The sequence below is a fragment of the Saimiri boliviensis genome, chromosome 11 (assembly GCF_048565385.1).
Source record: "Saimiri boliviensis isolate mSaiBol1 chromosome 11, mSaiBol1.pri, whole genome shotgun sequence".
NCBI classification, from domain to species: Eukaryota; Metazoa; Chordata; class Mammalia; order Primates; family Cebidae; genus Saimiri; species Saimiri boliviensis.
In genome coordinates, this window is record NC_133459.1 from 87,323,866 (window position 1) to 87,395,954 (window position 72,089).

A 72,089-nucleotide genomic window follows, 5' to 3' on the forward strand; every position below is an offset into this window, starting at 1 on the left:
CTGGCCTCCATAGCCACCTCCCTTGTGGGAAATGAGTTATCTAAAATTCACAGGGAGGCATGTTTGGCATGGGATATAGAAATGATCCTTTTTAATGTAGTGCTTTTGGTAGAAAGAATACCCACACTTGGGACAAGCATATTATACGCCATGAAAAACATACAACTTTGTGGTACATATAACCTCTGAGATGGAATTCAACATGTATTTTTGATTTTAACCTTCAGACTCAGTACACAAACCCTGTCCAACTCAGCTAGACTCCGTCATGCTGGGTGTTGGACTGAAATTGCCAATGAGCTTAGTAAAAACAAACCAAGCTAAAGCAGACAACCAAAACTCCTCTTGAAAACATTTTTTTTCAAGTTCTTAAAGGCATTTTATATGCACTATTTCTTATGCTCTGAATAAATTTATTTTATATAATCATTTAAGAGATTAAATAGTATAATGAATAGAAAATTACTTTTCAATTATTTGGTTACATTTCTGTACAAGGTCAAATATAATTCACAGGAAAACGGAATCTGTCCAAATAAACCAAAGAATGACACAAATAAAAACTGTCCGAGAATTCTGAATTATTTCTGAAGAAACTGTTATGCAATTGTGTCACTATAACCACTGTTAGCATGAGTGGTAGAGAACGTATTTCCAAGGCAGTTTTAGTGGCAAAATAAGATCTGAACACAATTGCCTTAAATAACTTAAAATAATCACAAATTCCATAATTAGGAATCTACTTATGGATCAAGGCAGACGAGAGGCAGGAGTAGGTGGCAGCTCCAGTCAGAGCAGCATGTGGAGGCTTCCACTGTGAATTTTAGCTCCAGATTGACTCCAAGAACAAACCAGCAATACTGAGATGACTGACAGACCCTCTGAAGGAAACAGACTCTTTCCTCAGGACCCCAGAGACACCCCGAATATGATGAGAGACCCAGCTGTAGAAGTGGAAAACGTCCCCAATGGAGAAGCTGAAGCTGAAAGAAGGAAACCCTCCGGCAAGTTTCCGAGCCCGATTGTCATTCACCTGGAAACAGACTCAGGGATGCTGCAGGGGGCATCGTGGGAGTGAGACTGGCCCTTCAGGTTTCCTGGGAACCGGGTGAGGCCTGTGATTGCCAGCTTTCCCCCACTTCCCTGACAACCTGCAAGACCCAGCAGAGGCAGCCATAATCCTAGGTACACAACGCCAGTGACCTGGGAGTCTCATCCCCACCCACCACAGCAACCACAGCAAGACCTGCCCAAGGAGAGTTGGAGCTCACACACATCTGGCCCTGCCCTACATGATGGTCCTTCCCTACCTACCCTGGTAGGGAAAGACAAAGGGCATATAATCTTGGGAGTTCTAAGGCCCCACCCACCAATGGTTTCTCTCCACACTACTGCAGCTGATGCTTTCTGGGATGTGCCACCTCCTGGCAGGAGGCCAATCAGCACAAACATAGACCTCTAAATCAACAAAGTTAAGAACCCTCATGGGTTCGCTGCACCCTACACCACCTCCTCAGGAACAGGCACTGGTATCCACAACTGAGAGATCCATAGATGGTTCACATCACAGGACTCTGTGCAAACAATCCCCAGTACCAGCCCAGAACCAGGTAGACTCACCGGGTGGCTGGATCCAGAAGAGACAACAATCATTGCAGTCAGCTCACAGGAAGCCACATCCACAGGAGAACGGGGAGAATACTACACCACGGGAACACCCCATGGGACAAAAAAATCAGAACAGCCTTCGCCCTAGACCTTGCCTCTAACACAGCCTAGCCCAATGAGAAAGAACCAGAAAACCAACCCTGGTAATATGGCAAAACAAGGCGTGTCAACACCCCACAAAAATCACACTAGTTCACCAGCAATGGATTCAACCCAAGAAGACATCCCTGATTCCCCTGAAAAAGAATTCAGGAGGTTAGTTAAGCTACTCAGGGAGGGTCCAGAGAAAGGCAAAGCCCTGTGGGGGTGGGGGAAAAAATCCACAAAATGATACTAGAAGTGAATGGAGAAATATTAAAGGAAACAGACAGCTTAAAGAAAAAAAAAATCCAAAATTCAGGAAACTTTGTTCATACTTTTAGAAATGTAAAATGCTCTGGAAAGTCTCAGCCATAGAATTGAACAAGTGGAAGAGAGAAATTCAGAGCTCAAAGATAAGGACTTTGAATTAACCCAACCCAAGAAAGACAAAGAAAAAAGAATAAGAAATTATGAACAAAGCCTCCACAAATTATGGGATTATGTTAAATGACTAAACCTAAGAATAATTGGTATTCCTGAGGAAGAAGAAAATTCTAAAAGTTTGGAAAACATATTTAGGGAAATAACTGAGGAAAACTTCCCTGGCCTAGATAGAGACCTAGGCATGCAAATACAAGAAGCATGAAGAAGACCTGGGAAATTCATCACAAAAAGGTCTTTGCCTAGGCATATTGCCATCAAATTATCCAAAGTTAAGAGGAAAGAAAGACTCTTAAGAGCTGTGAGACAGAAGCACCAGGTAACCTGTAAAACAAAACTCACCCGATTAAAAGCAGATTTACCTGCATAAACCCTACAAGCTAGAAGGGATTGGTGCCCTATCTTCAGCCTCCTCAAATAAAACAGTTAGCAGCCAAGAATTTTGCATCCAGTGAAACTAAGCATTATTTAAGAAGGAAAGATACAGTCATTTTCAGACAAACACAGACTGACAGAATTGACCATTACCAAACCACCACTACAAGAACCGCTATAAAAGGAGCTTTAAATCTTGAAACAAAATCCTGGAATCACATGCAAACAGAATCTCTTTAACGCATAAATCACACAAAACCAATAAAACAAAAATACAAGGTAAAAAGCAAAAACAAAACAACACAGACTATGCAGGCAACAAAGAGCATGATGACTGCAATGATACCTCACATTTCAATACTAACATCGAATGTAAATGGCTCAAATGCTCCACTTAAAAGATACGGAACTGCAAAATGGGTAAGAACTCAACAACCAACCAACCATCTGCTGCCTTCAGGAGTCTTGCCTAACACATAAGGACTCACAGAAACTTAAAGTAAAGGGCTGGAAAAAGGCATTTCATACAAAAGGACACCAAACTGAGCAGGGATAATTGTTCTTACATCAGACAAAACAAACTTTAAAGCAACAGCAGTTAAAACAGACAAAGAGAGATATTACATAATGGTAAAAGGCCTTGTCCAACAGGAAAATACCACGATCCTAAACATATATGCAGCTAACACTGGAGTTCCCAAATTTATAAAACAATTATGAACGGACCTAAGAAATGAGGTAGACAGCAACACCATAATAGTGGGGGACTTCAATACTCCACTGACAGCACTAGACAGGTCATCAAGACAGAAAGTCAAGAAAGATACAATGGATTTAAACTATACCTTGGAATAAATAGACTTAACAGATATATACAGAACGTTTCATCCAACAGCCACAGAATACACATTCTGTTCAACAATACATGGAACTTTCTCCAGTATAGACCATATGATAGGCCATAAAACGACCCTCAGGAAGTTTCAGACAACTGAAATTATATCAAGCACTCTATCATACCAACAGTGGAATAAAACTGGAAATAAACTCCAAAAGGAACCTTCAACACCACACAAATACATGGAAATTAAATAACCTGCTCCTGAAAGAGCACTGGGTCCAAAAGCAAATTGAGATAGAAATGTAAAAATTTGTCAAACTCAATGACATACACAACCTATCAAAACCTCTGAGCTACAACTAAGGAGGTGCTAAGAGAAAACTTCATAGCCCTTAACACCTACGTCAAAAATCTGAAAGAGCACAAACAGACAATCTAAGGTCGTGCCTCAAGGAATGAGAGGAAAAACATAAACCAAACCCAAACCCAGAAGAAAGGAAATAGCCAACACCAGACTAAATGTAATAGAAACAAACAAACAAAAATACAAAAGATAAATGAAACAAAAAGTTGGTTCTTTGAAAAGATAAATAAAGCTGGTAGACCATTAGCAGAATTACCCAAGAGAAGAGAGAAACATCCCAATAACCTCACTGAGAAGCACAACAGACGATATCATAACTCACACCACTGAAATACTAAAGATCACTCAAGGCTATTACGAACACCTTGACAGAAATAAATTAGAAAAGCTAGAAGAGATGGATGAATTCCTGGAAAAATACAGCCCACTTAGCTTCAATCAGAAAGAATTAGATGCCCCAAACAAACTAATAACAAGTAGCAAGACTGAAATGGTAATTTAAAAATTACCAACAATAAAAAGTTCAGAAGCAGATGGATTCACCACAGAATCCTACCAGATATTCAAAGAAGAATTGGCAGCAATCCTTTTGACACTATTCCACAAGACAGAAAAAGAAGGAACCCTCCTTAATCCATTCAATGAAGCCAGCATCACCCTATTACCAAAGCCAGGAAAGGACACAACTAAAAAGAAAACTACAGAGCAATGTCCTTGATAAAGATACATGCTAAAATTCTTAATAAAATACTTGCTAAGCAAATCAAACAACATATCAAACAGATAATCTACCATGATCAAGTGACTCATACCAGGGATGCAGGGATGGGGTAACATAAGCAAGTCAATAAATGTGCTGTACCACATTAACAGAATTAAAGACAAATATTACATGATCATCTCAATAGATGCAGAAAAAGCATTTAACAAAATCCAGCATCATTTTCTGATTAAAACCTTCAGCAAAATCGGGACATACCTTAATTTAATAAAGGCCATCTATGCCATACCCACAGCCAACATAATACTGAATGGGGAAAAGTTGAAAGCACTCCCCCTGAGAATGGAAACAAGACACGGATGGCCACTCTCACCATTCCTCTTCCACATAGTACTGGAAATCCTAGCCAGGGCAATCAGACAAGTGAAAGAAATAAAGGGCATCCAAACAGGTAAAGAGGAAGTCAAACTGTCTCTGTTTGCTAAAAATATGATCATCTACCTTGAAAACCCAAAGGACTCCTCTAGAAAGCTCATAGAACTGATAAAATAATTTAGCAAATTTCCCAATACGAGATTAATGTACACAAATCAGCTCTTCTATACACCAACAGTGACAAAATGGAGAACCAAATCAAGAACTCAAACCCTTTCACAATTGCCGCCAAAAAAAAAAAAAAAAAAAAAGACAGAAAAAAAAAAGAAAAAAAATACTTAGGAATATATCTAACAAAAGGGTGAACAGATCTCTAGTAGGAAAACTACATAACACTGATGAAAGAAAACATAGATGACACAAAGAAATGAAAACACATCACATGGCCCTGGATGGGTAGAATCAATATTGTAAAAATGAGCATACTGCAATGTACAAATACATGCAATGTACAAACACGATGCAATTCCCATCAAAATTTTACCATCATTCTTCACAGAGTTAGAAAAATAGTTCTAAGGCCGGGCGTGGTGGCTCATGCCTGTAATCCGAGCATTTTGGAGGCCAAGGTGGGTGGATCACCTGAGGTCAGGAGTTCAAGAAAAGCAGTTCTAAAATTCATATGGAAACAAACAAGAGCCAACATAGCCAAAGCACGACTAAGTAAAAGGAACAAATTTGGAGGCATCACACTTCCTGATTTCAGACTATAAGGCCATGGTCACCAAAACAGCATGGTACTGGTATAAAAACAGGCACATAGATCAATGGGAACAGAATAGAAAATCCAGAAATAAACTCAAATACTTACAAGCAACTGATCTTCAGTAAAGCAAGCAAAAACATCAAGTGGAGAAAGGACACCCTGTTCAACAAATGGTGCTGAGATAATTGGCCAGCCACATGTAGGAGAATAAAGCTGAATCCTCATCTCTCACCTTATACAAAAATCAACTCAGGACAGATTAAAGACTTAAACCTAAAACCTGAAACTATAAAAATTCCAGAAGATAACACTGGAAGAACCCTTTTAGGCATTGGCTTAGGCAAAGATTTTATGACTAAAAACCCAAAAGCAATTGCAATATAAACAAAGATAAATAGCTGAGAGATAACTAAAGAGCTTTTGCATGGCAAAAATAACAGTCAGCAGAATAAACAGTTAACTCACAGAGTGAGAGAAAATGTTCACAATATATACTTCTGACAAAGTACTCATATCCAGAATCTACAACAAACTCAAACAAATCAGTAAGAAAAAATCAATCAACCCCATCCAAAAGTGGGCTAAGACATGAATAGACAATTCTCCAAAGAAGACATACAAATGGCTAGCAAACAATTTAATAAATGCTCAACATCATTAATGATGTGGGAAATGTAAATCAAAACAACAATGCAATACCACCTTACTCCTGCAAGAATGGCCATAATCAAAGAATGTAAAAACAACAACAACAACAACAACAGTAGATGTTGGCATGGTTGTGGCAATTAGGGAACACTTCTACACTGCTAGAAAAAATATAAACTAGTACAGCCACTACGGAAAACAGGGTGGAGTTCCTTAAAGAACTAAAAGTAGAATTACCATTTGATCAAGCAATACCACTACTGGATATCTACTCAGAAAAAAAGTCATGATTTGAAAAAAGATACTTGCACATGCATGTTTATAGCAACACAATTCACAACTGCAAAATCATGGGACCAACCCAAATACCCATCAATAAATGAGTGGATAAAGAAACTGGCATACATATACATGATGGAATACTACTCAGCCAAAAAAGGAATAAATTAGCAGCATTTGCCATAACCTAGATGAGATTGGTGACTTATTCTAAGTGAAGCGACTCGAGAATGGAAAACCAAATATTGTATGTTCTCACTGATATGCGGGAACTAAGCTATAAGTACACAAAGGCTTAAGAATGACACAGCGGACTTCGATGACTTGGTGGAGGGGGGGAGGCACAAGGGACAAAAGCAACAAATACAATGCCGTGTATACTGCTCAGGCAATGGGTGCACTAGGATCTCACACATTACTAAAGAATTTACTCATGTAACCAAATACCACCTGCACCTCAATAACTTGTGGAAAATAAAATAAAATAACAAAGAATCTTTCTATGAAGTATTTGTTATGCACTAGGCATGGTTCTAAGAGGTTTACATATATTGATTTATTTAATATTCTCACCAACCACCCTCAGGGGACACTATTGTTAACCTCATTTTACAGATGAGGGAATGAGACGTAGAAAAGTTAAATTACTTACTCAATGTTACACATAATATGTGGCAAAGACAAGATTTAAAGTAATTAATAATGTGACTGTATTTTAGGGGAAAGCTCAATTGACTTGAGGAAATAAATGTGAAATGCATCAGCATTTTCTTTGTGTTTCAGCAGATAATGCATTGTGCCCCACTGCTACTGATGAACCATGTAGGAAGCTAGGTGAGACCAAAGCCGGGGTTAACCAGCAGTCTGCTGGTCAGGAGAAGGGTGAGAAGGTGCCAGTGGGGTCCTACCCATTCTCTATCAGCTTATCTAGTACTCTCCAATCTCTCTACTTTCTCATTCTGCCTAATACAAAATACAGTACAAAACCTGTCTTCCTGAGACTAAAATAATTCACCCATGCTTGGTGTCCAGGGCCCACGTTAATCATGTCTGAAACTTGGTTTAACAAATGCACAATGAATCATCATCGCTTTCATCTCTTTAAACTATGACGCAGTCATTAAAACATACCTAACTTGACTTCAAGATGCACAGGGTAGAGAATCAGAGGGTTGGATGGGCATGGGGAGCTGGGTGCAGGCTCAGTCTCATCTGGCCTTCACTTGCCTTCCTCTAAGCCAGATTGCCTGAGGGGAGGAGCAGTGTAACATCTGCTTCCAGCGATGAAAATCCACCCTACCAACAGAATGGCCATAAATTGAGAAGAGTGAAGTACTGAGTTCTGAAACTCAGTACTTCATGAGTGAAGACTCACCCCAAACTCCTTCGATGTAAGTTTACTATCTATCTGTGGATGTTATCAGACTACATAATCTTGTAAATTTATTTAGACCATCTTTCAGTTATTTTGAGTGAGTTATGCTTTTTCAATTAGTTGATGGCTGTTTTTTTAAAACTGGGAAGAAATGCAGATAACTGTTTTCTCACCATAAACTGAGCACATATGATGCTTCAAGCCATATAAATGTTTCATGGGTTTTGTGAACTGTACTGGTAGGAAGAGAATTCTGACATGTCACCTCATAATTCTTTGTGTAAAATCAACATGACAACAGCTTGAAATTGAAATCTAAGTTCAAACCTAATTAATAGTTTCATAAAATCTACAGCGGTAGTAAGTGATTGCAGGAAGGAAAAAATTATCTGGGTAGTTTTCAGCCATACTGATGTGTAATGAATCTAGGGGTGATTAAATGTTGAGCGCATAAACAAATGAGCTAATATGTAAGTGGAATGTTGATAAACTATTGATCGATGGTCTAAATAGTACATACAACTTAGTTATATCACTGACTATCTAGATGATTCTGCTTCCATGAATTGGTTTTTCTATCTCCATTCTTTCCAAATCATCAGGAATGCTTGATTTACTACCTGGCTAACCAGGAGCTCACTGGTATCTTCTCATCCTTGAGCCAAGGGCCTTCACTCATCACTGTTTCTTTCCTTGATTATTACTTGCAAGTGATAAATGTACTTGCTTTTCATCATCTCTTCTTCCAATACATGCCCCATGATGAGAAGGACTCAGCCTGGCTTGTTATTCCCATAAGGACAAAGGTCAACTAAAAATAAGAAGCTCAACTCTATGTAAAGGACTGAATTGTGCCCCACACTAAATGTGCATGTGGCAGTCCTACCCTCCAGTGTGACTTTATTGGAAGAGAGGGCCTTTAAAGAGTTAATTAAGGTTAGATGAGATGACAAGGATTGGACTTCAGTATGATAAGACTGGTGTTCTTCTAAGAGGAGAAAGAGACACAAGAGATCTCTCTCCCTGTGCATGGGGAAAAGGCCACATGGGAGGGAGTGAAAAGGTAACTGTCTCCAAGATAGGAAGAGCAGTCTCACCAAAAACCAACCCCACTGGCACCTTCATCTTGGACTTTCGGCCTCAAGAACAGTGAGGAAATAAATATCTGTTGTTTAACTTACCCAATCTGTAGTATTTTGTTAGGAAGTCTATAATTACTAACTGACTCATATATTCTCCATGTTAAAAATAAGAAAAGAAGCACCTTTTGCTTAGGGCATTTATTTTAGAAAGCTTGTACATCTTTGTCATTTTGAAATGTATGTAAATATTCTTAAAAGATAACTTAGTCTCATTAGTTTTAAGACCCAAGGATGCTGTTCTGAAAGCCTGGGAATCATCACTTTGAAAATTATCAAGGAAGATAACACCTCCATTTCTCAGGTTCAGTAGGAGACTGGGAGGGTAAGTTCAACAGGTATCTTACTCCAAGTTGCAAGACAACCGCCTTTTATAAAGACATAAGAAGTTTATTTTTTCTTTGGAAAAGCCAATTGTCTAACAGAGACAGTTACCCCAATTGCTAAGAAAATTTAAAATGAAAGGTGTGTGACAAATGGGACTGTAAAGTCCCCTTGAGGACAAGTTATTGCTTACCTTGAGAATTTGTATGTTAAAGGTTGTATCTGCTTTTTATATAAAAAGGTGAGGTTTTTCTTTTCTTTTTTTTTTTTTTTTCTGTCTTTGCAACTGCTGAGCTGATTTCCTGAGAAGTTCATCTCACTCTGGTTTCATGCTAAAAGAAATAAAGGTTATTCAATTAGAAAAAGAGGAAGTCAAATTGTCTCTATTTGCAGATGACATGACTGTATATTTAAAAGACCCCATTGTCTCAGCCCAAATCTCCTGAAGTTGATAAGCAACTTCGGCAAAGTCTCAGGATACAAAATCAATGTGCAAAAATTATGAGCATTCCTATACATCAGCAACAGACACACAGAGAGCCAAATCATGAGTGACCTCCCATTCACAGTTGCTACAAAGAGAATAAAATACCTAGAAATACAACTAACAAAACATGTGAAGGACCTCTTCAAAAAGAAGGACAAACCACTGCTTAAGAAAATAAGAGACGACAGAAACAGATATAAAAACATTTCATGCTCATGGTTAGGAGGAATCGATATTATGAAAATGGCCATACTGCCCAAAATAATTTACATATTCAATGCTATCCCCATAAGCTACCAATGACTTTCTTCACAGAATTGGAAAATAAACACCTTAAGCTTTATATGGAACCAAAAGAGAACCTACATAGCCAAGACAATCGTAAGCACACAATTATGGAGACATCATACTACCTGACTTCAAATTGTACTACAAGACCACAGTAATAAAAACACCGTGGTACTGGTACCAAAACAGATATGTAGACCAACGGGACAGAACAGAGGCCTTGAAAGTAACACCACACAGCTACAACTGTCTGATCTTTGACAAACCTGACAAAAACAAGCCATGGGGAAAGGATACCCTAGGTAACAAATGGTGTTGGAAAAACTGGCTAGCCATATGCAGAAAGCTGAAACTGGATCCCTTCCTTGCACCTTATATAAAAATCAACTCCGGATGGATTCAAGATTTAAACATAAGACCTAACACCATGAAAAACCTAGGCAGTACCATTCTGGACATAAGCATAGGCAAGGACTTCATGACTAAAACAGCAAAAGCAATGGCAACAGAAGCCAAAACAGACAAATGAGATCTAAACTTAAGAACTTCTGCACAGCAAAAGAAATTAGCATTAGAGTGAACTGGCAACCAAAAGAATGGGCAAAAAATTTTGGGACAGAGATGAAGAGACACTTTTCAAAAGAAGACATTCATGCAGCCAACAAACATGAAAAAAAAGCTCATCATCACTGATAACTAGAGAAATGCATATCAAAACCACTTTGAGGTACCATCTCATGCCAATTAGAATGGCAATCATTAAAAAATCTGGAGACAACAGATGCTGGAGACAATGTGGAGAAACAGGAATGCTTTTACACTGCTGTTGAGAGTGTAAATTGTTCAACCATTGTGGAAGACAGTGTGGTGATTCCTTCAGGATCTAGAAATAGAAATATTGTTGGACCCAGGAATCCCATTATTAGATATGTACCCAAAGGATTATAACACTTTCAATTATAAAGACACGTGTACACATGTTTATTGTGGCACTGTTTACAATAGCAAAGACTTCGAACTAACCCAAATGCCCATCATAGATAGACTGGACAAGGAAAATATGTCACATATACACCATGGAATACTGTGCAGCCATAAAAGATAACTTCATGTCCTTTACTGGAACATGGATGAAGCTGAAAACCATCATTCTCAGCAAACTGACACGAGAACAGAAAACCCAACATTGCATGTCCTCACTCATAAGTGGGTGTTGAATAATGAGAACACACAGACACAGGTGGGGGAACATCACACACTGGGGCCCAGGGGCTGAGGGGCTAGGGGAGGAATAGCAGCGGGTGGGCAAATTGGGGAGGGATAGCATTAGGAGAAATACCTAATGTAGATGACGGGGCAATGGATGAAGTAACAACTACCATGCCATGTGTATACCTATTGAACAAGCCTACATGATCTGCACATGTATTGCAGAACTTAAAACATAATATTTTTTTCTAAAATATAAGTGGATGGTGAACAATGAGACCACATGGACATAGGGAGGGGAACATCACACACTGGGGCTTGTGGGTGGTGTTGGAGGGGTGGGGAGGAACAGGCAGGGGTGGGGGGATGGGGAAGGGATAACACGAGAAATACCTAGTGTAGTTGATGGGAGGATCAGATGCAGCAAAGCACCAAGACATGTGGATACCTATGTAACAAACCTGCACGTTCTGCACATGTACCCCGAAAATTAAAGTGTAATAATAGTATTTCTTTCTCTTCTACCTTCGTGGAGAAGTTTTCTTGGTTGGGAGGAGATTTCGTTTTCAATTATGTATCTCTAACACCTCCCAGTCTCAGTGAGAATGTTAAACATATATACATATATTCATATATATGTATATGTATATGTATATATATATTTATATATATATGTATATATGTATGTAAACATCTTCTAAATTAATACTTTACCTCTTCATCTGTATTAGTCCAATTTGCATTGCTGTAATAAAAGGATGCCTGAGGCAGGGTAATTTATAGGGAAATGAGGGTGATTAGACTCATGGTTGTGCAGACTGTCCAAGAAGCATGGCACCAGCATCTGCTTCTTGTGAGACCTCAGGGAGCTTACAACCATGGCAGAAGGCAAAGGGGGGTGGCATGTAACATAGTGAGAGAGGAAGCAAGAGAGAGACGGTGACAGTATCATACTTTAACAAACAGATCTCAGTGAGTGAAGGGAGCAGGAATTCAGCCATTACCGTGAGGAGGGCACCAAGCCATTCATGAAGGATCTGCCCGATGAGCCAACACCTCCCTCCCAGCAGGCCCTACCTCCAACACTGGGGATCACATTTCAACATGAGATTTGAAGGGCCCAAACATTCAAACGATATCACCATCTCTGTTACTACTGTATCTACACAGATAATGAGGGGTTCTGTTAGACTTCATTACATCTTAATTCTGCTGCCCATATCAGATAAACAATGGTAGGCTGGTAATGAGGAATCAGAAGTAGAGGCCAAAAGTGGTTTTACTCAAATGACCATAGCATCATTTTAAATGTTTCAAAAAATTAGATTTCTTGGGTTAGTGCACTGATTAGTGGAAAATGCCCTGTGCTTGCAGTTGGAAGAATGTGGATCTGAACTCCGTTCCACCACTGACTCTCTATGTGAGTCTTACCAGTCTCCTAATTTCACCCTGAAGCCCAATCTCCTCATCTGAAAACGTCTCTTGTTTCTTATAGGGTCACTGAGAGACCAGATGAAATATTACAGGTGTGCTTTGTGTGATGAACACTTGTACCCTAGCGTTTTCTTAGTATTCACTAACCTTGCCATCTAAAGGGACTGTGACATTTACCAGCTAGTTTCCAAAGGGGCTTACTCCTAAAGGAAAGGAAAACTGATCTTTCCATTTCCAGTTCATCTGTCCATTCTTCTACTCCTTTAAACTTCTTCATAAAGACTTTCTTGCCTTTCAGCATTATATTCTATCTTTAATAACATAGGACATGGTGCTCAGAGTTTTGCACATTTAATTTGTTCTGCATTGGGGGTTATGGTTCCTAAGGGGGATGCCCTATCAAGTTACCCTGTCTTTTCAGCTAAAGAATTCAAGGTGTTTATAAACTGAGGAAATACAATGACTTCAAGTGGAAAATAAAATGAGGAATAACTGCATACTACAAGATAGCAGTGCAATTTAGAGCTAGAACAGGCCTAGTGTGTTCTAAATCTAGCATAAACACATTTTATGTTATAAATATGGGTTTTAAGTAAAAAACCAAGCTTTCTGTTGTGATTTATTTATTTAGGTTTCTCTCTAATTTGGTCTTGAGGTCTCTCTTTAAAGGAGGCCAGAAACCAGCCCATCTCCAGGAGAGCCCTGGCCAGGAGGAAAGGCAGGCTCCGGGGTGTCAGTCAGGTAAGGCACGAGGAGGAGGCAACACCAAAACACAGGAACAGAAGAAACCTCTAACTTACACATCCTGGAGAAGTTCGGGGATCGTCTGGGGCCCGAGGGGCAGTCTGAAGGCCGTGAGGAACCAGAGAGCAGAGGGAGGGCCTGAAGCTTTGTTCTTGGGCTTTCCCGTGAGGGTGTGGCTTTGCTGATTTAAGAGAACACGTGGAGCTGGGCTTATTTACAGGGCTCTGGTGTTGACCATTAGGTTTTATCATGATCAGCAGCTGTATGATGGGTGGGTTCTGACTCAGTGGGAATAAGAACAAATGGGCCACATCACAACCACTCAGGGAGGGGAAGGGTTACCCAGATCGGAGGGGATACAGTGAGACTGGGCTTCAGACAACTTAGGTCAGGTCTGAACATGGATGCTGAGGCAGCAACTATTAAACACATTTATGACAGCTTCCCCCAAAACCTGGCTTTTAAATCATTTATATTACACATGAACAAAAACTAAACTGAAAATATTTGGAAATAACCCCTTTGGTTTGCACTAATAAGCGGGAATCAAGTTTCTAGGTTGTCCTATTTTAAGTCAAATGACAATGTTAAGTTCTCCTATTCGTAGGTTCTCCTATTATAAGTAAAATGACAATGTCATTTCATCTTAGAGCTAAGATATGAAAATATAGAGGGAAATATGTAGCCCTTTACCTGAGGTGTCAAAGTGTTTCTGTTCATAAAGGCCGTTTTAAGTTTTAGTTTCAGATTTATCTTGTTATTTTAGTGCAGTCTAGGTGAAAATATTCTTTTGAGGCTGTAAGACACAGGTTCCCATTTGGAAAAAAGATATTTCATTGACCATATATGTTTCTATTATGATTGTCGAGTGTTTCTTTTATCTAGAGGTTTATATTGCTAAAGAAGTTGCCTATGGTTACAGTTTGCAGCCAACAAGTTACCCTGAATTAGCAAAGGTGGCTCTTGTTATAGGAATGCTGTGGTGTGAGGCTTAACCATAGTTCTCATATTGTGGTTCCCGAACCAGCAGCATCAGTTGTGTCTGAGAATTTATTATAAATGCAAATTCTCAGACCCCACCCAGACCTACTGAATAAGAAACTCTGAGTGGAAACCAGCAAGCTGTGTCCCAACAAACCCTACAGGTGATTCTGGACTGCACTAGAGAGCCATCAATTTAATGTTACAGAAACCCTTTAGGGTTTCTATAGCACATTGCTTCAGTAATATAAATGTTGACTTTATTTTACTTAATGGCATATGTGATATAAATGGTATATTAATGTCGTATAAATGACTGTAAATGGTAGCACATTACTTAAATAATATAAATGGTCAACATTTTAAAATTCTTTTAGCTGGTACTGAAAACCACTATCCTGTTTAACAAGGGTTCAGCCTAACAATAGTGGTGGTCATCAGAATTCAGTTTTGGCCAGTTGGTCCTGTTCATAGGCACAGTCAGTGATTCACCCAGAGGACTCACAATGAGTTGCAAACACATCCCTTCTGCAGAGCTCAGACTGAGATGCCTTTTGAGTTGCTAACTGGCAAAAAATTGTAAATGTCATTGCAATTTACCCTGCCCTCATCTTCACCCTCATTCTGGGTCTTTGCTTTCCTTGAAACAGTCGCTTTCTCTGTGACCTTATTTATCCTCTCTCACTGTGTGCCCTTCCTCAAACTTGCAGAGAATCCACAAGATTCAGTAATCACCTTCTGAAGGTAGTTTCAGAACTGACTGCTCTCTTAACTATATCTCTATCTTAGTAAACACAGTCACTTAGATGTCCTCCTGTTAACATCAGCACAAATAAATAAAACTGAATGTGTGCCTCACATCAGCTTCCTATCTGAGTGTCCACATTTTTGTCAGTGGGAGGTTGCACAGATCTACAAGTAACCGTGATTTCCCTTTCTCCTTTGCTGGCTTGACCCTAGAATGAGCTATAGATTTTCATACTATATATCATATTTATCCCTTTTCTCCATTCCTGCCATTACTGTATTTAGAATGTAAACACCTGAACTGGGAAACTGTTTTCCAAAAGGCCTTCTTCTGTCCCTTTCTCATTCCCTCCCTCTCTTTCTCCTTTCTTCCCTTTCTCTAAATTCCATCCTTTTTTTCCTTCTCTCCTTCTTTCTTTCCTCCCCTTCCTTCCACAAACAGATGGCAAAATAAATGATTTAGCTTCTCTCCTTCTAGGTGTCCCACTGACTAAGAGCAGCCTTTGCATTCTTGAGCCTCAAAGTTCTCCACGTTCTGCTGACAATCTACTTCTTTCATCTCCCCTCCATCCACTTCCTGTATTGACTCTTATTGGGTCTCAAACTCAGACACACCAAAAAGCCTGATTGAAAGAGATATTTGAGCCCAAATCCTAGGGTTTATGACACAGTAGTTTCATGGTAAATCCCAAGATTTAACATTTCTGAAAAGTTTTCATGTGCTACAGATAGAATGTTGGTATCTCCCACAAATTCATATGTCCAAGTCCTAACCCCACAGTGTGTCTGTATTTAGAGATGGGGTCTCTAAGGAAGTCAGTCAAGTTAAATGAAGCCATAGGGTTGGGCCCTGGCCTGATGAGATTAGTGTCCTTATAAAATAAGGTGTTCTTATAAAATAAAACACCAGAGAAAGGAAAGGAAAGGAAAGGAGAAAGGAAAGGAAAGGAAAGGAAAGAAGAAAGAAAATGAAAGGAAAGAAAAGGAAAGCAAAATCAGATGTGGGTGTAAGGCACACTAGCATGAGCAGTGGTGTGGTGGTGGTGGCGGATAAGGTAATCAGGGAAGCCTTCTCTGTGAATGTGATAGAAGTGAGGGATGAGCCCTGGGAACTAATTTGAAGTTTCTTCAAACGGTTGCAAGTAGATTTACCGTATGACTCAGTGATTCCATTCCTAGCTATATGCCCCAAAGACCTGAAAACAGGTGTTCAAACAAAAACTTGTATGCTCTTTAAATGTGTCAAGATCATAAATATGCAGGAAAGTCTTGGAAACAGTGTCAGGAAAACTGGATCAGAATGAAAAAACATATTATACTCCCAAGCGGGGCAAGAGGTAAAAGTTAAATGAGTTTGTGAACTGAATTATCATGTAGGAACCATGCTGATTTCTTGATCTAGGGGTTATGCGGTGGTAACCTAGGAGAGTTTCCACACTTTGGATAAAATATACCAGAGTATTTTGTGGGATATTGCAAATCTGGTACAGCAATAACTGGTGGGGACTCTAAGAAAAGAAACAGGTTATATTTTGCACTGCTACTGGAAGTTTCCTAGAAGTATGACATTATTAAAAAGTAAATTACTTTTTAAAACAACCATATCAATACTATGCCAGAAAAGCAGAGACATCACCAAAATCCACTAGAGAGGCTACTCTTCATCCAAAGCTGTGAACCCTTATAAAAGCCTCAATGTCAACCAACTCAACTTAGTAGATATTATTATACTTATTAGTATTAGAGGCTGCTGTGTGGACACATTAGTTTTACTGCACAGTGTGGATATTAATGTTAGGGCATGGTGTACATATTATATTGGTGTTGGCGAACAGTGCAGATATTACATTAACATCAGGGAACCATATGGATAGTATTACATTAGCATTAGAAGCAACAGTGTGGATATCAGATTAGCGTTAGAATATGGTGTGGATATTATATTGGTGTTAGGGTACGGTATGGATATCATAGTAATGTTAGGGCACGGTGTGATTGTTATATTAGAAGCCACTGTGAGAACATATCTTAGCAGCCACTGTGTCTGGATATTGACAATGATATCAGAATGTAGTCGTAATGATGGGATTTGGGGATTTCATTTTTCTAGATGAATTTCTTCCTTTGCTGAGTACTCTAAAGACTCTCTTCTCTGCACTCAGGGCCGTGGAAAGGAAGCTTTTTACTCACCAATGAACAAGACTTAGTTGACACCACCGTCGTGCTGCCCTGAGGAAGTCTTCGGGCACCTCAGAGGGAAGTTGGTCAGGGGTGGGTTCGCGCGCCCTCTGGTGGCGCCAGAGCTCAGCACAGATACTCTTGCTCAGTTTCTCAGCAGACGTGCACCCCCACCTGGCTGTCCTGAAATACCTATAAAATTCAATATTGAGTTTACTCAATGTAGTAATTTTAGTAATTCAAACCAAAATGAAGCCCACTGTAGCCATTCCTTCCCAAAGATGGTGATGGAAGACTTTGGAAGCCATGTAGAATAAAATGAATATATACACAAATTAAGAAAAACAAAAACCTACTCAAAATAGTCCAGAGACTATAATTTTAAATGCAAAACTATAAAAAATCTAAAATAAAATCTATATGACGTTGAGTTTGGTATTGACTTGTAACACAAAACATCAAATGCCAATTCATGAAAATATTGATAACAGACTTCATAAAACTAAGTATTCTACTGTGCAAAACTGTATTCAGAGAACAAAAAGAAAAGAGAGATGCGAGAAGATATTTACAAAATACATACGTGATTTTAAAACTGGGTAAATATCTGAACAGATACCTAACCAAAGCAAATATACTGATAGTAGGCTGGACATGGTGGCTCATGCCTGTCATCCCACAACTTTCGAAGGCTTAGCCGGGTAAATAATCTGAGGTCAGAGTTCCAGACCAGCCTGGCCAACATGGCGAAACCCATCTCTACTAAAAATACAAAAAATTAGCCACGCGTGCTGGTGGGCACCTTTAATCCCAGCTGCTTGGGAGGCTGAAGCAGGAGAATCGCTTAAACATGGGAGGTAGAGGGTGCAATGAGCCAGTATCGTGCCATTGCACTCCAACCTGGGTTACAGAGCAAGAAAGATTCCATCTCAAAAAAAAAAAAAAATGTTAATAACATATCTCATACATGTTGATATGTTAATACAAGGGGAAACTAGTTCTGGTCTACACAGGAAATCTGCATTTCCCTCCCAATTTCAGTGTGATTCTAAAACTAATTTAAAATAAAACCTTTATTTAAAAATTGTAATTTTTTAAAAATATCTCCTTATTTGTACTAATAATAAGTAGTAATTGACACTAACTACTCCTACTTTTCAAAACAAGGGCATTCATGATGCTGCAAAGTAATTTATGCAAACATATATAATTTCAATGAAATGCCTATTTTACAAGATTTATGTTAAAATAACACATCCATGTAAACATATTTATCATATCTTTTTTCTTGTGGTGTGGTTCACTCTCTAGGAAATCTGGTCACCTTAGAACCAAGGAAAGAATTCAGATTTTGGAGACTATTTCAATTTTATTATTCAAACAGCAGGACGTTTTCAGAAGTATAACTTTTTAAAAAAAAATTAAAATAGCAATTGATTGTGACTGAATCACTTATTATAATGAATGCTTGTCTTTGTTTTGTTTCCCAGCATTCCTTTTAGCTACAATACAACAAAAGCAAATATTTGCCACTGGAAAAAATATTCAAAGAAAGACTGTAAAGGGAATTTGTGACCACAATTATTCAGTGTTTGATGACGATGCTTTCTAATACTGAAAAGTTTAAAGGGATAGTCAAAGTTATTCTCCCAAAGATGCTTTGAAGAAATCGATGAAACTAGAGAAACAAAAGTGGCAGGACAATCAATGCAACTTTAGATGTCACTGTGTCTTGTGAGAAAAAGTAATTTACCTTTAGAGGATTGCTAAGAATTACTGGAAGCCCAGACTCTGGAATGCATCTAAATTTAGTTGTCAATTTCACTAGCAATGAATGTGATAAAAAGGGATCTGAGGGCCGGGCGCGGTGGCTCAAGCCTGTAATCCCAGCACTTTGGGAGGCCGAGGCGGGTGGATCACGAGGTCGAGAGATCGAGACCATCCCGGTCAACATGGTGAAACCCGTCTCTACTGAAAATACAAAAAATTAGCTGGGCATGGTGGCGCGAGCCTGTAATCCCAGCTACTCAGGAGGCGGAGGCAGGAGAATTGCCTGAACCCAGGAGGCGGAGGTTGCGGTGAGCCAAGATCGTGCCATTGCACTCCAGCCTGGGTAGCAAGAGTGAAACTGTCTCAAAAAAAAAAAAGGGGGGGATCTGTGTTTTATTTATGTAATACAATGCCAAGGCAGTATTTAACGCTCCAAGGAAAATAAGTTATACCTGAAATACAGTTGACAATATCAGAATCAAAATAAGCTTCCTGACCAGGCACGGTGGCTCATGCCTATAATCCCAACACTTTGAGGGGCCAAAGTAGGCGGATCACCTGAGGTCGGGAGTTCGAGATCCGCCTGACAAACACGGAGAAACCCCACCTCTACTAAAAATACAAAAATTACCCAGGCTTGGTGGTGCATGCCTGTAATCCCAGCTACTGGGGAGGATGCGGCAAGACAATCGCTTAAACCAGGGAGGAGGTGGGTGTGCTGGGCCAAGATCACACCATTCCTCTGCCCTACTGTATATGTAAAAATGCAAATTCATTGAACCAGAATAAATTGTATTCAGTGGAAAGCTGATCAATAAATTCAAAAGAATGCAACTTTTGTTTTATCTACTTCTGACCTAGAACCACCCCCAACCCCGCCTTCCTACCTCCAGTTATTCCACCTCACTGAACCAAATGATTTTACATCTTGCACATATTGATTGGTGTCTCATGTCTCTCTAAAACATATAAAAGCAAGCTCTACCCTGACCACCTTGGGCCCATGTTGTCAGGACCTCCTGAGGCTGTGTCATGGGTATGTCCATAACCTTGGCGAAATAAGCTTTCTACTTAACTGAGACCTGACTCAGATATTTAGGGATCACAATCCACAGTCACCATGGTGTGACATTTGACTACAGCATTCAGTACAGAGATGAGCTATACAGGTATGGTATGTAGCCTGAAAGCAAGAAGCTATAGCATATCACTTACACCATCCAGGTTTTATAAGGACACTCGATGGTGTTTGCACAAAGATGAAATCACTAAGGACACATTTCTCAGAAAGTATCCACATCGTTAGGCGATGCATCACTGTGTTTTAAATCGTTAAAGCCTAGGAGGAAAAAAAAGCAACTGAACTCCTGTTATGGTTTAATAACAAAGCTTAATAGAGTTAACATATTTCATCTAATCTAAGATGCTAATGATTAACAAACATTATTTTATGCACCATCAGAAGTAGGTTGCCAATAAAACCGACTTTCTCAATAACAACAACAACAACAAAAACTTACTTTTGTTAATGTCAGTAAAGTAAAATGAAAATGAATTATGGTTCTGATACATTAAAGCATAGAAGGAAGAAGCCGTTAGCCTGAGGTCTTGCCTAAGCAAATGGAAACCAAACTTGGAGTCATTTAAACTGACTTAAAAACATTAACCAACCAACCAGTCAATAACAAAAAGCTCAGCTGCCAGCTGGCTGTATGATTAGGGACGCTGAGGGAACCATCCCCACCACCGGCAGTCGCCCAGCTGGAGCCAACGAGAAACCTCACTCAGCTGCCTCCACTAAAAGCTCGAAGCCCCAAGCCCTTTTTTTCCATTCTCCTGCTTCAGGCATGATTCGTGAATTATTCCTTTGCTCAAACAAACTGTTTAAATTTATTTGGCCTAAAATTTTTCCAACCCCTATATCCTAACCCCTAACTGGTAACCCCGAACTCTAACCCTATCTGCTAGCCCTAATCCTCACCCTAAACCCTAACCACACGTTAGTTTCTATGTTTGCACGGATATGTCCGTGTTGAGTATTAAAACTGCGGTACTGGCAGGGCCGCATGAATGGTGCGGATTTTATAGTAACATGTTTGGACTGCGGCCTTGCATTAGCATTAGGTGTTTTCTACCTGAGCACTGGGGTTATTGTATCTGTATTTCAGAGGCAATATCTGCCTCAGGAAAGCTCCATTTGTCTTCTGAGGCTGCTGGGTGCACCTCACACTGCAGCCGCCTGGCCTTGGGCGGGAGAACCCAGGTGCGCAGGGTTCAGAGGGGCTTTTCGTGTCCAGTTTCCCACACAGAGCCCTTCGTACTAGTCTCTGACCCTAAGCAGTCAGGAATGCAGACAGGAAGGATTTTACTCACTGTGGACATGGCCCAGAGTTATCCCAAACTGAGGCTGTGCCCGCTACCTCTGTGCCATGGAGAACGCAGCTCCACAGACTGCCGTGACGCGACGCGCGCCGGCACCGTGACGCCACGCGTGCCGGCACCCTGACGCCAACTGAACAGGCAGGCTCCGGCGCCCCCTGCTGGTGGCCAGGCGGTGCGGGGCCCTCTTGCTCACGGTCCTGTGTCTGCACCCCCCTGATGGCAGTTGGGGTCACTGCAAGCCCCTCTTGCAGTAAAAACCCCGCCCCAAGGTCTGTGCTGAGGAGGATGCAGTTCCACCCTCACAATGCCCCCCAGTTCTATACGGAGGAGAATGCAACTCTGCAGACCTGTGACTCAATGCATGCTGGTGGTGTGACACGATGCACACCGGTGGAGGAGCCTCAAGAATCTGAAAGGTGGGTGTGAGGGCCCCTACTGCGGGCCTGCACTGCAGGGCCCTCTTGCTCACGATGCTGTGCCCACGCCCCCTTCTGGCTAGGTCCACTGCAGGGCCCTCTTACAGTGTGGTGACCGGCATCACCTGCTGGCAGCTGGAGCACTGCAGGGCCCTCTTGCTCAGTGTAGTGGCAATATGCCCGCTGCTGGCAAACAGGGCAGTGCTACATCCTCTTGCTTACGGTGTGGTGCCTGTGCTGCTGGGCACTCTTACTCTCGGTGGAGTGGGGTCACGCCCCCTGCTGGCCGCTGGGGCACTGCAAGACCCTCTTGCCCATAGTGTCCTGGCAACACTCCTGTGATGGGAACTAGAGCACTGCAGGGTTCTCTTGCTCATGGTGTGGTATTCGCTGGGATTACAAGCGTGTGCCACCATGCCTGGCTAATTTTGTATTTTTAGTAGAGACAGGATTTCTCCATGTTGGCCAGGCTGGTCTCGAACTCCCAACCTCAGGTAATCTGCTCGCCTCAGCCTCCCAAAGTGCGGGGATTATAGGCATGAGCCACCTAGCTCGGCCTAATTTTTTGATTTGTCATAGAGACGGGGTTTTGCCATGTTACCTATGCTGCAGGGTTTCCTTCTGATGAGATGAAAATATTCTGGAATTAGGTAGAGGAGATGGCTGTACAGCATTGTGAATGTACTAAAAATGAACTGTACACATTAAAATGGAAGAAATGGTGACTTATACAAATTTTATTTTGATTTATTTATTTATTTATTTATTTTGGTCTGACATTACCCTAGGCTTGTCAGTCAATATTTTGATTTTTTTAAAAAGGACAACGATGAGTTGAAACGTTTAAGGACCTATCAGTAGAAATGGTAAGAAGATAGCGCATGGCTGGGCGCGGTGGCTCAAACCTGTAATCCTAGCACTTTGGGAGGCCAAGGTGGGTGGATCACCTGCGGTCAGGAATTCAAGACCAGCCTGGCCACCATGGTGAAAACCCATCTTTAAAAAAAGAAGAAGAAGAAAAAGACAGCGCAGAAGAGGGCAGGGCTGAGACTCAAGGGAGACAGCACGCTCCCCGCGGCCTCCTGCTGTCTATGGGGCGCCTGGAGCCCTGAGGCCCCGCTCCTGCCTGACCCCCTGCCTGCTGGCTCCTCACCATCTGGCTTCTGCGGCTTCTTCAGCTCCACTGCCCCCAGAGTGAAGGCTGCTCATCCACACTCACCTGGCCTCGGTGACGTCAGCAGCGTTTCCCCTGCACATGCTCTCCAGCTGCACGTAAACAAAGCAGTTGACCCAGCTCCACTCAGGGTCACAGATGGCCAGGAAGTTGGGGTGCAGGTGGCCAATTGTGTACTTGGCCAGTTCTGTCAGAGACTGGCTCACAGCCGCCCCAAAGAGGAAGGTCCCCAGCATCTTGTACATGGCAGCCACATAATTATTGAAGTCAGAGCAGGAATAGAGCTGGTCTGTGGGCACCAGGTAGGCTTCTCCTGCTGAGACCTGCATGTGGGGCAGCCGCAGCGGCCAGCGGAGGTCCTGGTCAGCCCATGGGCCCTTAGTGGGCCTCAGTCCTCCCCATGGGCCTCCCCAAGGCTGCTGCAGAGCTGGGGACTCTAAAGGAGCCCTAGCTGGGCTCAGTGGCTCACACCTGTCAGCCCAGCACTGTGGGAGGCTGAGGCAGGAGGATCATCTGAGGTCGGGTGTTCAAGACCAGCCTGACCAACATGGTGAAACCTGTCTCTACTAAAAATACAAAAATTAGCATGTCTGTAGTCCCAGCTACTGGGGAGACTGAGGCAAGAGATTCACTTGAACCCAGGAGGCGGATGTTACAGTGAGCAGAGATCCTGCCATTGCACTCCAGACTGGGCAACAAGAGCAAAACTCCATCTCAAAAAACAAAAGGGGGTTCCTATTACCCACAAGTACCACTCGGGGCAAGGCTGTGTCCCCCAGCCTCCCACAGACCTCCAGGCCACCCCCATCAGGAACTCAGGGTTAGGCTGTACCCCATCCTGCCCCCCTCCCTGTCCCTCTGAACTCCTCCTGTCTTACAAGAATGACGGTGGCTGTGATGGTGACCCCGGCCAGAGCCCAAGGGTGATGGTGTCTGGACAATAGGGGTACCGGATGGAATCATCCCCACAGTAAAATCCTCGGTTATACGGGGTGTTCACCAGCGACAGGACAGCGAAGGACAGGGAGGCTGGAGGGGGAGAAGGGCCTGGGAGCTGTGAGGTTCTCAAACCAGCTGGGCCATGGGGCCCCCACACCCGCCTTGGCCTCGAGGCCTGCTCCCACCAACAAGGAAGAGCTTTTCTCACAGCATGTGGGAGGCCCAAGCAACACTCCTTTCCCATCACCCTCAGATGAGCACGAACTCCCCAGGCCCTCTCCCCCTCACACCCTCCCTCTATTCCTTGAAAAAACACGGCAAGGCCAGGCGCGGTGGCTCAAGCCTGTAATCCCAGCACTTTGGGAGTCCAAGGCGGGTGGATCACGAGGTCAAGAGATTGAGACCACCCTGGTCAACATGGTGAAACCCCGTCTCTACTAAAAATACAAAAAAATCAGCTGGGCATGGTGGTGCGTGCCTGTAATCCCAGCTACTCAGGAGGCTGAGGCAGGAGAATTGCCTCAACCCAGGAGGCAGAGGTTACAGTGAGAGGAGACCCTGCCATTGCACTCCAGCCTGGGTAACAAGAGCAAAACTTCATCTCAAAAAGAAAAATAGAAAAAAAAGAAAAAACCGGGCAAACACTCACCTCTGGGCCTTTGCACAGGTCCTTCTCTCTGCCCAAAATATCTTATTTTTATTTTTAAAAGTAGAGACAGGGGTCTGATGCTGACCAGGCCAGTTACAAACTCCCAGGCTAGAGTGACCCCCCAGCCTCAGCCTCCCAAAGTGCCGAGATTACAGGTGTGAGACAACGTGCCGGGCACCAAAGTGACTCTCACTTCCGCTCAGTTTCATCTCCCCTCCTGGCTGTCCCCACCGGCGTCCCTCTCACAAAAGGAAAGGTCTGTTTAGCCGTGCGTGGTGGCACGTGCCTGTAATCCAGATACTTGGGAGGCTGAGGCAGAAATATTGCTTGAAACCAGAAAATGGAAGTTGTCTGGCAACAGGGCGAGACTCTGTCTCAATTTATTGAAAGAAAATAAATAAATAAATAAATAAAAATAAAAGGGAAGGTCTGCTCTTTCTCCCTATTGCCCCATGTGGAATTACGCAGTCACCTGTGGGACACTGGACTTAATCTCCCAGCCTCTACCCACCAGCACCAGAAGTCTATAGTGTTCAGGACAGAGACCCTGGAGGCTGCTCAGAGCCTGGCCAGGGCAGATGTTTAATAAACATCTGTTAAAACAGGCAGGACTTATTTCAACCTAAGAGCTGGCCAGAGAAGTTAGGAAAAGGCGAAAGCAGGGGCACAGCGGAGGTGCCTTCATGCTAGCCCCTGCCCGCCACTGACCCTCGTGCCAGGGCACATGCCAGCCACACGGTAACTCAGGGATGAAAGGCACATTCTTCTCAATTCCACGCTTGCGGAAGGTGTCACATAGCACTGGGGCTCCCGGGGCCCTGCTGAGCTGAGGGTGGCCAGGGAAGCCTGAGTCAGTTACAGAGGGCAGGGGCCGGGGCAGCTCCCTGTTCCACGTGGCAGGTGCACAACAAAAGCGCAGGGTGTCTACCCCAGAGAATAATGAAGGCAGGGCGTCTTTGGCCCAGCAGGGCAAGGACAAAAAAGAGTGGCTTTTCTGAATTCTGAGAGTCTGAGGAAGGACAGGGAGCCTCACACTCCTCCCTGCATGCCAGCTGCAAGGGTCCTAGGACACGGCACGCCTTCGATGCTGGCTGAGTCTGGGGAAATAAAGCAGCGAAGACAGCAGAGGTCTGCCTCACAGGGCGGAGGGAATGCAGAACAGAACGGGCAGTGCAGGGGCCCGGAGCCTGGACGGTGCCTGGAGAGGCGAGCGCTGGGGCAGAGCGGGATGCGCTGTAAGAGCCCGGCTTCTGCTGGGGCACAGGGTGGCTGGCGCCACTGTGAGTGAGGGCAGAAACCAGGGAGGAGGCTCCTGCAATTGCCGGCAGTGGACGGTCGGGGTCACAGGCCGCTGACAGCGGACACCAGCCCCTCCCCGCAGCTCCCAGCAGGCGGAGGCTCACACCCGTTGGCCTCCGTTTCCAACCTCCCTGCCCCAGTAACTCCAGCTAAAGACTCAGACACCCCCATGACAACCGGCCTCAGGCTTCCCTCTGCTTGGAAAGCTCACCCTGGGGTCCCTGCAACAGGCACTTTCTCTTCCTTTGACCCCCGGGGGCCTTCCCACCCTCACGCTGCCCCCACAGCCCCGTCTGGAACCTGTGAACTGCACTGTGACGGGCCGCAGCTTCCAGATGGAGGTGCCCTCGGCCTGGCTGCCACCCCTGGCAAGCAGCAGCCACACCCAACCCCACCCCGGTGGCACCTCCCGGCTGTGTGGCCTCCAGCAGGCGACTCCGTGAGGCTGCCCCTCCCTCACAGGCCATTTAAGGGAACCGTTTCGGTTATCTGCATGCTGCTGAGCACCTGGCTGCCAGAAAGTGCCACACTCATGTTTAAGTAACTGGCAGCACAGCTGCTCAGGACATGGCACCCAGGGCTGGCAGACACCCCACAGGACATGGCACCCAGGGCTGGCAGACACCCCACAGGACATAGCACCCAGGGCTGGCAGACACCCCACGGGGACCTCGTGCTGTCCCCTGGCCCCCCCAATGAGGGCCTACTTTGGAGTTTAGAGGGCTTGGCCAGAGAACCAGGAAATGCGCTGGGGAGGAGCGCACCCCTGCCCCCGCGCGGTGACAGATCCGCGGGGCCATTGTCTCTTCAGCCACAGAGCAAACACTTGGCCTTTGTTTCCGGGACCCTGGCGGGAGGCCTCGGGGCGCTGCTTCCTTCACCTGGCCCAGTAACCCGCAGGACAGGTTTCAGTCTCCAGAGGTCCCGAAGGCTGGGACTCAGCTTTTCTCTCCAAGTGTCTCCCCCGACCCGAGGCGCAGGGGTTCGAATCCCACCGACGCGCAGGGCCTATGCCTATCTATTTATTATTATTATTCTTGAGACAGAGTTTACTTCTCATTGTCCATGCTAGAGTGCAATCTCAGCTCACTGCAACTTCTGCTTCCCAGGTTGAAGCAATTCTTCTGCCTCAGCCTCCCAAGTCGCTGCGATTACAGGCACATGCCACCATGCTTGTCTAATTTTGTATTTTTAGTAGAGGTGGGGTTTCTGCATGTTGGTCAGGCTGGTCTTGAACTCCTGACCTCAGGTGATCCATTCAACTCGGCCTCCCAAAGTGCTGAGATTACAGGGATGAGCCACCACACCGGGTTTTGGTTTTTGTTTGTTTTTTGAGATGGAGTCTTGCTCTGTCTCCCAGGCTGGAGTGCAGTGGGATGATCTCGGCTCACTACAACCTCCACCTCCCAGGTTCAGTCAATTCTCCTGCCTCAGCTTCCCGAGTAGCTGAGATTGTAGGCACATGCCACCACGCTGGGCTAATTTTTGTAGTTTTAGTGGAGTCAAGGTTTCACTATGTTGGCCAGGCTGGTCTTGAACTCCTGACCTCAGGTGATCCACCCGCCTCAGCCTCCCAAAGTGCTGGGATTACAGGTATGAGCCACCTCACCTGTCCACTATGCCTATCTCATTGTATTTCTAAAAGGAGAGGGAAAAGAAATAATTTCCATCTTCACAGTAACTCCATAAAGGAGATAATATCATTTACCTTTTACAAATGTGAAACAAAAGCTCCAGCTTTTTTTTTCTGAGACAGTGTCTCACTTTGAAGCCCAAGCTTGAGTGCAGTGGCATGACCTTGGCTCACTGCAGTCTTGACCTCTGGGACTCAAGTGATCCTCCCACTTTAGCCTCCTGAGTAGCTGGGACTACAGGGGGACACTGCCACACCTGGAAAAATTTTTGAAATTTTTTGTAGAGATGGGGTCTTGCTATGTTGCCCAGGCTGCTCTCAAACTCCTGAGCTCAAGCAATCCTCCCACATCGACCTCCCAAGGTGCTGGGATTACAGGCATGGTTGCTCCAGCCTTTTTTTTTTTTTTCCCAAGGCCACATTAAGTTGTTATCGGCTGAGTCAAAAGAGTCCTGGGGTCTGCTGACTCCTACTTCAGTGTTTCTTCAGCTAGACTACAGCCACTGTCATTCCTGGAAGTTGTCTGACAGTGGACTGAGATGGATTATTTGGGTGTGTAACACAAACAGAGGAACATCTCTTAGGAGACTGAACCCTGACGTTCTGATGGGGCCAGCATGTATTCTGGGGAAAGGTTTCATAGCTCCCATCCAGGACCAGCAAATAGGAATTAGGTACCAGGCGTGGTGGCTCACGCCTGGAATCCCAGCACTTTGGGAGGCTGAGGTGGGTGGATCACTAGGTCAGTTCAAGACCAGCCTGGCCAATATGGCAAAACCCCGTCTCTACTAAAAATACAAAAATTAGCTGGGCCTGGTGGTGGGTGCTTGTAATTCCAGCTACTCAGGAGGCTGAGGCAACAGAATCACTTCAACCCAGGAGGCGGAGATTGCAGTGAGCCAAGATTGCGCCACTGCACTCCAGCCTGGGTGACAAAACAACACTCAGTCTAAAAAAAAAAAAAATGCTGGGCATTGGCCAGGTGCAGTGCGATGGCACACATTCGTAATTCTAGCACTTGGGGAGGCTGTGGCAGGCAGATCACTTGAGGTCAGGAGTTCCAGACCAGCCTGGCCTACATGGTGAAAGCCCATCTCTACTAAAAATATGAAAATCAGCTGGGTGTGGTGGCAGGTGCCTATAATTCCATCTACTCAGAGTGCTGAGGCAGAAGAATTGCATTAACCTGGGAGGCGGAGTTTGCAATAAGCTGAGATCATGCCAGTGTACTCCAGCCTGGGTGACAGAGCAAGACTTCATCTCAAAAAAGAAAAAAAGTTGGGTGTGGTGGTGTGTGGTCTCAGCTACTTAGGAGGCTGCAGTGTGCAGATCACTTGAGCCCAGAAATTTGAGCCTTCAGGGAGCTATGGTGGAGTCACTGCACTCCAGACTGGGTGACAAAATAAGACCCCTATTTCTAAAAAACTAATTTAAAAAATTAACAAAATAAGAGAGACAATAGGATAGTATTCATCACCAATAAGAGATCAATCACATCACCCACTGAATCTTGCCAACATGATCAAACTCTAATGGGATGAGCATAAATCCAGCTGCAAATATGCCACAAATACAAAAGACAGAAAATGGGTTCACCTGCACCAGGGAAATCCAGACTTCGAGAAATGCTACAGGCTCAACAGTGTGGAGTCTTCCCAGATCCACAGAAAAGAAAAGGAATAGGCCAGGCAAGGAAGCTCACGCCTGTAATCCCAGCACATTGGGAGGCCACGGTGGGCAGATCACAAGGTCAGGGGTTTGAGACCAGCCAGACAACATGGAGAAACCCCATCTCTACCAAAAATGCCAAAATTAGCCAGGTGTGGTAGCACATGCCTGTAATTACAGCTATTTAGGAGGCTGAAGCAAGAGAATCACTTGAATCTGGGAGTCGGAGGTTGCAGTGAACTGAGATTGTGCCATTGCACTCTGGCCTGGGTGACAGAGCAAGACTTTGTCTCAAAAAAACAAAAACAAAAAACAACAACAACAACAAAAAAAAAAAACAAAAAACAAAAACAAAAAAAACCCGAAAAGGAATAGAGGAGAAACTTGTAGATTTTGTCTTTTTAAAAATTTTAGTTTTTGGCCAAGCAGGGTTGTTCAGGGTTGATCACAGGTTGTTCACCTGTGATCCCAATCTTTGCACTTTGAGAGACTGAGGTGGGCAGATCACCTGAGGTCAGGAGTTCGAGGACAGCCAGGCCACCATGGTGAAACCCCGGCTCTATTAAAGTACAAAAATTAGCTGGGCATGGTCCCATGTGCCTGTAATCTCAGCTACTTGGGAGGATGAAACAGAAGAATGACTTGAACCCAGGAGGTGAAGGTTGCAGTGAGGTGAGATCACACTACTGCACTGCAGCCTGGGTAGAGTTAAAAAAAAGAATAAAATTAGGTTTTGTAGAGACAGAAGTCTCCCTGTGTTGTCCAGGTTGGTTTCAAACCTCTGAACTTAAATGATCCTATCACATCAGGATTACAGGTGTGAGGACTCACCCAGCCAACAAAATTGGGTGATTGAAAGAGGCTTAAAAGACATAACAATGCTTGGGAACAGTTATGGGCTAGAGCTGCATACTAGGGTGGCTCTACTCTAAAGAAACAGAAAGAGGCCAGGTGTGGTGGCTCACACCTGTAATTTCAAACACTTTGGGAGGCCGAGAAGGGAGGATCGCTTGTGCCCAGGAGTTTGGGACCAGCCTGGCAATATAGTAAGACCCTGTCTCTACAGGAAAAAAAAGAAAAAAGTTTTTTTAAAATTAGCCAGGAATGGTGGTGCATGCCTATAGTCCCGGCTACTCAGCAGGCTGAGGGGACACAATCACTTAAGCCCAAGAGGTCAAGGCTGCAGTGAGCCATGATCACACCACTGCACTCCAGCCTGGGTGACTGAGCAAGAACCTGCCTCAAAAAAAAGACGAACAGAAAGAAGCACTTACTGTGAATGTCAGGGTTGCGGAACACTTCTGGAGAGAAGGGAGGGGCTCACATTGTGCCCATCTCCAGCCCCTTCTGGAAGTACAGAGTCTAGTGGGGAAGACAGCAGCACAAGTGGAGATTCAGGCCACAGCACCAGGAAGTTCCCTTCCACCTTCCCGCCTCCTTACCCTTTCCTTTGGGGAACGGGAGCATGATTGTCGTTCTTCTTTGCCTTTCTAACTAGATAGAGCTTCTGATGGGATAATTCATATACAGAATGTATAGCATCAACATCCACAGCCAGCTGGAATTGACAGCTTTTTTGATACCCCAGTCAGGCACATCCCGGATTCCTCTGCTAAGTACATCTGGATGTTGCAGCTGTCCAGGATTCTCAGCCACATGCTTGGTGCCGACTCCCAGATCCTGGAAATCCCCTGACATTGCCCCCAAAAGGAGAGACACAATTCTGCATAGAAATTGTCTCTATGTGTCTTTTTCTTTCTTTCTTTCTTTCTTTCTTTCTTTTTTTTTTGAGAAAGAGTCACTCTGTTGATCAGACTGTAGTCCAATGGTGTGATCTCAGCTCACTGCAACTTCCACCTCCCAGGCTCAAGCAGTTCTCCTGCCTCAGCCTCCCAAGTAGCTGGAGTTACAGGCAACTGCAACCATGCCTGGCTAATTTTGTATTTTTAATGGAAACGGTTTCACCATATTGGTCAGGCTGGTCTTGAACTACTGGTTTCAAGTGATCTGCTCTCCTAGGCCTCCTAAAATGCTGGAATTACAGGCATGAGCCACCATGCCCAGCCATTTCTGTGTCACCCCCCCAGGCCAGCCTCTGCATGTTTGGGCTTGATGAGGCTGTGGCTGTCCAGCTGGCTGCCTGTCATCTTTAGTCTCTGTGTCTCCTTGATTCTTCTCAGCTGCCCACAAATTCATTTTCTTTTCTTTCTTTTGTTTTTTTCTTGAGATGGAGTTTTGCTCTGTCACCCAGGCTGGAGTGCAATGGCATGATCTCAGCTCATTGCAACCTCTGCCTCCCATGTTCGAGCAATTTTCCTGCCTCAGCCTCCCAAGTAGCTGGGACTACAGACAGGTGCCACCATGCCAGGCTAATTTTTGTATTTTTAGTAAGATAGGGTTTCATCATGTTTGTCAGGCTGGTCTCAAACTCCTGACCTCAGGTGATCCACCCACCTCGACCTCCCAAAGTGCTGGGATTACAGGCATGAGCCATAGTGCCCGGCAACAGTTTTTAAACTCAGCCTGAGTGGGCTTCTCTCACTAGAAACTAAGAGCTCTGACCCCTATGGCCTTCTCCCACCCAGCAGGAGGTGTTTGGATGTTTCTGGATCTAAAATCCAAGTGTCTAAGCCTACCAGTAGTTCCAAGTACAGATGGTCACACAACTTTTTGACTTTACAATGGCACAAAAATGATCCCATTCAGTAGAAACTCTGCTTCCAGTACCGATACAATCTGTCTGTTTTTCACTGTTAGTATAGTATTCAATAAATTGCATGAGGGCCAGGTACAGTGGCTCATGCCCTTAATCCCAGTACTTCAGAAGCCTGAGGTGGGAGGATCGCTGGAACCCAGGAGTTTGAGGCCAGCCTGGGAACATAGTGACACCCTGTCTCTATAGAAAAGATAACAATTAGCCACATGAAATTGTGTGCACCTGTAGTCCCATCTACTTGGGAGGCCGAGGCAGAAGGGATCACTTGAGCCCAGGAGACTGAGGCTGCAGTGAGCTATAGTCATGCCACTGCACTCCAGCCTGGGTAACAGAGCAGGACCTCATCTCTTAAAAAATAAAAAAATTTTGGCTTATGCCTGTAATCCCAGCACTTTGGGAGGCTGAGGTGGCTGGATTGTGACGAGGTTAGGAGTTCAAGACCAGCATGACCAACATGGTGAAACCCCATCTCTACAAAAAATACAAAAATTAGCTGAGTGTGGTAGCATGCACCTGTAATCTCAACTCCGGAGACTGAGGCAGGAGAATTGCTTAGAACCTGGGAGGTGGAAGTAGCAGTGAGCCGAGATTGCACCATTGTACTCTAGCCTGGGAGACAGAGAAAGACTCCATCTCATAATAAATAAATAAGTAAATAAAAATTTAAAAGTAGGTAAACTATTGCTTCACGAGGACAGCATTTCTGTTTGGGATGATGAGAAAGTACAGAAACAGATGGTAGTGATTGTTGCACAATATTGTGAAGCTACCAAACGCCACTGAATTGTACACTTAAAGGTGGTACATTTATCCAAGTTTATTATCTATTTCTACAAACATTCATGAAGGCTGGACCCCTGAAATATCAAAGTCATGATCCAAGGTGGGGAAGGGTGAGTGGATTTTGTTCTCCTTTTAGTACTGTTTGGTTTGTTCTCAACCTGAAGTCAGCTGGGCTAACATCCAATGCTTGGTAGGGTAGGTGTATTACATGCATTTGTTGGCTGGGTAGAGTGGCTCACACATGTAATCCCTACACTTTGGGAGGCTGAGGCGGGCAGATTGCCTAAGCTCAGGAGCTCAAGACCAGCCTGGGCAACATGGTGAAACCCTGTCTCTACTAAAAATACAAAAATTAGCTAGGTGTGGTAGGGTGCTTGTAGTCCCAGCTACCCGGTAGGCTGAGGCAGGAGAATCGCTTGAACCCGGGAGGCAGAGGTTGCAGGCAGTGAGCCAAGATGGAATCACTGCACTGCAGCCCGGGCAACAGAGCCAGACTCCACCTCCAAAAATAAAAATAAAAATAAATAGGACAGGTACAGTGGCTCATGCCTGTAATCCCAGCACTTTAGGAGACTGATATAGGCAGACTACCTGAGGTCAAAAGGTCACGACCAGCCTGGCCAACATGGTGAAACCCAATCTCTACTAAAAATACAAAATTTACCCAGTGCTCATGCCTGTAATGCCAGCCACTCTGGAGGCTGACGCAGGAGAACCACTGGAACCTGATAGGCAGAGGTTGCAGTGAGCACCACTGCACCACTACACTCCAGCCTGGATGACAGTGTGAGACTTTGTCTCAAAAAAATAAATGAAGGCCAGGCGCGGTGGCTCAAGCCTGTAATCCCAGCACTTTGGGAGGCCGAGGCGGGTGGATCATGAAGTCAAGAGATCGAGACCATCCTGGTCAAAATGATGAAACCCCGTCTCTACAAAAAATACAAAAAATTAGCTGGGAATGGTGGCACGTGCCTGTAACCCCAGCTACTCAGGAGGCTGAGGCAGGAGAATTGCCTGAACTCAGGAGGCGGAGGTTGCGGTGAGCCAAGATTGGGCCATTGCACTCCAGCCTGGGTAACAAGAGTGAAACTCCATCTCAAAAAAAACAAAAAGACAAAAAATAAATGAATGCATTTTCAATTTAGTATATTTAGTATATTTTCTTTTTTCTTTTCTTTTCTTGTGTCTCCTGCTGCAGGACAGACCCCAGGCTTGCAGTTCTGCAAATCCTGAAGTGTCTGCACTGCAGGACTTCAAATCCACAGCTGGGGGTTGTGGATGATGTTGGAGCAGGAGCAGGGCAGAAGGGACACATCAGGGGTTGCACCTGCATCCACAATGGTAGAGCAAGTTCGTTGTTTTTTTTGTTTTTGTTTTTGTTTTTGTTTTTGTTTTGAGACGGAGTTTTGCTCTTGTTGCCCAGGCTGGAGTGCAATGGCATGACCTCGGCTTGCCACAACCTCAGCGTCCCATATTCAAGCGATTCTCCTGCATCACCCTCCTGAGTAGCTGGGATTATAGGCATGCATTAGCAAGCCTGGCTAATTTTGTATTTTTAGTAGAGATGGGGGCTCACCACGTTGGCCAGCTGGTCTCAAACTCCTGACCTCAAATGATCCACCTGCCTCCGCCTCCCAAACTGCTGGAATTACAGATGTGAGCCACCAAATCTGGCCATAGTTTCTCTGTCCTGCCTGCTGGCTCTGTACAGCCTCAGCTTCTCTTCCCGCAACCCCTAGGTGATAGTGAGCAACCCCCACTCCCTGAGGTTCTAGGTCACCTTCCATGAGAGCCATTACAAGTTACATGGGAACACCAAATACAATCTGGTGAGCTTTGTCCCCACCAAACCTCGCCGCATGTCCCCCGAGAGCTCCCTCTTTCTTCTTCCCTTACCAGCTTAAAGAGCTGAGGAATTTCCAGACAACACAGCCCCTAGCCCTGCCCCGTGGTGGGAAGATGATCAGGCAGCCATCACCTACACACCTTACTTCCTTAAAGTGTCACACAGGTCAGGCGTGTGTGAGCCTGTAACCCCAGCACTTTGGGAGGCTGAGGCAGGTGGATCACAAGGTCAAGAGTTTGGGACCCACCTGACCAACATGGAGAAACCCTGTCTCTACTAAAAATAAAAAAATCAGCAGGCTGTGGTGGCATGTGCCTATAATCCCAGCTACTCAATAAGCTGAGGTAGGAGAATCACTTGAACCCCGGAGGGGAAGATTTAAGAGAAATCTTCCCCAGGTTTCTCTTAAAATGTTCTCATTGTCCTTCTTATCAGCACATAGCTAGCAATTTTCTGACATTTTAGCTGTAGAGTGAATGATGATTGGGGCATCCTAAGAGGAGTTCTAGGGTGTTTCTTTCTGCATAGGTACCTCTTCTTCCTCCTACACACAACTGACATGCACCCATCCACTCCAGCATGAGAAATGCTACTAATTTATAAATTTTTTATGATCCCTCCAGGTGAGCCTTCCCATCATGTTCATGTCTAGCTATCTACCAACTCTAACAGAGCCCACTATCCTGTGTCTTTCCCAAAATAAGTGAAGGAATGATTCATTGGAAACCATAGGAAATAAAATGAATGTAGATGGAAACTGTGCAACTTATACAAATAATCACTCAAAATCATCCTTACACTAAAAATGCAAAACTATACAATTTCCAGAAGAAAACGTAGAATAAAAGCTGTCTGCTCTTGGGTTTGGTAATGAATTTTAACAAACAGCACAAACTGTCAATACACACCAAAGAAAGAATTAGATGGATTTTTTTTTAATATTAAAAGTGTATACTCTGGAAAAGATCTTGTTAAGGGAATAAAAACACAAGCCACATACTGAAGGAAACTATTTGCAAAATACAGATCTGAGAAAGAATTTGTATTCAATATACACAAATATCTTAAAACCAAGTAAAGCAGCCCAATTAAAGATGCACACAAATCTGAACAGACACCTAACCAAAGGATTTAAGAGAAACCAGCCCCTTCAAAAGACTCCACCACTGATATCAACCATCTGCCTGAAGCTGCCTTTCCTTGCCTGATAAGAGATCATCCATGACAGAGAGGGTCTGGAGAGTATACAGTGGATGCACAGAGCCACAGAGCAAGTTTTCATGTCCTCTGCTTCACCTTTTGATGTCAGAAGGCTGAAAACTTCACCCTTTGCCCTGTCATCATGGTAACACTGCCACTTTTTGTACAAGGGACCCATGAGGAAGTAAGAAACTCAACTGCGATTGCACTCATTTCTCCTTTCATAAATATTCATGACTCCTCCTAGAGCTTATTAAATATTTGTATTTGACCATGCCACTCAGCATAAATTTCTGTTTCCTTTATCTCTCCCTTAAAGTGTCTGCTTCTGGCTTCTGGCTGGAGTCTATGCTTCGCAGCCTATTAAAAGGACTACCCTGCAGGCTGCAACTCTTTACAGGAAGTAAATCTCTCACTGGGTTCAGGTGCTCATGCCTGTAATCACGGCATTTTGGGAAGCCAAAGTGGGTGGATCATCTGAGTTCAGGAGTTTGAGACCAACCTAGCCAACATGGTGAAACCCTGTCTCTACTAAAAATACAAAAAATTAGCAACTCTTTACAGGAAGTAAATCTCTCACTGGGTTCAGGTGCTCATGCCTGTAATCACGGCATTTTGGGAAGCCAAAGTGGGTGGATCATCTGAGTTCAGGAGTTTGAGACCAACCTAGCCAACATGGTGAAACCCTGTCTCTACTAAAAATACAAAAAATTAGCCAGGCTTGGTGATGGACATCTGTAATCTCAAATAATTGAGAGGCTGAGGAAGGAGATCTGCTTGAACCCAGGAGGTGGAGGTTGCAGTGAGCCAAGTTCACATCATTGTATTCAAGCCTGGGCAACAAGAGTGAAACACCTTCTCAAAAAAATAAAAATAAATAAAAATGTAAAAAACGAAATCACTCCTTTCCAAATTTATGAACCTCCTCATTCTTCAGTTGACAGTATTACAAAGTTCAAAAGACCATCCAAAGGCCAGGCGTGGTGGCTCAAGCCTGTAATCCCAGCACTTTGGGAGGCCGAGGAGGGTGGATCACAAGGTCAAAAGATCAAGACCATCCTGGTCAACATGGTGAAACCCCGTCTCTACTAAAAATACAAAAAATTAGCTGGGCATGGTGATGCGTGCCTGTAATCCCAGCTACTTGGGAGGCTGAGGCAGGAGAATTGCCTGAATCCAGGAGGCGGAGGTTGCGGTGAGCCGAGATCGCGCCATTGCACTCCAGCCTGGGTAACAAGAGTGAAACTCTGTCAAAAAAAAAAAAAAAAAAAAAAAACTTCCATACTCTCCCATAGAAGTCCTAGAAATTGTCATTTTGTTAATTAGTTTTGATTCGTGAGAACTTGTAACCAAATGAGTAGAAATATTGAAACTGTGGTTTACCAGTTATGTGTCTCCGAATCCGATCAAGCAGATTTCTAAAATTAACCATGAGAATACGTATGCCTGATTCATGGCCAAAATTTTAGGATGAAACCTATGAGATCTCTATTTGTGTTTTTTGCCTCTTAACGTATGTTATGTATATGTGATATTTTCTCAACTCCAGATAGCAATGCAAAATTCATTTATACAATCCTCTAAAAATGTTCTATTCTAACTTAGCTTGGAAAAAAATAAGCATTTATAGATAAATATTCCCCAAACTCCTAGAAATGTAGAAACTGATATAAATGTTTTTCAAGTTAACACAATTTACATAAAACATAGTTAAATAAGACCAATTTAATATTTTTGGTGTAATAAAACAACTATGCCTTCAGAGCTATCACTATTGAATATAAAACAAACATAAATTTCTATTCTTCTTGAGTTCTACTCAAATAAGCTAATATTATACTTACTAGATACTTAAAATCTTTTTTTTTTTTTTTGTGAGACGGAGTTTCGCTCTTGTTACCCAGGCTGGAGTGCAATGGCGCGATCTCGGCTCACCGCAACCTCCGCCCCCTGGGTTCAGGCAATTCTCCTGCCTCAGCCTCCTGAGTAGCTGGGATTCCAGCATGCGCCACCATGCCCAGCTAATTTTTTTGTATTTTTAGTAGAGACGGGGTTTCATTATGTTGACCAGGATGGTCTTTATCTCTTGACCTTGTGATCCGCCCGCCTCGGCCTCCCAAAGTGCTGGGATTACAGGCTTGAGCCACCGCGCCCGGCTCTAGATACTTAAAATCTTAAAGCTTATAAATTGATTCTAATTAAGTTGTTATTCTTATTTTAAAAAACATTATTTCAATAATAATTTATTTACAGTAAATCTGCCTAATAATAGTTTCCAAAGTACTTTTGATAATTTTTAACCTTAAGGTTAAGCTAATTAAAAGATTTGCATTAAATATCTAGATCATTTATAAATAAGATACAATACTAAAACATTAATTACTGAACATAACTAATTCAATTTTATATATACTTTTGTCCCCTATTTTTTATGGAGAGAATAAAGATATTTTGGCCTGTTAATAAACTTTTTTTTTTTTTTTGTCCGCAATACTGAGAAATTATACTATGAGGGAACATCACTCTAGATGTTGGGAGATCGTATACTCATATATTTTCTAATCTACTATAGAATGTTAACACATGACAATTTAAAATTGTCTACTTCCTAGTTTACTCTGGAAAATAAAGATTACTAAGTGTTAAAAATATAATCTATACATAAATAAAATTACTAGAAATAATAGAATAACTAGAAACTCTATGCAAAGTATGCAGGAAAAGTAAGGCAAGTTATGCAAATAAAGTACGTTGTATTTTTTTATAAGAAAAAGTAGACAAAATACACAAGTAAAAAGAGATATCTAACCTTCCCTCTGTTATATTTGAATTGGTAAACTGTTATGTTTTCAGAAATTATATAAAATTCCTGGAAATTTGTCAATGTCCTCCTTATCCATGCTATGTGGTGGTATAGTGTTATGAGTCATATTTTCAATTATTTTAAATGTCATATGCCACAGACAAAATTGAATGTCCTTGTCAATTGTGGTATAATGAACTCTCATCAGATCTTTTGTCATAGTCATTTCATGCTCTTTGTCATTTAGATATTATTTATGCCTGATGCTTTCCTAAAAGCTCCTGCAATCAGCTATGGATCAGAATATTGGTCTCCAACACAGGACTTCCTCTGAGACTCACAGAAAAGACTATGACAGGTACTCTGGTTACAGGCTTCTGATGATATTGCTCAAATAACTTTAAGACCATACACTTGACTCAGTGAAGCTTCCAGAAGTCTAGTTGAGAAACTGATGGGTTCATGACACAGCTAACCCAAGATTCAGCGAGACTGGGATTGAGTACATGGCACTGAATACACTGATGAAAATGGATTATAATTTTATAGCTTCTTTTGAGCACTGCTGGTTCTTTGATGTTATGGTTTCTGGATTTAAGACATCTCTTTCTCTTGAGCTAACGTTATAGATATATCACAACAAATGAGTAGATTACATTTATTTAAATAGAAATGAAGCATTTGTCTTTTTTCTTGACTGATTTCTCCAGGATTTTGAAATTCTTACTGAACACTCTTATTTGCATGACAATATAGTTGTTAGCAGAAGTCCAACAAGAATCTATTCACCTTAGAACAGGACATAATTGGAAACTTTGTTTATATTATCAAGGCTTTTACTGGAATATCATATTTAGCAATAGTGTACCTAAGATCAGCTATGACCAGCAATTTTAAGGAACTAAGGTTGATTTTTATGGACCCAATCCTTACAAAGCAGTCTGAGAAAAGCCAGCCTGATACCTAGATTACAGGATTCACATCTTTACAGGTTAGTAAGAAAGGTCCTTTCTTATAGACCCAGAAATTTGGAGATAGTTTGGGAGCCTCAAGAAGAAAGGAATTCACTCAAAGCTATTAGGACTGCAGCTGAAATTTGATAGTATGTTCTGGGCTTGGCTTTTAGCCTCAATAAGGCCTTTAAAACTCCAATCTGAGATTCTGTAGGAAAACTTGCAGCAAAGAAGCTTGAAAGCACCTATGTGGTCAGCTCCTGTTCTTGCTGCACTTACATAAATAATCAGGCAAAATCTAACAAAACTAGACTTATTTTAAAACAAGAATAATCTTTGATTATCTATGATCAAAAATGATGGTTACTACAGAGAGAAATTTTACGTTTCAATGAAAAACTATAACTCTGCCAGGCATGGTGGTACATGCCTATAATTCCAGCACTTTGGGAGGCCAAGAGTTCAAGACCAGCGTGGGCAACACGACAAAACCCCGTCTCTACTAAAAATACAAAAATTAGCTGGGCATGATGGCATGTGCCTGTGGTCCCAGATAATCAGGAGGCAGAGGAGGGAGGAGATAGAGGGTGAAGTGAGCTGAGCTTGCACCACTGCACTCCAGCCTTGGCCATAGAGCCAGACCCTGTCTCAAAAAAACATTTTTTTAATAGGAAAACTATAGCCCTTGTGGGTTACCAGATTCTAGTCTTGTTTCTTTTCTTTGGGCTATTTTTACCTCTTTGTAAACTGGATCCTGCCATCTGATGAATTTTGTCACACGATGATACACGTGGAACAAGCAGCCAAGTATTGTCTCCCCTATTAAGGTATCTATTGTTAGACAACTTGAAGGCCTCCAACCCTGGAACAAAGAAGAGGAAGGTTTGGTCCCCGAAATGCATAACCAAATTGTAATACATTTATGCAATGGAATACTATTTTGCCATAGAAAGGAACAAGCTATAAACTCACACCAAGACATGAGTGATCTTTCATGCACATTGCTAAGTAGAAGAAGACAGTGTAAGGAGAATCCACACAGTGTGACCTCATTTAATGAGATTCTGGAGAAGAGAAACTACACAGATGGGAAGCCATTGGCTGCGTGGGGTGGGGGTTTGAAGTGTTCCATATGATACTTTAATAGTACATACCGGCCACTATCCATTTGTCAAAACATACAGAATTTTACAGCTAAACGGGTAAATCAAACTCTATTCAAATTAAATAATATTATTCAGGATGTGGAGTATCCCAGTACAGAATCCATAATGTGAAAAATAATTTAACCATGTTACAAATTACAATGGTTTGGATGTGGTTTGTCCCTGCAAAAACTCATGTTGAAATTTGACCTCCAAGGTGGCAGTGTGGGGAGGTGGGGCCTAGTGGAAGGTGTTTGGATTATGGAGATCAATCCCTCATGAATAGATTAATGGCCTCCCATGGGAGTGAGTTCTGTCTGCTCTCACAGGAATGGATTAATTCCTGCAAGAGTAGATAGTCAAAAAGAGTCTTGCTTCCTTGGCTTCCCTCCTGCTTTCACTCTTGCTGTGATCTCTGGTGCATCCCTTGCTCCCCTTCCACTTTCCACCATGAGGCAAAAAAGACTGAGGCCCCGCCAGATGCAACTGCCCAATCTCGGACATTACGGCCACCAACATTGTGAGCCAAATGAACCTTCTTTACTTACAAATTACCCTGCCTTTGGGCACGGTGGCTGAAGCCTTTAATCCTAGCACTTTGGGAGGCCGAGGCGGGTGAATCACGAGGTCAAGAAATCGAGCCCATCCTGGTCAACATGGTGAAACTCCGTCTCTACTAAAAATACAAAACATTAGCTGGGCATGGTGGTGTGTGCCTGTAGTCCCAGCTACTCAGGAGGCTTAGGCAGGAGAATTGCCTGAACCCAGGAGGAGGAGGTTGCGGTGAGCCGAGATCGTGCCATTGCATTCCAGCCCGGGTAACAAGAGCGAAACTCCGTCTCAAAAAAAAAAAAAAAAAAAAATTACCCTGCCTCAGGTATTGTGTTACAGAAGCACAAAATGGACTAAGACGCAAATGTGGGAAACAACTCTCTGAAGGTGTAACGAAAACGGTGCTGACCTAAGTCTCTTTAACAATGAACAGAATCTGTAGGCTGAAGGAAAGTAAACTATACGTCATCATTGGATTCCATTTTATAAATTTCTTTCCAACAGGGATTATGGTGAACAATTGTAAAACCACAGTATCTGTATCTGGAATCAAACAATGAGTTATATAAGTCGCAGATAGTAGGAACCAGGTCCCTCAGTGTTGAAGTGGGAGGTTATAATTTAGCAAGGGGACAAGGGTAGAAAGAGTCATGTGATAGTAGATCAGAGGTGAAGACATCGACATAAACTTGTGTTTAGTTTAATACAGATACATACAGTTCCACATCAAAACCTTCCTAACTAGGTGTGTATAGGTAGGTGACATACACACACATACTTCCTAGCATTGCTAATGAGAGACAAGACACAATGTGTTCACTCAGCAACCAGATATAAGTTTTCCTACCATTCTGAAAGGAATCAGGCTCTTTGAAGAAATGTCTGATACTAGAACTGGGACAGTAAATATATGAGCCAGGATAATCTTGAAGTATCAGAAAGTAAGTAAGTACTAAAAAAAAATTGAAATATGTCAAAGGAAAATTGGAGCCAATAAAAAGAGCTACCGCTGGCCAACACAGGAATGAACTGTTCAACATAATGCTGCAGTGTTTAATACTAACTAAAGCTTCAAGTAATTATCTAGGTGTCTCCATTTGTATGTGTAGGTGAATAAGCAAATGGAGTTGAATAGAAATCTCCTTTGCAAAATAATTCCAAATACTTAATGTAGACACTCAGCCATCAAGAAGGTGGAGCTGACGCCTCACTCCTTGAGTATGGCTTTACATATGTGTGAACTTATTTTTCACATTTTTTTCTTGTGCTGTGGATGTGTCCTGGGTTCATTCTCTAAAATGCTGTTCACCTTAGACCAGAAAAAAAATAATAACCTTACAGATTCTATTTCAATTCATGGATATTTTAACAACAGTGACTTTGTAAAAATATGTTTCAATGGCTGATTGACTCATTGTGACTGGATCACTTATTCCAAATATTTCTTGTCTGTTTTTTCCAGTGTCTACCTTTTAGCCGTAATACACCAGAATCAAATATTGGCCACTGGGAAAAAATATTTAAAGAAAAAAAGAATGTGAACCGAACTTGTGACCATGATAATTCAATGTCTCACCGCAACACTTCCTAAAACAGAAAAGTTTGAAAGGATATTCAAAGTCAATTTCCTCAATAGGGCTTTGCAGAAAATGAGGAAACTAGAGAAACAAAATTGGCAGGACACCCTGAGGGTGATTTTAGATGTTTCTATGTTTTATGGGGAAAAATACTTTACCTTTACAATAATCACAAAGAATTATTGGAAACCCAAACCCTGGAATGTTTCCAAATTTAGTTGAACTTCTCTGTAATTCTGTCTATTTAGCTAGTCATGAAGTTGATACTTTTTTTTAAATCTCTGCCTTATTTGTGTAATAAAATATGCAATTAATAATTAATGCTCACAGGAAAACATGTTTGACCTTGTGAAAAGAAAATAAATCTTGGGGACCCAAAATCACTATGCTAAAGGGAAAAGTCGAGCTGGGGACTGCTTAGGGCAAACCTACCTTCCCTTCTATCCAAAGTCACCCATCTGCTCACCAACATAAATGCATATCTGATTGCCTCATTTGGAAAGGGTAATCAGCAACTCAAAAGAATGAAACCATTCATTGTGATCTACCTATGATCTGGAAGCCCCTTGTGTGGCCTTCTCTTCAAGTTGTCTCACCTTTCTGGACTGAACCAATGTGCATCTTACACATAATGATTGATGTCTCATGTCTCCCTGAAATGTATAAAACCAAGCTGTGCTCCTACCACCTGGGGCACATGTTGTCAGGACCACATGAGGATACATCACGGGGGTGGGGATCCTCAAACTTGGCAAAATTAACTCGCTAAAAATCTAAGACCTGTCTCAGATTTTTGGGGTTCATACATGTAATGTAGGATGTTAATGTTTGTAAAACACACATTATTCTATCTACTATTAAAATTATACTGCCAATTAACCTTAGACTTTCTCAACAAAATAAAAATGTTGATGTACAAATAATATATTGAAACTTAAATAATGTTGCAAGTTTTCATATGCCTACATTTTATTATTTAATATGCCTGTTTTGACTACTTTAACGCTATAAGAAAAATGAGTAATTAAAAGATGAATAAAAGTGTTTACGGGGGTGGACATGTTTCCTCCAGCCTCAGGATTGGGGTGACTTGAAAGGCACCTGCCCATTCCCAGCTTTCATCCCAGCTGTCCTGATGGTGGCTCTAAGCATTTCTCCTTTCTCTATATGAAGACCTCACCCCAAAAACAAACCCAAATCTTACAATATGTTAGGGCATGCTACGATGATGAGCAGCCAAAGCCTCAGGCAAGGGATGCTTCTGAAAACAAGACTTGTAGAATATGATGTGTGGAAGTAAAGCCAGTGTCGGAGTTCCTTCCTCTGCACATGGGGAGCAGACAGGAAGCTTTTGCCTCACCTTCCTCACGTGGCCTGCAGCCACATCTCCCCAGGCCAGACTTGAGGAGAACAAAACTTTGGTCTTCACTGTGGACATGCTACCAGGTGCTCCAAAGCCATGGCCTCTCCTCAGGTGGGTCCTGAGGAGAACAAAGCTCTGCTTCTAATCCTAACCCTGTCCCTAGACTTTGACCCTGACCCTAAACCCTGATCCATGCCCTGGTCTATAATTCTGACCCTAACTTTGACCCTGACTTTTATCTTGACCCTGACCATGACCCCACCTCTAACCATACTTCTGGCTCTGACCCTGACCCAGACCCCAATTCTAACCCTATTATTATCACTACAATCTATCTCTAATCTTACCCTCTAGTACCAAACAGCTGTGCCCAAAAGCACTTTTTGATTATTTAACTTCTTTTCCTTGAATTCTCTAAGGACATCCTAAAGGAGATGTCATTATGTATTCTGCAGTCCCTCTGAGTGGTATGGCTTCAGATAAGAAGTTCTAACACTTTGTAAGACAGAAGAAGTGTGAAGGGTAGCAGCACTGGGTTGTCAGGAATGCATGCTGGCATTCACAATAGTCATTGGCGCTGTTCTCCACATATTTTCAGTTCATTTTTTATGAATGCATTCTGACTGTTCCATCCCACCTACTTAAATGTTTGCATGGCCACGTGACTTCTTTTTTTTTTTTTTTTTTTTTTTTTTTCGCCATTGGAGGTTAGAAGGAATAATATGTGACTTTTTCAGGAGAAATCTCCAAGAAACAGTTCTATCCAGCATGCTTTTTGTCTTTTCTAGGGCAATGGGGATCTTATTGATGGTACCTCCTTCAGCCTCGATTCCTGTGTTAGGACGACACAGCACAGAGCGACCACTCACCTGACCCATGATGAGATGCAAATAAATGAAGAAGATTTTTGAGCCACTGAAACTTGGAGGTTGTTTGTCACCGTGGTTTAACCTAGCCCCCATTGACTGATGCAGGGCTGAAGAATGACTCATGAGTCAGAACTGAGTCTGGACATGTGAAGTGCACTCCTCCAGGCTAAGTAAAGTTCAAGTCTTGTTGCAAAGGTAACAGTGAGCACGATGTGTTATTAGCATGCGTGTGGGATACATAAGGTATGTCAAGTGAGAATAATGAGAAACTCAACTTTAAAAGACAGTGCTAATTTGGACTGTGGAGAGATTCCAATGTCCTACTTAGCATTTGAGACTGTGATGGCTGAACAAACTCATTAAGATCCCTAAATGAAGGCTTGGGATAAATATCCGAGGGTGTCTAATATACCAATTATTCATCCTAGAATGGGCAGAGTCCTTGACCCCATTCTAGGGAGACTTCCAAAAGAAAAAAGACCTGCATTTCTCCAACAACCCACATCTAGAGACTTTCCTGCACTTCTGAGCTGTGGCTAACACTCCTCACCTTTCATTCTGTCCTCAGTGTTTTGGGGAAACACCTTTAACTCTCTCTGACTTACAGGTTAGTAAGTGGCCCTTATAATTCCCTCCAGAGATAGAAAACACTAATGAGGGAGTCTGAGCTCACAGCAGCAAGCGAGCATGTGTGCTCAGCAGCCAGGTGCCTCATCTGCTAGATTACTACATACGATGTTCTGCAATGTTGCTTAACACAACGGAACTCTCTCCCCACTCAGAAGGTTAAATTGCTCACCTACTTCTTTTTCGGCCCTCTTGGGATCCTAAAATGAAAATAACTCCAGGGTGATACAGTGAGTCAAAGGAGTGCCAACTGTATCATAGCAAAATAAAGACCTCTAAAAAATCCCTGGCCTAAGATGACAGCCTTGGCTGGATTAGTCTGAATGTGCTGACAGTGGACATTGGAGCATGAAGGTGGTCAAAATGTTCACATTAAAGAACTTCCACACAGATTGCAAGAAAAGAGGGAAGAATGGAGATGGCAGCAAGAGTCCCTAAAACAAAAGCAGATGTTTTGAGATCAGTTATATTCTTTCCGACAAAAATTAAAGACAGAAACCAAAGTTTAGCCTGAGGTAACAGTTAACTGGGCAATAAACCAGAGGCACATGTGGCATAGAGAGATTTAAGTGTTCTCCCTTATATTAATATTAATACTAAATTAACAACATATAAATATAAACACTTGGGTCTACAGTAGTTTTAAAGGAGATCTCACAAACGGGTTTGGCTTTTGAAGGTTAGCACTGATTTTGAAGGTTAGCAATGAATTCCAGAGAATTCATTTTTGTCCAGAGACAGAAAGAGAGGAATTCATTTTGTTCCAGAGAGAGAAAGAGAGGAATTTTTCGGGTCCCTTCAGGAAGGCATCTGGCTTTGCCTCGCCTTGTATGTTTGAACTATGCATATGGCAGAAGAAGACAGAATTTCATGGATTTAAGGTGTGAAAAGTCACTGGGTGCTTTAAGAAGCCTGGGATTCTTCTTGGAAAAATAAGTTTGTGGAGACAAAATGAGTTGGAGAAGGTTGTTATTGAAGTGAGGCAGAATTGCTTTTAGTAATCTGCTTATTATCCTCAACATCACCTCCTTAACCTCTAACCCTAAACCCTAACCCCGTGACCCTAACCCTACCCCTACCCCAATCCCTCATCCTACTCAAGCCCTGACCCTTGACCCTTGACCCTTGACTCCAACCCCAAAACCCCAACACCAACCCTAAACTTAACCCCTAACCCTACCACTAACCTTAACACTTTACATCTGCTCAGATTCTCCAGCAAAAGCAGGGACCCTTGGCTCCCAGCTGTGCACCACTGCATCTGGCACAGGACTCCATAGCAGTCCCTAAATAGGCACCTGAATGCCCACTGTGCCAGCCATGCAGTGGAAGCCCGGACTATATTCTCACTTTCAGAACCAGGGCCCAGCACCTGCATCAGGCTGCTCAGGGCTGAAGTGAGCTGGGACACCACAGGTCTTCATAAGAACAAGGCTCTCTCATGCCTCCTGTCACAGAGCGAGATGCAGACGCAGCAGCACCTCACGCCCCCTCCTTCCCTCCACGGCAGCTCGGCAACCTTCCAAGTCAGGGGCCCTTCCCTGATGATGCTCAAAGCACAAAGCACTGGACTTTCACACAGTGAGGCTGCACACATTATTCTGTGTAGATGCCCATTTAGGCCGCTGGGAGAAAGGCTGGTAGAGGGACCCTCATGTTGTCCTGTGGTATGCATGCTCTGGTTTATACGACTAAAAGCCATTTACGAGAAACTCAAGCTGAAACACTACTTGTTTCCAGCGTTTTGTCGGGAGAGGATTTACAATGTACGCTCCCAAACAAGCTAGCCACAGAGCACACTGACTGCTTCCCCTCTTAAGTCGCTCTGAGGGCCTCCGCATCAATCCTTGAGTTGGAAGTTTGGTGGAGAAGAACTGGGATGTTGAGGGGTACTGGATACTTGCTGGATACCAGCCTCCCCTCACCTAAGCTTACAGACAGCCCAGATCCCGCCTGATGAATCAGACATTTTAACACACACAGCTCACGATAGCAGGACTTACAGAGGCAAAACTCTAAGGCAAAGGATTGTCTCAACTCCTTGGTGTCTCAAGGAACTAAAACACTGCCTAGCACAGGTGCACCATCAGCCTTATCACTAAATACTCCTCTATATTTTATTCATCTTTGATTGTGGAAGTGATGTGATAAACACAGTGGACTAACGACCTTTGAGATCTCTTCACGGGATCCTATCTGGTGGACCCCCAGATCTACCAACCCAGAGAAGGTACCGTAAACATGTGCAGGACAGAGTCCAGATAAAACTGTCTCTCAGCCTCAAAGTGGCCTGGCAGTCACAGGAACGGCCACGTGGGGTCTGGCCCATATGAGGAGTCAAGCTTTTGGCTTGAGGCACCCCACTGCACCTGCGAAACCAAGTTATGCCTAACAAAGAAGAATCAGCCAGCCTACTCTCCCTAATGAAAGATGCTCCCCGGGGCCTGAAAGCTTGGGGGGATAACTCCTCTCTCCTCAGGCTTGGTCCCAAGGTACAAGACCACGTGCACCAGCAGCTTGGGTCAGCAAGCGAGCAGAAGCCAGAAGAGGACAGGCCAGATGATAAGTACCCCCTGAAGATCAGGAGAGAGGCCGTCTAGGTACCACGGAGCAGTTACATCAGACTGAAACACGTCCCATTTACAGGAGATTAGAAAACCCCAGCCTCACCCTCACTTGGGGCTGACACCATTTTAGGCCTCAGCCCATCTGCACCCAGGCGCTCATGAAAACAGCATGTTGCTCCACACCACCTCGAGCTGTTTGCTGGTGCTCTCAGGGTTTGAACCAATAATAGTATCCAAGCGATCACCAACGATACACACCGGCCAGGCAAGGTAGCTCATGCCTATAAGCCCAGTAATTTAGGCGGCTGAAGCATGTGGATGACCTGAGGTCAGGAGTTCAAGACTGGCCTGGCCGACATTGGAAAAGCCTGTCTCTACTAGAAATTCAAAAACTAGCCAGTGTGGTGGCAGGCGCCTGTAATCTCAGCTACTCAAGAGGCTGAAACAGGAGAATCGCTTGAACCTGGGAGGCACAGGCTGCAGTGAGCCCAGATCACGTCATTTCGCTCCAGCCTGAACAACAGAGCAAGACTCTGTCTCAAAAAAAAAGAAAAGAGTTAGTATAATTTTGTCTCCAGAAGAGGGGTCTTGTCCCAGGCCCCAGCAACAGGATTTTGGATCTCACACGAAATGGAATTTATGGCAAGTAGCACAGTTTAGTGACGTTAAAAGGGTTTATTAGCCACTACTAAGTGACAGAGCAGGGAGTCCTCAGAAAGCAAGAGGAGGAACGCACCTGTTTTAAAGAAAAAAAAAATTTTTTTGAGATGGAGTTTTACTCTTGTCACAATGACATGATCTCGGCTCACTAAAACCTCTGCTTCCTCGGTTTAAGGATCCTCCTGCCTCAACCTCCCAAGTAGGGGAATTACAGGTGTGCACCACCACATCCAGCTAATCTTTTTGTATTTCTTTTCCATTTTAATTCTTTATTTAATTTTTTAAATTCCATTCCTGTAGAAACTTCCAAAAATTACCAATGCCAACTATATTTCCAAGTTGTCATGGTGGGGTATTGGGAAAAGTTTTCAATTAGCCATAATCGCACCTCAGATAAACCTCATTGGCTACGATACTTCCACTGTGTAAAGCTATTTTTTTTTTTTTTATTTTTAGTAGAGACTGGGTTTCACCATGTTGGCCATGCTGATGTCCAACTTCTGGCCTCAGGTTATCTGTCCTCCTCGGCCTCCCAAAGTACTGGGATTACAGGTGTGATTACTTAATGTAAACATTAAGTTTACATTAATGTTTACATTAAGTAATCACACCTGTAATTCCAGTACATTAATGTACAAACAGAATTAATTAATATTTGTTTATATAGGTTATTAAGAATAGTGTTGTCTCTTATGAAGGATTGTAATCAGTTCGTGTCAGGCTATTAGTATTGCTACTTTTCTTTGTTACTATTGATTTTAACAATAATTTATTAGTGTACTATTACCTTTAAAACTCATTTTTAAATTAAGAATGCTTTTTGCTTAAAGTACTGGTATATTTTTATAAGTTTTGGGTCTTTATTTAGTTATTAACTTGTTCCTGCAACCATAAATATTTTATAACCAAAGGTGCTCAATCCCTAAATATATGATCCAACAGATTTAACCTGTGTGTGTGTGTGTGTGTGTGTGTGTGTGTGAGAGAGAGAGAGAGAGAGAGAGAGAGAGAGAGAGAGAGAGGGTCTCACTCTGTCTCCCAGGCTTGAGTGCAGTGGTGTGATCATGACTGGCTCACTGAGGCCTCAAACTTCTGAGCTCAAGTGATACTCCAACCTCAGCCTCCTGGATATCTTGGACCACAGGCGCGAGCCACCATGCCAGCTAATTTTTATATTTTTTGTAGACATGAAGATCTCAGTATTTTCCCAGGCTGGTCTTGAACTCCTTATCTCAAGTGATCCTCCCTCCTTGGCCTTCCAGAGTGCTGGGATGACACTCGTGAGCCCTGCACTCTGCCCAGATTTAGCTTTTTCTAAAGATTTTATTTAAAATAAAGTCACTACGGTTAAGATGCCCCTGACAGTTTTGCATTTTAAGTGCAAAGACTATGTTAAGTGAATTTTTCCATCAGTTGTAAAATGTGCATCATGTTTATCGCATTCCTGTGGTTTCCAGTTAATTGTCCCTTCTTCCTTTTTGGAAACACACGGGCTAGTGGGCTCTGTCAGTTCGCATTTTCAGAAGGACAGCGCTGAACACTCTGCGCTCCGACTTCAAGTGGTGCAGCGGGACGGCCACCAGAGGGCGCGCGTCCTCCGCCAGCGCTGTGAGCGCGAGGGCCCTGCAGTGCCCCGGCCACCAGCAGAGGGCGTGCTGGAGCAAGGCGGCGTAACTGCCTGGTGGCCAAGCTCCTCTAACAATCAGAAGCCCGGCTTTACATAGGCTGACAACTCCAGATATGACATGTGAAAGGGTCTTGGGGTTACAGTTCTAGAAATTACATGGGAAAGGATCTTGGTCCATGGAGTAGGTGTGGGGTGGGGGCTTGAACTCGTGTAAGTTAAAACAACGCCTTCTGGAAAGATTCCCCCACGCCATGCCTGCGATCTATAAGGTGACGACCGGTCGACCAGTCTTTACTTCTATTGAAATGCAGTGTGGAAGTCAAGGGGGAGGTGATCTTAGATGCTTGGGTCTCTCACCAGGTCACCTCCTCCCTGCACACGGCCACTCTCCCACCTGGGCTACTTTCCAGTCTCACTCACAATCGCTCTGAGCAACTGTGGAAAGAGGACAGCTGTGGAGCCTCTCCCTTGTCCAAGTCACTCTGCTGAGAGACCTGATAACTCGTCTCACTGGATCTGGGAATGCCCTGGGAAGAATACTTCTGCCCCTGTATTTCAGACAAAGACTATGAGGTGGTCAGGCATGGTGGCTCACACCTGTAATCCCAGCACTCTGGGAGACTGAGGCAGGTGGATCATGAGGTCAGGAGTTCAAGATCAGCCTGGCCAACATGGAGAAACCCTGTATCTCCTAAAAACACAAAAATTAGCCAGGCATGGTGGCGGGCACCTATACTCCCAACTATTCGGGAGACTGAGGCAGGAAATTGCTTGAACCCGGTGTCAGGTCTCCATATTCAAGCCTGGAGCCTCAAAGTCTGAAGTCCTGCTTGCCTCCTGATCATCTCCCAACCCCCGCCCCCTGTGTTCGCCATTGTCCCTGAGCACCCAGCGGAGATTCCCCAGACAAGCCCCTCACCCAACCCTGCCATCTCAACTATTCTTATGAATGTGAATGCCCCTCACCTGTCCTGTCATCTTAACCGCTCTTCTGCCTCACCCCAACCGCCACTGTAATTGAACTTGGGGTCATGTACACTCCTTGCCCCTACCCACCGCTGTAACTGATCTTACTCTGTGACTTTCCCCTGCCCGCCCCAAACCTGTAAAACCAACTCCTATCCCACTGCCCTTTGCCAACACCCTTTTCCGCCTTAGCTGACCTGCACCCAGGTGAATAAACAGCCATGTTGCCCAGACAAAGCCTGTCTGCTTCATTCAAGGCGCGAATTTTCAACATTTTGGTGCCAAAACCCGGGATGGGGGAACTCTGACCAAACCCCCGTCCCTGCTCTTGTGCTCCCTCCATGAAGAGATAGACCTACTGACCCGGGTCATCAGACCAGCCCACACACACACCACTGGCTGTTTTGGTAAGCAGTCTCTTTTTTGCTTTCCCATTCTTTTATCTTTTCCTTTCCACTTCCTCCTCCTTTCGGTTTCATCATTTTTCCACCACAAACACAAGGAAAATCAGGTAAACCAGGTTCTTCCGTGAGGTTCAGGACCCAAAAAACCCTGTGTAGGTCACGGATTCGGAGACCCAGGTTCCCCAGGGGTTGGGCTATCATGGAGACGTTCACCCGAGTCACTCGCCCACCAGGCTCAGAGCTGATATTGGTGGCAGCTAACATACAGGACGCTCTCTTTGACCGGTCACCAACGATGAGGTTCAACCCAGGCTCACCGAGGTATGCCTGTTGAGCGGCTGGGTTGCGTGCCTATTCTCCTTGTCTCTGCTGCCTTTCCAGAACCATGGGCAATCGTCCATCCTCTAGCCCTTCCTCCTCCCCACTGGTCTGTGTTCTAAAGAATCTTAAACCTCTCCAACTGTCCCATAACTTAAAAGCCAAACGTCTCTGTAAACACTGCGTTCTCTTTACTGGGCCACTGCATGGTCGCAATACAAGTGAAACAATGGCTCCGACTGGCCAAAAATTGGCACCTTTCACCTCTATTTTATGAAATTAAGACAATTTTTGTCACAACATGGGCAAATGGTAGGAAGTTCCCTACATCCAGGCATTTTTTTTTGCACACCAATCCCTCCCTAATCTCTACTCCTTCTCTTGGCTTCCATCTGCCCCTCCTTCCTCTGTGGGTTAGCCAGAATCCTCCCTGTCCGTCAACCTTTCAACCTTTCTCCTTTCAGCCTGTGAACCAGGCCTTCATCCAGGACCTAACCCCACCCCAGAGCCTTCCTCCTCTTCCTCTGGCCACAACCCGCCTCCTCATGCCCCTGCTGTCACCTCCCCACCTCATACATGGCCCGGCTTACAGTTAGTCCTGCAGCTGCTGCCTGCACCCCTGCCCGACAATCCCCCTTCCAGAAGTGGCTGGAGCCAAAGGCACAGTTAGGGTGACATTCCTTCCCTTTATCTGACTTTTCCCATATCGGCCACTGGTTAGGCTCCTTTTCATCAGATCCTCCAGTACTTCACTCAGTCCTATAATCTCACCTGGAGTGACTTAAATGCCATCTTTACTTCCACTGTCACCCCTAAAAAACACTTGATGTGCATTTTATCACCCAGTCAACCCCAACATTACAAAAAGGTACAAAAATTAAAATCTGGCCCTCAAACCCCACCCAGGGAATTAGGCAACCTTACCTTCAAGGTGTTCAATAACAGGGCGAAATCTGCCTAACTGCACATCTCAGAACTGTAGATGGCGCCTCCACCATAAGAAAACCCCAGCCACACCACTGGCTCACAGAGACTTCAGAGCACCCAGATTACAGCGGCTCCAGCTGACCCCCCCCGGACCTTGCTTCACGTGTCGGAAATCTGGCCACTGGGCTAAGGAATGTCCGCAGCGTGGGACTCCTCCTGAGCCCTGCCCCGTCTGTGTGGGGCCCCCACAGAAAGTCAACTGTCCAACTCAGGTCGCTGTTCCCAGAGCTTCTGAAGCTCCAACCCTTGGCTTGGCGGCTAAAGACTGATGCTGCCCAACCATCTCGGAAGCCCCCTGGACCTACCTGCCAAACTTTGGGTAACTCTTATGTGGAGGGCAAGTCCATCCCCTTCTTAATCAGCACGGAGGCATCCACCCCATGCTGCCTTATTTTCAAGGACCTGGTTCCTTGGCTGCCACGCTGTTGTGGGAATTGACTGCCAGGCCTCCAGGCCTCTCAAAACTCCCCACGTCTGGTGTCAATCACGCCAGCACTCCCTTCCACATTCTTTCCTGATCAGCCCCACCTGTCCGGTTCCCCTCTTAGACTGGGATATCCTAGAAAAATTGTCTGCCTCCTTAACTGTTCCTGGGCTACAGCCACGCCTCATTGCTGCCTTGCTCCCCAAACCCATACCTCCCTGAATAGCTCCCTTTATGTCTCCCAACCTTAAGCCTATGGTGTAAAACACCACCTTCCCATCCGTTGCTACAAGTCACTCACCCCTCCTCATCCCCTTAGAACCTAACCACCCTTACTCTGCCCAGCCCCGTATCCCATCCCACAACTGCCTTTAAAAGTAAAGCTTGTTACCACCTGTCTATTGAAACACGGCCTTTTAATTCACCCTCCTGATTCTTTGGCATCTGTACTCAAAGGGGCATCACGTATCCTCTTCCAAAGCCCAAATTTCTTCCCATCTGTTCTAATCCTTCACCAGCATACACGTCCTCCCCCTGCTAACCACGTCCAGTAAATTTCTCAAACCCCAACCCCTCCCCACCAAACAACAGCTTATCTCCCTCCGGGGTGTGGTTGCTAATTCACCTCAGGATACCAGGTTTGGCTATTCTAACTAAGCCATTGTATAAACTAAAGAAAACTTATCCAACCCTATTAATCCTAAATCCTTTCCTCACTCCTCCTTTTGCTCCTTAAAAAACAGCTCTAAAAGCAGCTCCCTCCCTGGCTCTCCCCAACCTGTCTCAACACTTTTTCATTCTGTACTGCTAAAGTCCAGGGCTGTGTGGTCAGGATTCTCACGTAGGAGCCAGGCCCATGGCCTGCAGCCTTTTTATCCAAACAACTTAACCTCACAGCCCTGGGCAGGCCCTCATGACTATGTGCAGCAGCAGCTGCTGCCCTGATACTCTTAGAATCCCTCAAAATCACAGGCTCCACCCCACTTAGCCTCTGGCTCTCACACCTCCAAAGTTTTGTCTTTACACTTCACACACTTACCTTCAGCCCCTCGCCTTCTCCAGCTTTGAGCAGTCGTCCCTGCTGCTTAAACCACACCTCAAAAAGTCTGTTTCTATTATTTCCTAACTGTGCCCAAATTCACGGCACTCATTTACTTTTACATGCCCTGCTTTTCTTTAAGTTGCCGGTTTACACATTTCCTCCAGGCAATTACAGTTGACATTTCACTCTTCATCTGGCTCCCGTTCTCTGCTCAAACACAATCTTGTTAATGAAAATGAGCAGTTGCTTATACATACCGCAGGCTTCCTCACACACCATGAAAACAAAAGCTCTCCCTCCACAGTTACCCACCAAGCCCTGCAAGGGAGCAGCCCTTGCTGGTTCCCTTGGCTTTCGGGTCCAAAGATTGAGAAAAAATGTTGTTTTTATGTAAAGCAGCCTGACCTTGTATTTAATGCCATCAATAAATGAAGAGACAGAGCCCAAAAGCACACGAATCAGGCAAATGGTTATTCTGGACCTGGCTGGATGGGCTGGACGCTGCCTAACTGGAGTCACGGCTCCTCCCAATCCTTACTCCTTTAAATGCATCTTTCTTCTTTTCCTGTTCAGACCCTATATTTTCTCTTTAGTCTCCCAATTCATACAAAACCGCATCCAGGTGATCACAAGTCGGCAGATGCTACTCTGGATGACCCACAGAACCGCGCAGTGCCCCTAAGTCCCCCAGCAGCTTAAGCATTCGTAAGGCAGAACGTATTGTCCAGACCTTCCTTATTTGCACAGCTGTCCTGTTCCCATTTCCATCCTGTCTCCCCCGCTCAAAAAAAAAAAAAGGTTTTACGTGCCCCCACAGCCCCCTGTCAGGCACGTCTGCTCACCCCCTCTTCTCTAATTCTTTCTCTCTATATATAAAAAGACAGGTATGTCAGGTCTCCATGTGCAAGCCTGAATTCCTGCCTGCCTGGGCTGATCCTCTCCCACACCCCACTTGCATTTGCCATTGTCTCTGAGTGCCCAGGGGAGCTTCCCCGGACAAGCCCCTCACCCAACCCTGCCATCTCAACTGTTCTTATGATAATGTGAATGCCTCTCACCCATCCTGTCATCTTAACTGCTCTTCTGCCTCACCCCCAGCCACCACTGTAAGTGAACTTGTGGTCATGCACACTCCTTGCCCCTACCCACCGCTGTAACTGATCTTACTCTGTGACTTTCCACTGCCCGCCCCAAACCTGTAAAACCAACTCCTATCCCACTACCTTTTGCTAAGGCCCTTTTCTGCCTTAGCCAACCTGCACCCAGGTGAATAAACAGCCACGTTGCCCACACAAAGCCTGTCTGGGGGGTATCTTCATTCAAAGCACGAATTTTCAACATTTTGGTGCCAAAACCCGGGATGAGGGAACTCTGACCAAACCCCCATCCCTGCTCTTGTGCTCCCTCCATGAAGAGATCGACCTACCGACCCGGGTCATCGGACCAGCCCACACACACACCACTGGCTGTTTTGGTAAACAGTCTCTCTTTTTTGCTTTCCCATTCTTTTATCTTTTCCTTTCCACTTCCTCCTCCACTTGGTTTCATCATTTTTCCACCACAAACACAAGGAAAATCAGGTAAACCAGGTTCTTCCGTGAGGTTCGGGACCCGAAAAACCCTGTGTAGGTCACGGATTCGGAGACCCAGGTTCCCCAGGGGTTGGGCTATCGTGGAGACGTTCACCCGAGTCACTCGCCCACCAGGCTCAGAGCTGATATTGGTGGCAGCTAACATACAGGATGCTCTCTTTGACTGGTCACCAACGATGAGGTTCAACCCAGGCTCACCGAGGTATGCCTGTTGAGCAGCTGGGATGCGTGCCTATTCTCCTTGTCTCTGCTGCCTTTCCAGAACCATGGACAATCGTCCATCCTCTAGCCCTTCTTCCTCCCCGCTGGCCTGTGTTCTAAAGAACCTCAAACCTCTCCAACTGTCCCCTAACCTAAAACCCAAACGTCTCTGTAAACACTGCGTTCTCTTTACTGGGCCACTGCATGGTCGCAATACAAGTTAAACAATGGTTCCAATTGGCCAAAAATTGGCACCTTTCACCTCTATTTTATGAAATTAAGACAATTTTTGTCACAACATGGGCAAATGGTCTGAAATTCCCTACGTCGAGGCATTTTTTTTAACACACGAATCCCTCCCTAATCTCTACTCCTTCTCTTCACTTCCGTCTGCCCCCCTTCCTCTGCGAGTTAGCCAGAATCCTCCCTGTCCATCAACCTTCTGACCTTTCTCTTTCCCGCCTGTGAACCAGGCCCTCATCCAGGACCCTAACCCCACCCCAGAGCCTTCCTCGTCCCTGCCCACAACCCGCCTCCTCTCGCCCCTCCTGTCACCTTCCCACCTCATACATGGCCTGGCTTACAGTTAGTCCTGCAGCTGCCTCCTGCACCCCTGCCCAACAATCCCCCTTCCAGAGGTGGCTGGAGCCAAAGGCACAGTTAGGGTGACATTCCTTCCCTTTATCCAACTTTTCCCAAATCGACCACCGGTTAGGCTCCTTTTCGTCAGATCCTCCAATACTTCACCCAGTCCTATAATCTCACCTGGAGTGACTTAAATGTCACCCTTACTTCCACTCTCACCCCTAAAAAACGCTTAATATGCATTTAACCCCAACATTACAAAAGGTACAAAAATTAAAATCTGGCCCTCAAACCCCACCCAGGGAATTAGGCAACCTTACCTTCAAGGTGTTCAATAATAGGGAGAAATCTGCCCGGCTGCACATCTCAGAACTGCAGATGCAGCCTCCCCCGTAAGACAAACCCCAGCCACGCCACCGGCTCACAGAGACTTCTGAGCACCCAGACTGCAGCACGTCCAGCCGACCCCCGGACCTTGCTTCATGTGTCAGAAACCTGGCCACTGGGCCAGGTAATGCCCACAGCCCGGGACTCCTCCTGAGCCCTGCCCCATCTGTGCGGGGCTCCCACAGAAAGTCAACTGTCTGACTCAGTTCACTGCCGCCAGAGCTCCTGAAGCTCCAACCCTTGGCTTGGTAGCTAAAGATGACGCTGCCCAAGCATCTCAGAAGCCCCCCGGACCATCACAGATGCCAAACTTTGGGTAACTCTTATGTGGAGGGCAAGTCCATCCCCTTCTTAATCAGCACGGAGGCACCCACCCCATGCTGCCTTATTTTCAAGGACCTGGCTCCTTGGTCGCCATGCTGTTGTGGGAATTGACCGCCAGGCCTCCAGGCCTCTCAAAACTCCCCACGTCTGGTGTCAATCACACCAGCACTCCCTTCCACGTTCTTTCCTGATCATTCCCGCCTGTCCGGTTCCCCTATTAGGCCGGGATATCCTAGGGAAATTGTCTGCCTCCTTGACTGTTTCTGGGCTACAGCCACACCTCATTGCCACCCTCCTCCCCAAACCCGTACCTCCCTCAGTAGCTCCCCTTATGTCCCCCAACCTTAAGCCTAGGGTATAAAACACCACCTTCCCATCCGTTGCTACAAGTCACTCACCCCTCCTCATCCCCTTAGAACCTAACCACCCTTACCCTGCCCAGCCCCGTACCCCATCCCACAACTGCCTTTAAAAGTAAAGCTTGTTATCACCCGTCTATTGAAACATGGCCTTTTAATTCACCCTCCTGATTCTTCCGCATCTGTACTCAAAGGGGCATCATGTATCCCCTTCCGAAGCCCAAATTTCTTCCCATCTTTTATAATCTTTTGCCAGCATACACACGCTCCCCCTGCCAAACGCATCCACTAAATTTCCCAAGCCCCAACCCCCCATCCCACCAAACGACAGCTTATCTCCCTCCGGGGTGTGGTTGCTAATTCACCTCAGGATACCAGGTTTGGCTATTCTAACTAAGCCATTGTATAAACTCACTAAAGAAAACTTATCCAACCCTATTAATCCTAAATCCTTTCCTCACTCCTCCTTTTGCTCCTTAAAAAACAGCTCTAAAAGCAGCTCCCTCCCTAGCTCTCCCCAACCTGTCTCAACACTTTTTCATTCTGTACTGCTAAAGTCCAGGGCTGTGTGGTCAGGATTCTCACGTAGGAGCCAGGCCCATGGCCTGCAGCCTTTTTATCCAAACAACTTAACCTCACAGCCCTGGGCAGGCCCTCATGACTATGTGCAGCAGCAGCTGCTGCCCTGATACTCTTAGAATCCCTCAAAATCACAGGCTCCACCCCACTTAGCCTCTGGCTCTCACACCTCCAAAGTTTTGTCTTTACACTTCACACACTTACCTTCAGCCCCTCGCCTTCTCCAGCTTTAAGCAGTCATCCCTACTGCTTAAACCACACCTCAAAAAGTCTGTTTCTATTATTTCCTAACTGTGCCCAAATTCACGGCACTCATTTACTTTTACATGCCCTGCTTTTCTTTAAGTTGCCGGTTTACACGTTTCCTCCAGGCAATTACAGCTGACATTTCACTATTTATCTGGCTCCCGTTCTCTGCTCAAACACAATCTTGTTAATGAAAACGAGCAGTTGCTTATACATACCGCATGCTTCCTCACACACCATGAAAACAAAAGCTCTCCCTCCACACAGTTACCCCACCAAGCCCTGTAACGGCAGCAGCGCTTGCTGGTTCCCTTGGCTTTCAGGTCCAAAGCTCCAGAAAAAATGTTGTTTTGATGTAAAGCAGCCTGGCCTCGTATATAATGCCATCAATAAATTAAGAGAGCCCAAAAGCGCACGAATCAGGCAAATGGTTATTCTGGACCTGGCTGGAAGGGCTGAATGCTGTCTAACTGAGGTCACGGCTCCTCCCAATCCTTACTCCTTTAATACCCATCTTTCTTCTTCTGTTCAGACCCTGTATCTTCTGCTTAGTCTCCCAATTCATACAAAACCGCATCCAGGCGATCACAAGTCGGCAGATACTGCTGTGAACGACCCACAGTTCCGTGCAGCGCCTCTAAGTCCCCCAGCAGCTTAAGCATTCGTAAGGCAGAACGTATTGTCCAGACCTTCCTTATTTGCACCCCTGTCCTGTTCCCATTTCCACCTTGTCTCCCCCACTCAAAAAAAAAAAAAATTTACGTGCCCCCGCAGTCCCCTGTCAGGCACAAAGTAACCTTAAGAAATGTCACCCTCAGCCCCAGAAACCTGTGCTCACCCCCTCTTCTCTAGTTCTTTCTCTCTATATATAAAAAGACAGGTATGTCAGATCTCCATATGCAAGCCTGAAGTCCTGCCTGCTTGGGCTGATCGTCTCCCACCTGCCTACCTGCCTTTGCCATTGTCTCTGAGCACCCAGCGGAGCTTCCCCACACAAGCCCCTCACCCATCACTGCCATCTCAACTGTTACGACAATGTGAATACCCCTCACCCATCTTGTCATCTTAACTGCTCTTCTGCCTCACCCCAGCCACCACTGTAACTGAACTTGTGGTCATGTACACTCCTTGCCTCTACCCCACCCCTGTAACTGATCTTACTCTTTCCACTGCCTTCCCCAAACCTGTAAAACTAACTCCCATCCCACTGCCCTTTGCTAACGCCCTTTTCGCCCATAGCCGACCTGCATCTAGGTGAATAAACAGCCACGTTGCCCACACAAAGCCTGTCTAGGGGGTCTCTTCATTCAAAGCATGAATTTTCAACACCCGGAAGGCAGAAGTTGCAGTGAGCCGAGATTGCTCCACTGCACTCCAGCCTGGGCAACAGAGCAAGATTCCATCTCAAAAATAAAAATAAAAGACAAAGGTTATGAGGCTAGCGGAGGCTGTGAACAAGTACATGACCCAAGCTTTGTCAGCAGTAGCTGAATTGGAACTAGGTTCTCAGGTTCACAGGGTGCGATGACGGCCTCCTGATTACAAGATCCAAAGTGAGACTGGCACTTCTATTAACATGTACATATGTTTGTCTGCAATCTATGTATGAGCATTTTCATGCATCAAATTTTGCCAGGAGTCTCTCATATTATCTTTTATTATAGTCACAAAATTCTGTGCTCTTCAGTATAAATACTTGTCTTTTCATAGTTGAACGCTGGGGATGCAAGTGATTTTCCACACAGCCAGCAGCTAAAATATTCCAAATGTGGTTTTCATCGTGCGTTGGGATTTACTCGGGGTGGCTGGCAAAATAAGAGGGAAATATTAGGGAAGGTTAGAAATTTATAGTCTCAAACCTCTTGGAAGGCAGAAAGGTTTTAATGGAATGGGCTAAAGGCAACCAGTTCTTTACGTTAAAATTTTAAGTCATAGGGTGAAAGACAGGGACAATCAAGCTTCCCCAGTGGCCTGTTTACCCACATACCTTTGTCTCTATTCTAACTGTTCACTCATGTAAACCCTGTGCTGAACAGCCCTCTCAGCAGGAGGTCAAAGGGGAATTACACAAGAAGGGCATTTTCTCTGGGCCCAAAACCAAAAGTTTTATCATTCAAAACCAGTCTTTCAACCATGTTAATAATCCACAAGTGTGTTAACTTAAAGCCTCTGTTATTCAATCTATACCAAATAAATATAAGAAGGTACAGGGAGTCATGGCCAGGTTTGCTAAAATCACCCTCTAAAAGCAGTTAACAAACATCCCCACCCATTCAAAATCACTGTACTGGTTGTGAGTGCATTCATTCATCTGTGCCTAAGTCGGAGTCTGCAAAGCAAACCTCCACAGGTGGTGTGGCTGTTTTATTGTTTGAATCGTGTTGCATGACGTGAACATGCATCTCTCCCAGCTGCACTCCCACCTGAGAGGCAGCTGGGCTAACAATACTGCCGGGAGCAAGTCTCCAAAGAGAAGAAAACACTCGCATGATGTGACATTCTGAAGTGCGAGGACTTTTCGGGGACTAAATTTCTGAAGGTGGCAGTTTGTGTCTCAGTCTCCATGGGGTCCAGAATTTGCTGCACAGCAGGAGGTGACAAGGAGCCGCTGGATTCTTGGGTGACGTTAACACTGTACTTGTGCCGGCTCTAAGCTCTGGAAGTCACATCCTCCCTGTTTTTTTTTTTTTTTTTTTTTTTTTTTTTTTTTTTTTGAGATGGAGTCTTGCTCTGTTGTCCAGGCTGAAGTGCAGTGGTGCAATCTCAGCTCACTGCAACCTCTGCCACCTGGGTTCAAATGATTCTCCTGCCTCAGCCCCCTGAGTAGCTGGAATTACATGGACTCACCACCGCACCAGCTAATTTTTGTATTTTTAGTAGAGATGGGGTTTCACCATGTTGGCCAGGCTGATGAACTCCTGACCTTGTGACCTGCCCGCCTCGGCCTCCCAAAGTGCTGAGATTACAGATCTGAGCCACCATGCCCAACCTTTTTTTCTTTTTTAGAGATGGAGTCTTGCTCTGTCCCCCAGACTGGCGTACAGTGGCGCGATCTCAGCTCAATGCTGCAACCTCCACCTCCTGGGTTCAAGCGATTCTCCTGCCTCAGCCTCCTGAGTAGCTGGGACTACGTGTGCCACTACTTGCTAATTTTTGCATCTTTAGTAGAGACGGGGTTTCACCATGTTGGCCGGGCTTGTCTCGAACTCCTGACCTCAGGTGATTCACCTACCTCAGCCTCCCAAAGTTCTGAGATTACAGGCATGAGCCACCACGCCCAGCCCTTCCCTGCATCTCATTGTCCACAAATATTATAAATCATCTGCTTAACTGTCTAGGATTTTCAGCTAATTGTCCAATGTCTAGACAAAGGTGCTTTCAAATATTTATAATAGGTCAGGATATCAACTAGGATGTTTTATCAATTAATTGATTGATTACAGTAAGGAAAACACCCAAACCCCTCCAAAAACATAGAATTGCCTTTCCTGTTAGATACCTCCACTGCTGTACATATTGCTCAATTGTGACAACATGTCCCTCATGTTCCATTTTGGATTCCCTGCGGTGCGGCCTATGGTGTGGCCCTGAACTCAGGAGCCCCTGAAGGAAGGAAGCACACCAGCTGCTGTGGCTGCATTGCCTGTCCCCATGGGGTTTCCAGCCAGACAGGTGAGCACCTGCAGTGACACCCTTCCATCCACACCTGTCATCCTTCCTGCCCTGACTCCAGGTGAGGGCAGAGGGCCGCAGAATTACAGGTAAGTCTTTTTTTTTTTTTTTTTTTGAGACGGAGTTTTACTCCTGTCACTCAGGCGGGAGTACAATGGCGTGACCTCAGCTTACCACAACCTCCGCCTCTCAGGTTCAAGTGATTCTCCTGCCTTAGCCTCCCGAGTAGCTGGGATCACAGGAATGTACCACCATGCCCAGCTAATTTTAAATATATGTATTTTTTAGTAGAGATGGTGTTTCTCCACATTGGTCAGACTGGGATTACAGGTGTGAGTCACCGCACCTGGCCTCAGGTAAGTCTTCTTTACTCAGTCATCTATTCACTCACTCGGCTAATTCATTCATAAATTCCATTAATGTAACTTAGCAATTCCAAATAACCTAAACTTCCACCTGCCATGCAATGCCCTCACCACACACCTTGCCTGGTCAGCTAATTATTCCCAGGGATTTCCCATCCCTGTAATGCCATTAAAATGTCTAAACTAGGCCGCCTGCTTATAAAACAGCAAGTCAGAGTAAAAACAAAACTGGGCTTAGATCCAATGAATCACAACTGTCACAAAAGAGGCTCAGCCGGGTGCAGTGGCTCATGCCTGTAATCCCAGCATTTTGGGAGGCTGAGGTGGGTGGATCACTTGAGGTCAGGAGTTTGAAACCAGTCTGACCAACATGGTGAAACCCTGTCTCTACTAAAAATACAAAAACCTTAGCTGGGCGTGGTGGCACGTGCCTGTAATCTCAGCTATTCGGGAGGCTGAGGCAGGAGAATTGCTTGAACCCAGAGGGTGGATGTTGCAGTGAGCCAAGGTCGTGTCACTGCACTCCAGCCTGGGCAAGAAGAGTGAAACTCTATCTCAAAACAAACAAAGAACAACAAAACAGGCTAACAAAATGCTGCGGCCAGGTATGACTTGCTAAGTGATTTCTGAGACAGGGGATGGGACCTGGGAGCTGTCCAGCTCCTGAAAATATGCGGCAGAAGAACTAAGATTGTCTACACAGCAGGACAATGTGCCTCTCGCTGTTGAGGAGACTGGGGGTGGACAATCAGGCTTGGGGCTACGAAGCCTCTACGAAAAGGCCCCGACCGCACTGCTGAGCCAGCCCAGGGGCTCACACCCCCCCAAATCCCCAACCCCAATGCTGTCCAGAAGGCCGCAGGCCACACCACTGCTGGGTGAGGTTGAGGAAACGCTGCCGTCTCGCATCGAGGTTCTAGCAACTAACGTAAAACATGTAAATAATGTTATCAAAATTAGGATTTCATGTTGTTTCAATTCAAACAGATATTCAGTTGAGGAACAAATAGCCAGGTGTGGTGGCTCACACCTGTAATCCCAGCGCTTTGGCAGGCTGAGGCGGGTGGATCACCTGAGGTCAGGAGTTCGAGACCAGCCTGGCCAACATGGTGAAATGGCATCTCTACTAAAAATACAAAAATTAGCTGGGCGTGGTGGAAGGCACCTGTAATCCCAGCTACTTGGGAGGCTGGGGCAGGAGCATCGCTTGAGCCTGGGAGGTCGAGGCTGCAGTGAGCAGTTATTGCACCACTGCACTCCAGCCTGGGGAACAGAATGAGATCCTGTGTCTAAAAAACAAAGTATGTATGGTTTATCACAAAACCAGAATAACATATGGTAGCTTACACATTAAAAAAAAATCCTGCATATCATCAAATACTCAGGAGGAGTTTTCCTTTTTTTTTTTTTTTTGAGACCTAGTCTCGCTCTGTCACCAGTCCGGAGAGCAGTGGCGCAATCTCAGCTCGCTGCAATCTCTGCCTCCTGGATTTAAGCGATTCTCCTGCCTCAGCCTCCTGAATAGCTGGGATTACAGGTGTCCACCACCATGCCCAGTTAAGTTTTGCATTTTTAGTAGAGACGGGGTTTCATCATGTTGGCCAGGATGGTCTCTATCTCCTGACCTTGTGATCCACCCACCTCGGCCTCCCAATGTGCTGGGATTACAGGTGTGAGCCACTGTGCCCAGCCAGGAGGAGGTCTTCAAAAACCAATTAACCTCAGAAGGTGGGAGAAACACCAGGCCACGAGGACACAGGCATGGGAAATGATATTTACGTGGCTAAGAATCTGAGTTTCCTGTGAGAAACAACAGAAAAAAAAAATTATCCTTGTACAATGAGAGAAAATACTGTTTTTTTCCATAAAACCATAAGGGTGTGGGCAGTGTAAACCCAAATTATGCATGAGAGCTTCCCCAGAGCTCCGTGTGGGTGGAGAAATGTGTCCTAACTGCCGCCCTGTCTGCCATCTTGGTACTGGGAACCTGTGAGAATTTCCGAGCCAGACACCCTGTGTCCCGGCTTTTCCCAACAGATGCAGAGCAGTGCATGCATATCCCAGCTGGGCAGCGCCCAAACAGTGAGACAGGCCACCAGCTCCCAGAGCTGGGCCCTCCTGGCTCCTGAGGACCCTCTGGGGATGGCTCTGGTCAGTACAGCCCTTTCTTTCTCCACTCTCACAGCCGTGGGGTGCACATGCTCTTTCTGAAGCACTGAGACTCCCCCAGCCGAGGCCAGCAGCCGGACTCAGCCACGTCCTCTCCCTCACTCCAAACTTCCTCCTCTCCTCAGTCTTCACCGCTCATCCCAACATGGCCACCTGCCCCCAGCAGACCACACCGGAGTCCTGTGCACTGCAGCTGCTCCCACAGACTCGCACTCAACCCTCACTGCGGTCCTGGCTTTCAAGGCCATTGTGCCTGGGAGGAGACGGAGGTGTCAGCTGCTGTCAGGGCACCTGGGTTTTTCCCATTTGCTCCTGATGCAGTGACTGTCCCTGTGGGATCTGGCTGGGAACCTCTCTCCCACCCACTGCCAGAGACTCACATTCTGAGCCCAGACACAGCCTCCTTAGTCCTCAGGTATCACTGCCTGCTGTGGCACCCTAGGATACCTGGGAGGCTTCAGTGTGACTTTCCTGGCCAGGATCCCGTCTGACACCTGCATGAAGGCAAGTCCCTGACGTTCAGCTGGAGTTCTGCAGGGTCTGGGTCACCTTCCTTCCCGTCCGCCAAGTGCAGGTCTCCATTGTGGCCCCTTGGGTGGGGCTCCCAGGCTGCACTTTTGCCCCCAGGGCTACACCACCCTTCCCTTAGGCTAAGTCCTGATAGGAACACCCTGCAGGGTGAGGGAATAAGAGATTCCAGGTGCAAAAAAAAAATCAGCAGACACTTACCATCTGTACAAGAAACAAATGTACCCTTTACCCTTCTGTTGAAAAAGTAAGCTCTGTGTGTTCTGCCATCACTTCAGGGAAACCAGCCCCTGAATTACCCATTTCAGAAGCATGGCCCCCAGGTGCATGGGGTGGACACGAGCAGAGGGAAGGCGTGTGCATCTGACCCTGGACTCCAGCGCCGTGCAGAAAGAAACACAAGGGGCGGGCTTGGCTGCTGCCCTCCACCATCACAGTGGGTGAGTCTGCCTGACGCCTGAGCTCCGCGGAGCCCTCTGACGGGGGTAACACTGTCCCAGAACAACCGTAGGGAACAGAGTCAAGGAGACCACTCGTAAAACCAATGCCCTATTTTACTAAAAACCACATGTACATTACAGTTTACAAAACAGTCCCTTCCTTAACCCCATAAAAGAATGGGGATATTGAGGAGCAATGGGAACAGGTCCCCCTCCAAATGCTCAGGGCTACCTAGGCCTCCCCAGACCTCTGGTCCAGTGCAGGGCAGGGGACAGGAGAGCCTACTCAGGGTTCCTGGAGCCCGTCCGGAGCCCTCACTGCCTACCCAGGGCCAGAGGGACCACCTGGGGGGCCGGCCTCAGCTGGACTCACAGCCACTCCCTGCCTGGGCAGGGTCCAGTGTCAGGAAGAGGAGTGTGGGTACCCATAGTGGTTGTGGTCAGCCTCACCCAGGGTCACTGTCAGTGACAGGCTGGGCTTCTGTTCCAGCTCCTCCTCCTTTGGGCAGTGCTGTGGGGGTCGGGCTTTGAAGATGTCTGAGATGTAGCTGACCTGGCAGAATGGAGGAAGGTGAGACTGGGCAGGGGCTGGGCAGGCACCAGGGTCATGGGCATGAGCAGGAGGGGCAGGAACAGGGTCCCAGGTGGGCAATGAGAGGAAGAGTGCCTGTGGGGGAAGAAAGCCCTCTTAGTGGAGGACCAGTGGAGAGCACTGGGGCACTGACGAGCCCAGGGAAGGACTGCGGCATGCAGGCAGGAGACCCAGGGAAGGAACCAGGGGAAGAAGGTGTCCAGGGAAGGACTGGGTTTGGGGAGAGGGGTCCCAGGGGAGAAGTGGGGGAAGGGAGGGGCCCCCAGAAAGGATTGGGGTTGAGGGAAGGGGTCCCGGGGAGGAATGGGGGAAGGAGGGATTCCATGAATGGACTGGGGTTGGGATAAGGGGTCCAAGGGTAGGATGTGGAGGGGGGAAGGGAGAGGACCAGGGAAGGACTGGGGTTGGGGCAAGTAGTCTCAGCAGAGGAATGTGGGAAGGAGGGGTCCCAGGAATGGACTGGGGTTGGGGGAAGTAGTCTCAGCAGAGGAATGGGGGAAGGAGGGGTCCCAGGAATGGACTGGGGTTGGGGGAAGTAGTCTCAGCAGAGGAATGGGGGAAGGAGGGGTCCCAAGGATGGACTGGGGTTGGGGAAAAGGGTCCCAGGGGAGGAATGGGGGGAAGGGAGGGGGCCCCAGAAAGGACTGGGATTGGGGGAAGAGGTCCCAGGGGAGAAATGGGGAGAAGGGTGGGGTCCAGGAAAGAACTGGGGTTGAGGGAAGGGGTCCCAGGGAGGATGTGGGGGGGAGGGAAGGGTCCAGGGATGGACTGGTGTTGGAAGAAGGGGTCCCAGAGGAGGAATGGAGTGAGGAGGGGTCCCAGGGATGGGCTGGGGTTGGGGAAAAGGGTCCTGGGGAGGAAATGGGGGAAGGGAGGGGTCCAGGGAAGGACTGGGGTTGAGGGAAGGGGTCCCAGGGGAGGAATGGAGGAAAGGAGGGGTCCAGGGAAAGACTGAGGTTGGAGGAAGGCATACCAGGGGAGGATGTGGGGGGGGAGGCAGGGGTCCAGGAATGGACTGGGATTGGTGGTTCCCAGAGGAGAAACAGGGGGAAAAGGGGTCCCAGGGAAGGACTGGGGTTGGGGGGAAGGGGTCCCAGAGGAAAATTGGGGGAGGGGGGTCCCAGGTATGGACTGATTTGGGGAAGGAGTCTCAGGGGAGGAACGCAGGGAAGAGGGGTCCCAGAAAGGACAGAGGTTGGGGGAAGAGGTCTCAGGGGAGAAATGGGGAGAAGGGAGGGGTCCAGGCAAGAACTGGGGTTGGGGGAAGGCGTCCTAGGGAAGGATGTGGGAGGGGAGGGAAGGGTCCTGGGATGGACTGGGGTTGGGAGGTCCCAGAGGAGAAATGGAGGGAAAAGGGGGTCCCAGGGAAGGACTGGGGTTGGGGGGAAGGAGTCTCAGGTGAGGAATGGGGGGAAGAGGGGTCCCAGGGAAGGACCAGGGTTGGAGGAAGGGGTCCCAGGGGAGGACTCCGTGGGGCAAGAGTGTGCAGGAAAGGACCAGGGTTGGGCAGGGAGTGGTCTCTGGACAGCACAGGGGGTGAGTCAGGGTCAGAAGCTCACAGTGAGGCCAGCCACCAGCGCCCCCTTCAGGAGGCCAGTGAGGACGTCGCTCCAGTGGTGTTTATGATCAGACATGCGGGTGTAGCCCACATAGAGGGCGAAGGCCACCAGGAAGAACTGGACCGTGGGGTGCAGCAGCCGAGCCCACTTCCAGCAGAGCTGTGCCTGCATGTAGAGCTGGGACGGGAGAGGACGCCTCAGCCTGTGCCCTGCCAGGCCCTCCCATGCCCACTGCACAGATGGCAGCTCCGAGGCTGGGGGCACAAAACTGGCCAGCCCAGAGCCTCCTGTTTTTACAAACAAGTCAGTGAGTGCCCCCATCACCACCATGACCCACTCATTTTACAGTTGGGAAAACCAAGGTTCAGGGAATGGAGTGACTTGACAGGCGAGCCCCGGAGAAACGGACTTACTGCCAGGAACACCACGAAGTACATCCTAAAGGAGGTGTGTCCCGAGTAGAAAGACAACCTGGGGAAGGAGAGGCAGCAGGTCGGAGGGCAGGCGGCATTGTCCAACCTCTCCTCGCCCCCACCCCTGCCACAGAAGGGAGAGTTCAACACGGGAGCTGCCGACGTTACAGGCCACCAAATCCCAGGAGCACAGGCTGGTCCCTCTGTCCTTTCCAGTTATCTGATGATGGAATCAGAGTCACCAGTTGGGGCTGTGGCATGAGACACCTCACCCATGAAGACTCTGAGGCCTAAACCCAACACCCAGGGTGGCAGACGGTAGTGTCCAGCAAGCAGGCAACACCGGTTTCGTTTTCACTGCGTTTCTTCTCAGGATTTTCTCCCATCTGTGGAACTGAGGGAAGATTTCTTTTTATATAAATTCGAGATCCCATGAAGGGCACGAATGAAACACAGAAAATAGGAAGCAACAAAAAACTGGAAAAAAGTCACAATCAGCTTTTCTGGACCTAATCAAAAGCTTGCAGGAACCAGAGGAACACTTGATTAATATAATCCAGTTGAGGCCGGGCATGGTGGCTCACGCCTGTAATCCCTGCACTTTGGGGGGCCAAGACAGGGCGATCACGAGGTCAGGAGATTGAGACCAGCCTGACCAACATGGTGAAACCTCATCTCTACTAAAAATACAAAAATTAGCCAGGTATGGTGCCACATGCCTATAATCCCAGCTACTAGGGAGGCTGAGGCAGGAGAATCACTTGAAAACCTGGGAGGTGGAGGTTGGGGTGAGCCAAGGTCACGCCACTGCCTGGGCGATAGAGCGAGACTCCATCTCAAAAAAACAAAACAAAACAAAACAAAACAACAACAACAAAAAAAACAAAGATAATCCATTTGGATCTCAGAACAAACAGCTTTGTGGCGTTTTAACTCATCCTGGTCCCTCTCCCACCACCTAGACTGTGGTGGCCTGAGGGTGACAGACCACACGCCCAGCACAAGTTCAGAGAAGAGGCCTTATTTGCAACTGCGGACAGGGGTATGGCTCGAGGGCTGATCTTGATCTCACCTGACTGGACATTCTCCCAGTGCCAAGGTGCTACCTGGAGGACATTTGTAGGAAACGTTTACAACAAATTTGTTAGTCTCTGCTGCCTGGGGCCACGAGAACAGATGAGGCAAAAAACAGAGGAGCCAAATAGCATAGGAGAAAAGGCCAGGGAATAAAACGCTCTGGGGAATGAAGGCTTGGAACCTACAAGACCAGAGTGGTGCAGGAGCTTGGAAGAGGCCGGCGAGGGCCCTGCGCTCACATCCAGCTGGTCTTCCAGCTCTGCACAAGCAGGACATGAAAGTGAAGGCAGAGAAAACTTGTTTCACCGTGGAAGACATCTCTGTCCTATCACTAGCTGACCACCAGGCTAAAAGAACAGGAGGAGATGTCCACTCATCACAGTCAGAAAAGTCATTAAACAAATAACCACTGCAACAAACAGCAAGAACACACCCCGGGGAGGAGTGAGACTCCTATTTCCAGAGTGGTCACATTATAATATTCTAAACACACAGTTTAAAACAAAATAAAACAGGTCGGGCACAGTGGCTCATGCCTGTGATCCCACTGCTTGGGAGGCTGATGCAGGCGGCTCACCTGAGGTCAGGAGTTCGAGACCAGCCTGGCTGACATGGTGAAACCCTGTCTCTACTAAAAGTACAAAACTTGTCCAGCTGTGGTGGCGCATGCCTGTGATCCCAGCACTCAGAAGACTAAAACAGGAGAAGTGTTTAAACCCAGGAGGCGGAGGTTGCAGACAGCAAAGATTGCACCGCTGCACTCCAGCCCGGGTGACAGAGTGAGACTCTGTCTCAAAAAAAACAAAGAAAATAGGTCAGTTAAGATTATTCAGCCGGGCCAGGCACAGTGGCTTACATCTGTAATCCCAGCACTTTGGGAGGCTAAGGTGGGTGGATCATCTGAGATCAGGAGTTCGAGAGCAGCCTGGCCAACATGATGAAACCCCATCTCTACTGAAAATACAAAAAAATTAGCAGGATGTGGTGGTACATGCCCATAGTCCTAGCTACTTGGGAGGCTGAGGCAGGAGAATCACTTGAACCCAGGAGGCAGAGATTGCACTGGGCCAAGATCATGCCACTGTACATTGCATTCCAGCCTTAGTGACAGAGTGAGATTCTGTCTCAAAAAATAAAATGAATAAAAATAATAAAAATGAAAATACAAAAATTAGCCAGGTGTGGTGGTACACACCTGTAATTCCAGCTACTGGGGAGGCTCAGACAGGAGAATTGCTTAAACCCAGGAAGTGGAGGTTGCAGTGAGCCGAGATCGAACCACTGCACTTCAGCCTGGGCAACAGAGCCAGACTCTGTCTCAAAAAAGAGATAAAAAGATGATTTAGCCGTAATGGGCTTGGGGGCTCATGCCTGTAAACCCAGCACTTTGGGAGGCCAAGGCAGAAGGACTGCTTGAGCCCAGGCATTCTAGACCAGCCTAGGCAACATGGTCAGACCCTATTTCTAAGAAAAAAAAAAATGTAAAAACCAGCCAGATGTGGTAATGTATGCCTGTAGTCCCAGCTACTTGGAAGGCAGAGATGGTCTGAGCCCAGGAGTTCAAGTCCTGGGCAAGATAGCAAGACCCTCATCACTAAAAGAAAAAAAAAAAAAGTAAAAGGCAGTGACAAGGAACTGGATAAGGAAGACATAACCTAGGCAACCCTACACAAAATGACAGAGGGCCTTCCTTATCAGTAATTACACGCTGACTATACATAGATTAAACACTCCAACTGAAAGTCGGAGATTCGTTAAATGCCTTAATTCAATAAAAAGATTAATATATGCTGGAAAAAAGAATAAAAAGTCAAGATATGGCTGGGCGTGGTGGCATACACCTGTAATCCCAGCAGTTTGGGAGGCCACAGAGGTTGGATCGCTTGAGCTGAGGAGTAAGACCAGCCTGGGCAACATGGCAAAACCCTGATTCTACAAAAAACATAAATAAACAGTAGCTGGATGTGGCGGCCAGTCCTAGCCACTCGGGAGGCTGAGGCTGGAAGGTGGCTTGGCCTGGGAGTCCAAGGCTGCAGTGAGCTGAGATCACCGTCCTCCAGCCTGGGCGACAAAGTGAGCCTCTGTCTCAAAAAAATCAGAGACTGGACAATACATAAAAAACCCAGCCCAATTTTATGCTAGGTATAAGAGACTTACTTTAGAGTCAGAGACATAAA

General features: G+C 45.5%; 1 protein-coding gene, 1 non-coding gene and 1 pseudogene across 5 annotated transcripts in view; all 3 read right to left on the reverse strand.

Moving 5' to 3' along the window:
- Nucleotides 1-21,651: 21,651 nt before the first annotated feature.
- On the reverse strand, nt 21,652-24,390 carry LOC141580451 (phospholipid phosphatase 2-like; annotated as a pseudogene).
- A 24,957-nt stretch (nt 24,391-49,347) lies between these two features.
- LOC141580470 (U4 spliceosomal RNA) lies at nt 49,348-49,489 on the reverse strand. Its single transcript, XR_012512638.1, has one exon. It is a non-coding gene; the product is annotated as a U4 spliceosomal RNA (small nuclear RNA).
- Nucleotides 49,490-66,152: 16,663 nt separating this feature from the next.
- The window catches only part of LOC101048961 (phospholipid phosphatase 2-like), a 12,544-nt gene continuing 6,607 nt past the window's right edge, over nt 66,153-72,089 (reverse strand). For 2 of the 4 annotated variants that reach the window (XM_074381156.1, XM_074381157.1), the window contains exons 3-6: nt 69,139-69,229; nt 68,836-68,893; nt 68,423-68,599; nt 66,153-66,938 (exon numbers count right to left, since the gene is read on the reverse strand). In XM_074381156.1, coding sequence (XP_074237257.1) covers nt 66,675-66,938; nt 68,423-68,599; nt 68,836-68,893; nt 69,139-69,221 — 582 coding nt within the window. In that variant the 5' untranslated portion in view covers nt 69,222-69,229 and the 3' untranslated portion in view covers nt 66,153-66,674. Of the gene's footprint in view, nt 66,939-68,422; nt 68,600-68,835; nt 68,894-69,138; nt 70,208-72,089 lie in introns of those variants that run through there. The other 2 variants (XM_074381158.1, XM_074381155.1) reach the window with 2 other exon arrangements.